At 36.6% G+C, this 62,230-nt stretch overlaps 2 protein-coding genes across 2 annotated transcripts; one reads left to right on the top strand and one right to left on the bottom strand.

The window, feature by feature from the left end:
- Positions 1-1,884: 1,884 nt before the first annotated feature.
- LOC306843460 (rho-related GTP-binding protein RhoB-like) lies at positions 1,885-5,253 on the top strand. The gene has a single exon (XM_079374981.1). It carries the CDS (start codon positions 1,944-1,946, stop codon positions 2,532-2,534), a length of 591 nt encoding a protein of 196 aa, XP_079231107.1. The 5' UTR covers positions 1,885-1,943; the 3' UTR covers positions 2,535-5,253.
- Positions 5,254-13,462: 8,209 nt separating this feature from the next.
- Positions 13,463-30,618, bottom strand: LOC306844057 (apolipoprotein B-100-like). The gene is made up of 26 exons (XM_079375907.1): positions 30,514-30,618; positions 30,200-30,238; positions 28,924-29,036; positions 28,678-28,823; positions 28,302-28,446; positions 27,618-27,770; positions 24,653-24,777; positions 24,467-24,552; positions 23,847-24,297; positions 23,394-23,511; positions 23,167-23,313; positions 22,828-23,039; positions 22,486-22,714; positions 22,127-22,306; positions 21,813-22,016; positions 21,453-21,617; positions 21,113-21,318; positions 20,804-20,977; positions 20,587-20,717; positions 20,262-20,463; positions 20,005-20,177; positions 19,688-19,863; positions 19,486-19,601; positions 19,030-19,403; positions 14,497-18,908; positions 13,463-14,361 (listed from the first exon to the last, which is right to left on the bottom strand). Exons 1-26 carry the CDS (start codon positions 30,566-30,568, stop codon positions 13,666-13,668), a joined length of 9,228 nt encoding a protein of 3,075 aa, XP_079232033.1. The 5' UTR covers positions 30,569-30,618; the 3' UTR covers positions 13,463-13,665.
- Between the last annotated feature and the right edge of the window lie 31,612 nt (positions 30,619-62,230).

Genomic DNA, 62,230 nt, shown 5'->3' with positions numbered 1-62,230 from the left:
TGACCTTTAAGTGCTTTAGAGATCACATTTCTTTGCAAACTAATAAAGTTTATTTATCCATATGAAACTATAACAATTTGTTTTTCTTGTTTGCTACAAATCATTATTCTGAACCATTTACACTGATTTCAATTTATGAACATTCATGTGTCATGCACATTGATATTAACTGCTGATCCTTGAGAAATTGCTGAACCCTCAAAATAAATCTGCTTAAACTATGTCACTTGGAAAATTTAGGTGCAAAATAGGGTGCATAGAAAATGAAGCATAGGGTGTGTGTTTTTTCATCTCTGTAAGTGAAGTGACATACTGCCCATACTCGGAATTCATGCTCTGCATTTAACCCATCCAAAGTGCACACACACAGCAGTGAACACACACATACACCGTGAACACACACCCGGAGCAGTGGGCAGCCATTTATGCTGCGGCGCCCGGGGAGCAGTTGGGGGTTCGGTGCCTTGCTCAAGGGCACCTCAGTCGTGGTATTGAGGGTGGAGAGAGCACTGGACATTCACTCCCCCCACCTACAATCCCTGCCGGCCCGAGACTCGAACCCACAACCTTTGGATTACGAGTCTGACTCTCTAACCATTAGGCCACGACTTCCCCTTTTGCCCCCCGTCTACAGTTTTCTGTGATAGATGTTGTACATCTGGCCTGAACACAAGTAGAGAAAAGAAGGGGGGCAGAAGGAAAAAAAAGGACAGAAGGTTATTGGTATGAGGTTGAAGATGCAGAAATGAGAGGCTATAAAAGGTTGATGTAATCAACATACGTGGCCGTCATTCCGTGGTGAAGACTTCTCGCTGTTATTTTGTATTTTGCTTATGAGTTACTGTTTGTAATAAAACGAAACCAAGGTGTTGGTGATTCGTTAAATTTTTATATACAGACTCTGAGTGATTTATTACATCATAACCAGTTATCAGAATTTGAATAAAAATCCTAACATCGAGCTACAATAGGCCCGGACCTGACTGAGCCAGTTCGGAAACCGGTTTGTAAAGGTTGTTGATCATCGTTGAACATCTCTCAGGATACCAGGTAAATATGGAGACGTCTATTATGATACCTTCGGGAACTGAGATAATGATGTGATATTAGATGTCCAGCCTTTAAATCGGTATAAAAATACAACAATGTTTAAAAGTTTAAAAGTGTAATTAATCTAGATAGTTTAACCGTTAGTGGTGCAACCCACCTTTAGTGTCCAACTGATCAGATTTTCAATTAAAACTCTCGGAAGTCTCATAGGAATGTTCATATATGAGCCAACGAGACAAACTCTGTCCAAAAAATCTGACCAGGGGTGCATTTCCAAAAAGCAACTATGGTCGCAAGTTCTGTCGTTACAAATAGAGTTCAGTGGAAATAACGACCATAGTTAGCTAACAATGGTTTTGAGAAACGCACCTCTGATTTGTGCCACAAAACCCCCATGTTGAATTTGTCCCCCTCCACCCGCAAAACACCATTGATTTTAACCCTTTGAGCCAGAGAAAGACGAGCTCCGAAATAAAATTAAAAGAAAGACTGTGCTTTTCATTTTTCATAACTGTTCAGTGTTTTCAACTAAATACAGTTTATTTTAGGTTTCAGGCATTTAAATACACTTCAGTTAAGTAAAAAAAAAAAAGCCGCTTAGTTCGCTTATGCCTTGGGCCAGCTCTGGCCAACATAATAAAGAATGAGTATCAAAACTTATTTTACAGGTATAGTATTTATGCTAGATTGCTTCAGTGAAAACTGTCCCTACAGAACTTGACTCATGTGGAAAGAGAGTGAGATCAGAGGCACTCCCTCACACTGATTGGACTGCTATATTAAGAACTCACAGAGCGCTTATAAAGTGTTCACTGACACATCATGTTTAATGCTGCTGTTTAACGCAGTTGAACGTGGGTTTTTTTCGCTACTTTCATGTCGTGTAACACTTGATGGCGAGTATTTATAAAAAGCTGGTGATTGTTGGGGACGGGGCGTGTGGGAAGACTTGTCTGTTAAACGTTTTCAGCAAAGATGAATTTCCAGAGGTTTACGTGCCCACCGTTTTTGAAGGCTACGTCGCGGACATTGAAGTGGACTCCCAACGAGTTCAGCTGGCTTTATGGGACACGGCGGGGCAGGAGGATTACGACCGACTGAGACCATTGTCCTATCCGAACACCGATGTCATCCTCATGTGCTTCTCCGTGGACAGCCCGGATTCTCTGGAAAACATTCCAGAAAAGTGGGTGCCGGAAGTGAAACACTTCTGTCCTAATGTGCCCATAATTTTGTTGGCGAATAAAATAGATTTGCGGAGCGATGACAATGTGAAAAGTGAGCTGTCGAGAATGAAACCGGAACCAGTGAGAACGAAGGATGGGCGCGCCATGGCTGCTCGCATCGGAGCGCAGGACTACATGGAGTGCTCTGCCAAAACCAAAGAGGGGGTTCGGGAAGTGTTTGAGACGGCCACTCGAGCATTCTTACAGAAGAGACCAAGACCACCCGTTGGCTGTTTGAACTGTTGCCGACTGATGTGAAAATAAATAAATAATAATAATAATAATAAACCTATGACACAAAGGTGAGGGTTCACGGGACAAAGTCCTCGAAACGATTGCTTTTTTGGCATATGCCATCAGCAGAAACGATTTTTTACTCAACACACGTAGGTACTGTGCATGTATTGTGAGGTCACTATTCCAAAGCTATCTAATGTCATATGGGCCAAATCAGGCTGGGCACTGGATTGACCTTTGCTATATTATGTTAATTGCTTAAGGACTGTGGCAGCGTGTGGCACAGTTTAAATACACCAATAGGTTTCACAGTTTAAGCTTGTAGACTTGGCACAGGTTTTTTTGTGTGTGAGCATGCTTGCTGAATAAAGTGTTTTTTTTTTGTTGTTGTTGTTTTGTTTTTAAGAATATGCCCCCAATAACTTAGAGTGTTCAGTAGAAAGTTACCCTGCTAAAGGTTTTATAAAGACACTTCTGTCATAATGTAGAATATATCTTAAAAGGATCATACAATAATTCTCTAGTAAATAAATAAATAAGTGAAAGTCCTATTAATCCCAATTTTAAGTTATTATTATTATTATTTTATCTTTTCTGTTCTTCATTTTACTGTATATACCAGTGTGGGATCTTATTTGAGTAGAGGATTTTTATTTGATTCTTTTAGGACATGAACCACATTATGCTGAATTGCATGAAAAAAAATAATAGAAAGCAATTGATGTGTTTGTCATGTTCATTGTGATGTTGTTGTCTTAATTAATTAAAATAGACTGGCAGGTACATTCTCAAAACAGAAGTTCACACGTGCTCTGTATGGCAACAACTGTTTTAGGTGTAATCAAGGTGTTAGTGTTGAACAAATAGTTGCCTCCTTTAATGTTTAAATATTATACCATAAGAGAATGAATGTTTCAGGGAATTAATCAGAACTGCTGAGGACATGCTAATGGGACTGTTTTTAACCCATTTGTAATGTTTATTTGGTCTGATGTGGGTGCTATTCAGTTTATGAAATGTACTGAACAGGCCTCAATCAAACCATTTTAAATATATTTTGAGTTTGAATGAGCTATTTTGCTTTCATTTTTGTGAATTTGCTGCTTTCAGGTATTTATAGGGAGATTCAAAGACATAGGTAAAGCAATATGAATACATGGGTGATTTTGCTTGAAAAATGATTAATATATATTTGAAAATTATTAAAGTGTCTAGAGATACAGTGTCTGGGACTGACCCATCCTACTGTGTCGTTCTCAGCTGGTCATGCTTCTGTGTGGCACAAGTGGTAGCCTAACCCAATTTAATACAGAAAAAAATACTAATAATCGTTTCAGTTTTGTTTAAATAGTATATTTGCACTTGACACCAGAGTGTTGATGTGCACGCAGACTGGCTAGCTTTAGTGTCTGCAGAAATGATTGGGGTGTGTTTCTTTATTATTTATGCATATTTTACAGACATCACAAAAAATATTAAGGTTCTTCAAAGAGAATATCATCTTAAGCCTGGAATACACTACAAGATTTTTGCTCCGATTTTCCACCAATTTACTGTCTAGCGAAGTTGACGCTAATTGTCGAAAGTCAAAGCCAGTCTGCAGATTTGTGTTGACAGATTCCATAGAAAATCACATGATGGTCAGACTCTGATTTCACCCAGTCGGAGGATATCAAACATGTCTGATATTTTCAGCCAATTTTAGAACACATATTGTTTTGTGATTGGAACTCTAGATATGTACACATATTTATGATTGGAACTACTTCAACGTCTGCTAGTGTATGATCCTCAGTCGTTTAGTGTATGATGGCCAGTTTTCCTCTGTCGCCATTTACAAAGTCGGTAAGTGTATGATGCTGATGTTTTAAAATTCTGTTCAGATTTTAAAATCATTTAGTGCATTCCAGCCTTTAGTTTATAGTTAGTGAACTAATTTAAACATTTAGTAACACGTTTTAGTTTTGTCTTATTTGAAAATTGTACTTTTATATTATAACTGGTTTAACTTTTATTTATGGTAAAATTAAGTTGTAAAAAAAAGTCATGAAAAATATTATAGGCCTATATACACATTTTGGATTGTGTCTAAATAAAATATAGGGTCATTTCAAATAAAGTGGGTCATTTAGCCTTGTTTGTACTGTGCTCAAAGGGTCTACACATTCATTTTCACTTTGAATTGGAAGAGTTTGGCTGATGCAATATAACTTTGGATAATTGTGGCTACACCTCAAAGGAGGACTCCTTCATGAAAGGTAGTAAGCTCTTTGACATTCACTTTTCCATTTCTAACTTTTAAGGTTGCTTAGTAAATGTAAACAAAAATAATTGTGGTACTTGCATTATTTGTTACTGCAGTTAACATTAAAATGCAAAGAATATATTTCAAAAAAGTTTTTCTTGTAATGTGGTTAAAAATTGCTACTTTGGTTGAGTGTGCTAGATAAACTGGGCCATAGGTTTTACATGCAGAGTAAAGCTTTAAAATATGGTCAAAATAAAGTTAATTTAAAGTGTTTAGAGAAACAGACAGAAAATTATTATATTTAATATGTTTCTTGTTCAGTTTTTTTGTAACCTTTTTGTAACCTACTGTATTTGTTGGTGCGTGTGTTAGTCACATTTTTAATGTTGTTCATTTTCATCAATATTCTCTTAGATGTCATATTCTGTTAGATTTGCTATTTTTATTTTATTTTTAAATGTTGCTGAATATGTTTGATAATATGTGTTAATAAACATTAAAAAATAAAACAAATTTTTTTTGTATATAATTTCTAATTAAGATGTAGGATATTTTTTGGATTAGTCAGACATGGCCAATTTAGAGCTAGATCTTATGGTTAGCAAGTTTATAACCACTGACCTAGTCTTCTATTACACCTCAGAGACATTTGTGGATGATTTGGAACACTTAATAGGGACATACCCATAAAATTGCAAATTCATTGGTAGTGCTGTATTTTATGGGTAAGTGTGTCATTTTAATTAAATAAGTCACAGCCCTTCCTCAGGGTATACTTAATTAGTAGATATATGTTTCACACGTTCATAAATGAGTTGCATTGATTTTCACTCTTTAGACTCTTTCAGACTTACTAATAGTGCTGCTCTCGGCTTTTTTTAGGTATCTTACAGTAAATGTTCCAAGTAAATATTTATATGCCTCATGTTTTAAGTTTCAGCAGCAAATTAGACGAGTCAACAGTCTCATGTTCCCATCATGCTGCCTCATTCCCTCGCAAAAGGCATGGGAGGGGCATAGAGAGTGACCTCATCTGTGTCTGTGTGCTATATTTAGATCTGGAGTTGGATTTGACCATGTGGTGGTGTTTCCGGCTGAGTAACTTCAGTTGAAGTGTTATCACAGAATGTGCTGTTGGAGTAACAAGTTTCCTGTACCTGCGCTTTTGTTTTGTACAGACTTTTAGTTTGTAATGTTGTCCTGTTCCTGTTTTCTGTTCCCCTTTGTGGTTACTTTTTAAAAATATATATTTATATGTTTATGCAAATTTCATAATAACATTAGGCAAAACACTTTTCCTTTGTCAACACATTTATATAAATGTTCTAAAAAAAATTCCCCTGATGTCAGTATCTCAAGTAGTAAGCCTCTGGCTTGCTCAGTTGGGGACACTTGATTTCTAGCGATTATCATCAATTTGATTTCACAGATACTATTTAAACTAAACTGAGCTAGACAATGACATCACTGAATTCAATAATGAAATGCCTTTAACTGAAAATTGAGTGTTTAATCTTATTATTATACATTGCTGACACTCTATCCTCCAATTTGATTCTGTTAAGTGCTTTGACACAATCTGCATGTGTTTCCCTATAATATTAGCCTAGTTACCACTCATTATTTGTATTAGTTAAGCTCTAAATGCTTATATTCAGGTGCTTGAATGTATCTCTGGTTTAATATCTTCTAGATGGTTCCTTCTTGGTGTCAAAATGATCTGCTCTTTATTCCTCAAACAATGATGCACACTATGTGGTCGTGAAATGCATCATACTATTTGTACTATATTTTGGGTAAAACTGCACTGATCCTCCAGACCAGCAATAAACATGCAAATGAGCCATAAATGGAGACAAAGAAAACTTCTCCCGCTAAAAAATTCATGCCTGGTATTGGCCATTCCACCCAAAAGGTGGGTGTGACTAGGAACTATTAAAAGTCCCTAACTCAGACTAATCATTGCTCAAAACCCTTCTTCTTGAGATGGACACTCTCCAAGATTCTTCAAAACTCTCCCCTTGAGTTTGATTTTCCGGCAGTTTTTTTTGTCTTCAAGTAACTTTTTCGATTCGCAGTGGACTTTCCTATCTTCAGAAGAACCAGAGAAAAACCTTCAGCTCACTCCTAACTCATCAAGAACCTCTGTTGTCTAACGCATCAGGGGGGTGAATGACCAGCACCTTCTTCCACCTTCAATACCACAACAGAGCTGAGACCCTTGAGCAAGGCACCGAACTCCTAACTGCCCCCCAGGTGCCACAGCAAAAACGGTTGCTTACTGCTCTGGGTGTGTGTTCACTCGTGTACGTGTGCATGTGCACAACTGTCTGTGTGCACATGGATGGGTTAAATGCAGTGCACAAATTCTGAGTATGGGACACTATACTTGGCTACACGTCATGTCACCGTTGTACAATGAGCAAACCCGCACCTTAAACACAGCAGTCCAGAAAATGGAGTGCAGCTGGAAGAAAACAAAACTAGAGGTGTTTCGTATTGCATGGCGGGAAAGTACTTGTATTTATAGAAACGCTATCTGCTTTTTGTCTCTTTTAGAAGAAAGCAAATAACCCAGGCATTTATTCAATACAGTGGATAAATAATTTAAAAAAAGCATCAACAGATGCAGACAGCACAGCAGTAATGACTTTATGAACTTGTTTGCTTCCAAGATCGATATTAGAGATAAAATTCTAACCATGCAGGCATCAGCTACAGTATCGCATCAGGCAGCATTTGGAGCTGTTTTTGATGTGTGTCGTGGGTTTCGTGATGATAGACATGGAATGCGAATGCACAATTTGCGTGATTAAAAGAACACAAAAATCTCCTATGACAACTTGCAGGCTGAGACTGTCAGGCTGAGAAAAGTACAAAACCCTGCAGACATATAAATGCAGATATCACTGTTTTCCATGTTAGTGGAGTAAATATATTTATATGGCTTTTTAAAAAGGCCAGGTAGCCAGTGTTTTATATACGATTGGCCAATCAGCGTGCACTCGCGCGACTGGTAGTTCCTGTAGAACTATTTTAGACTGAAGTAGGAGCGAATTTAGTTCCCCCAAATGGAGTTATTACAACTTACAGTAGTTCCTGTGGTGCGAACATGCCAAAAAGCGGGAATTTCTGCCAATAGTTCTAGGAAATATGAAAAGGTTCCTCCTGTGCAAAAGCCAACCTGGTATCATAAAAATACGTACCTCTGTTCACTTTCTGTGCAACATCATTTTACGTACCTTACTGCACCAGTTTCAAAGAGAAATGTCCACTGAGTGGTGCTAAAACACAGGTTAAATACGTGAACCCTGGCACGTTTTTATTATGTTCATAGGTACATATTGCTGTGTTTTTATTACGTTGCACGCAAGCACCATTTTGAGTTCAGTTCCCGGATTTACCGCTCATCAGTCACCACTCAATGTTGAGAGAACCTACTAGAACAAAGCCCTCCAATGTTAAAAGAACACTTTCCAGTAAGTTTCAAAAATCTCTCCCCTCTTCATTTCGATTAGTTTTCTTGTATTTTCGACACATATTCCTGTCATGGGCACTGCAAACACTGACTCAATCGTCTCAAGCGCCATTCCAGCTGTTTCCAGTTCACACTCACTACATTCACTGGTCCAGTTTTAAATGAACACACTCCAGACAGTTTCAAAGTTGTCCCTCCTCTGCGCTTCCATTAGTTTTCTACACACGTTCCCATCTTAAGCACCACAGACACTGATTTCGTCGCTCACAGAACCACTCACGTTTTGAACTCGCATGACTTGCTGCATGCTCTCTTTCACATTCTCCATGTTTCTAACACAGCACTAGGCACGTTTCCATTACCCTTCAAATTGTACAAATTGAAATAGCGTATTGAAAATACGCTTAATGGAAACGCGCCAATTCGCAATACATTTTTATCGACATTTAGAAAATATCGCCAAAGTTTTGCGCAAATCTGTAATGGAAACGCGCCTACTGTTAGGTTACTTATTACTGATATCAACCCAAATTGAGTCAAATCAAGTCAGCCTTCTAACCCAACTGTCTCAACCGAGCGTTTGGATTGAAACAATTACCAGCATGTTTTATATGTGTATTTCCTACCATAAATATAAAATAAATATCAAAGCTTAATTTCTGATTTGTAATATGCATTGCCAAGAACTTAATTTGGACAATTTTAAAGGCGATTTTCCCAATATTTAGTTTTTTTTTGGCACCCTCAGATTCCAGATGTTCAAACAGTTGTATTTCGGCCAAATATTATTTCATCGTAACAAACCATACATAAATAGAAAACTTAATTATTCCATTTTTGGATGATATCTAAAACTCAATTTTTTTTAAAAATTGCCCTTATGACAGATTTTGTGGTAAAGGGTAACATACGGTGAATTAACCATCATCAGGCAACAAACTTCATCTGATCATAACTTCAACTTTGATATAACAAATGTGTTTTAGAAGCACAGTCATTCTTAATGATAAAAAGTCACGTGTTAAGAGCCTAGCTAAAGCATATGCTTATCTCCACAACGGTGACTACAAACTTTTTTAATTTCATTAAAACATCTAAAACATCTAAACCTCAGTTAATTCTCAATAAGAAATTTTTAATTAAAGAAATATAGTCAGACTAATTTGTAATAAGTGAAGATGCTGAGATCTAGAGTGATCTATTTGTGTTTAATGTTCTGCTGGGATTTAAGGGTTTCTGTTGTCTGTTTTGTGGGTTACCATTGTGCTGAAAAGTAGAGTATGTGCTTCAATCCAGACGAAGACCAGGAAATGTTGCTGTTATGCCGCATGTTGCTTTAATAGTAACTGTGTAGTTGCTGATGCAGTGACAGTTGTAAGATACATGTGCGCTGTTGTTAGTTTTAATGTTTTACAGAGAGTGTGTCTACATGTGTGGCATATGTTGTTTACATGTGATATTCTCCAACATGGTGCTAGGATGACATGGAGACAAAATGTTGAATAAAGTCATTATTTTTATTTTCTTTGCGCACAAAAAGTTTTTCATAGCTTCATAAAGTTGCGGTTGAATAACTGATGTCATATGGATTATTTTGTCCTTAAATTACTGTCCTTATTACATTTCCAGACCTTGATTGTGTTAGGATCCTTACTGCCTATGGGAAGATCAGAGAGCCCTCAGAATTAATCAAAACATCTTAATTTGTGTTCCGAAGATGAACAAAGGTCTTACAGATTTGGAACGTGAAGGTGAGTAATTAATGACAGAATTTTAATTTTTGGGTGAACTATCCCTTTAACCCTGTTTTCTTCAATATCCCTGTTTTTACTATCACAGCCACGAGGGGTGTCCCTGAGTTTTTTGTCTTCCCTATAATGACCAGTGGTGTGAAGTAACGAATTACAAATACTCACGTTACAGTAATTAAGTAGTTTTTATCAGTAATTTTACTTTTTTGAGTAGTTTAAAAATTGTGGACTTTTACTTTTACTTGAGTACATTTTAAGTGATGTATCGGTACTTTTACTCCGCTATTTTCATCCGTTTGTGGTCATTACATGCTTATTTTAATTTTATTTTTATCCATTAATATGATTGGATAGGGAGATAGTGTCTCGTGACTTTCGTCAAATCAAATTGTGCATAGAAAACTTTAACCGCCAACTGCTGACTATCATGGCTGCTGGAAGTGCATTCCTCAAGCATCAATGCAGTCACATCTTCCTCTAAAATGTTAAGGTAAATTTTGGATTTCTGCTTACTAAATGATTTGTATATATGCTTGCCTATCTACACGACCTGAAATTTGGTGTGAGCTTGCGGGTATTGCGTACAGTGTTAACTCCCGCAAGTGCCACGTTCAGTAAATTCCCACTCACTTAAGAGCCGCGCGATTTGCGCTGCTTCGTCTCTTTCACGCGCGTTCAGCTGCAGTCACTTGGATAAGTTTTTGCTTGTTGAACTTGTTGACTTTTGATGAGTTTGAGCGTGTGATGCGCGCTGTGAAAAAGTGTGTTGGAAACACTGTAAAACGATTTGCAATATTGTACTCACATTGAGGACCAATATGCACCCTATTAATGACCTGTGGCATTAATACTAATAATCTAATAATCTGTGTCAGCGCGTGATGTAATAAAACTGCAGCTCATTAATAAACTTTTTTAATTTCTTTTTTTTTAATCCATTTTATTCAATCCGCCTTCATTTAGCATGTGCACTCGCGCATAAACAAATTTCAAGTTCAACACTTTGTTGCATTCAGTTGTGGATGCTGCTGATTCACCGAGACCACCGCGTGCGTTTGTGTTTTCTTTTGAAAAAGTTTCCCCAGAAATACGTTATTTAATGCATTTTTCCTTACAAATTGTTTTATCGACATAACAATTCGAGTAATGTATATGTACATGTAATGTACATGATGCCATCCTTCTAGAACGATGTGCATTTGTTAAAATTGTAACATAAATTATCAAGTTTAGTTTTTCTTGTTTCTTTATTGCAAAACGCTAAAACTGGCTCCGTTTTGGAGAGAAATGGGCTCTCATTTTAACCCATATCATGGTATGTGATGCTGAACTATGAGTTTCTAATGGTGTTTGTATTTGCACTGTTCTAAACATTAATATTTTATGTACAACAACAGCATGCTCTCAGTGGCCTTACACATGATTTTAAATCTATTTTTCAAACTTTATGATTTAAATGGGGATAATTGTACTGAGAATAACTTTCATCTTTTCTTCAACTGAATACTGTTTCCGTGCTTTAAAGAGTTGGCAGTCAAAATCAATCAAAACTGCTGGATTATAGATATTCTTCATTCTTTATGACAAACAAGATAATGTGAATTCCAAAATGTACAACGTTTTTTAAAGGTGACCCTGGACCACAAAACCATAAGTGTCAATTTTTCAAAACTGAGATCTATACATCATCTACACAACGCTGAGTAAATAAGCTTTCCATTGATGTATGGTTTGTTATGATAGGACAATATTTGGCTGAGATACAACTATTTGAAAATCTGGAATCTGAGGGAGCAAAAAAATCTAAATATTGAGAAAATCTCCTTTAAAGTTGTCCAAATGAAGCTCTTAGCAATGCATATTACTAATCAAAAATTAAGTTTTAATATATTTACAGTAGAAAATTGACAAAATATCTTCATGGAACATGATCTTTACTTAATATCCTAATGATTTTTGGCATAAAAGAAGAATCAAATTTTGACCCATACAATGTATTTTTGGCTATTGCTACAAATATACCTCAGCGACTTAAGACTGGTTTTGTGCTCCAGGGTCACACATGTATAAATTGCAGTGTAGAGCAGTTATTATGAGGGGGTAGAATCCACAGCTCAGTACTCAGTACTCAATACTCATGAGTACTTTTAAATAGGCTACTCTTTTACTCTTACTCAAGTAGTTTTGTGGACAAGTACTTTTACTCTACTCAAACTACATTTTTTGGAAGGTAATGGTACTTCTACTTGAGTATATATTTTCAGTACTCTTTCCACCACTGATAATGACTAAGGAGTCACAACCTGTCACAGCTCCACCAGCCATCCATCATGGCGGTCTCTATGTCCACTAAGAAGAGATCACGTGGAAGAAGTCTCCAGGACCTCTTCCACATCATGATCCTGGCCTGCTTTCCATCTCCCAGTGCTCTCCATTGCCACCACCCCCCTACACTTCCTTGTTCTTTTAGTTTTATGTGTATGTGTGCTTTTGGCTTAGGTGGAGGCTATGTAACAATGTTCCTGCCCCTAGTTCTTGTTTTGTATATGGACGTTTAGTTTGTAATGTTATTATTTTTCTTGTTCCCATTTGTATTTTTCCCCTGACCATTATAACCCATTTCTTATCTTGATTAGTCCTTGAGTTTTTAAGCCTTTGTTTGTGTGTGTGTGTGTGTGTGTGTGGTTTATGAGGACACAAATTTGTATAATGGCATGGGTATGACAGAGGTATTACAATATGAAGGTGGTTTATGAGGACACTGCCTATGTCCCCGTAATTTAAAAGGCTTAAAAAACATACTAAATGGTGTTTTTTTTTTTTTTATCTAAAAATGCACAAAGTCTCCTGTGAGGGCTAAGTTTAGGTGTAGGGTTGGTGTAGGGCAATAGCACACACAGTTTGTTCAGTATAAAAACCATTACGCCTATGGAGAGTCCCCATAAACCACAAAAACCAACGTGTGTGTGTGTGTGCGCGCGCGCGTGTGTGTGTGTCTTGCATGTTCCCTTATTAATATTGCTATTTAATTAAAGGCGATTTCATCCTGCTGTCCTTTGTGTTTCAGTTCACCCCAAGTTGGCTCTTAAGAGAAGAGTAAGGGTATAAAGATACTGAGAGACAAAATTGTATTTGTATTTTCTTTTCTGTAAGTTTATGTTTGTATCTGCAATGTTGAAATTCACTTTTTTCATTTTCATTCCTAAATTAAACCATTAACTGTAAACACATCTGTTTTTACTTGATTACTTAAATTGAACAATTAATTCATATTTTATTGGTATTACTTGTATTATTTCTTTATCAGATTGAGTTTATGGCCACCCTATGACCCATATAAAATGATTATGTTAATATCAAAGATTTGATAAAGAAAACAATAACTGTATATAAATATATATATATAAAATGCAAGTGTCTAAAGTATAAGCAGAGATATATAGCTGGTTATATACAACAATTAGCACCTTATGCAGTAAAAATGTTTTTTTTATTGGTACTTTACTGTCATTGCATATTAAATACAACAAGATAGATCGTAACATTCAGCATTTTCTTTAAAGAACACTATTCTAAATTAGTTACTTACAAAACAAAAAGAGGGAACCACAGCAGCTTGGGCAAATATTTTGTGGGCATAACACTAATAATCTTGATCATTTCTCTTGGCAAAGTTTAGCTACTTAGTGTCTTGGTACAAGGATGTGAAATCATTCTACTGAAGAAATCCCTTATGAATGGAATAGGAATGTCAATATTCAATTCTGTGTCATTCAGTCTCACATAGGGCTGAATATTCTTGGCATCCTTGAGGGTCTCAATAATTTGGTTCATGAGAACTTCCAGACGGGTCATAGTAGATTCAATCCAAGCCTGGATGTCTTCAATCAGCTGCTCAAGGGTCATCTCAGCAAAAATATCCTTGGCCTTGGCTTCAACAGTTTTATAATTGTCTTCAATAATTTTCCTAGTCTTCTCAGCCTGCTCAGCTATTTCATTCAGGATGTTGGAGTTGACAGCATCAGAGAAAACTTTACTGATCCAGGATGAAAGCTTGCCCAGATCTTGAAATTTGCTAGAGCTAATTAGCTCATCTGCTTTCTCCACAATTAATTTCAGGATTTCAGGCAGTTCTTTCAGACAGTGATCAATGGTACTTTCTAGCTTCTCGTAATTATTGCTGATGTCATTGTAAAGTGCAGTGATGAAATATGTTACCGTGTCTTTCAAACCCTTTAATGAAGCAACTTTCTTCTTCAGCCACAAAAGAATTTGACCAGGGATCTCCTTGTTCCACTGTGTCTGAAGGCTCAGTCTGTTTGGGTCCTTTATTGCAATGTCAACCTTTAGAATGTCCATGTAATCCTCAGACTGTAATAAAAAATAGATAATGTTACTATCATGTCTACTTATATGCTGAACATTCAAAGTATTAATATATTAATTGATATGTAAAATACGCTAAATGTGTAATAAATAAATTGTAATATTTTTTTTTATTCTTACTGAGATTGCACCAAAAAGTCTTCCTGTGTGGTGGGATAAGCTCTTGCTCTGCAGCTGTAGACCAAGGAGTCCAGCAGATGGGGATGATACAGAAACAGTAAGACCTTCTTCTGTATTTCCAGTTAAATTGTGGTAAAGCATAAATATCACATCTGGAAGATTTACTTTGGCAACATTTGAAATAACAGCCTTTGAGACTTCTGTGTTGGACACAAGAACTCCATTATAGTTGTTCTCAAAATATTTATGCTCCACAATTAGATTGGTAAACAATTTCATCCCTGAATTCATGTTGAAAGTGGTTTTGCCATTGGTTTTGCCATTGAGTAAACCAAACTCAGAGCTAACCTGAGTTTCAAACTGGGCAGAAATTTCATCCTGATTAAGGATCTCAGCCTTGGTATTCATAATAATCATAGCTGTTTTCACAGAGAAGTCATAGGTCAGGTCTCCCATGACAGGGATCATAATTGATTCCTTAATTTTGGGAAGAGTGATCTTGGCAAAATAAGGACAATCATATGTATCGGATGTGGTTTTGGCAGTTGCGAAAATGGGTATTTTAATTTTCCTAATAATAGAATTGAGGACTGGTTGCATGTTGAACATCTCAGGGTTCTTCACATACTTAAACTTTGCATCCATATCAAAGGTCTGCTGAGGTGTGATCAAGATTTTGTTAAGGCCTGTGTCCTCCCATAAAGAAAATTTCTCTACATACGGTGTTCCTTTGTTAATAAATGGGACAGTCAATTTAGGAATGTTAATTGGCAAGGTCAGCACATTAAAGTCAGCCTCACCATTGACTGATGTAGAGAACTGAATTTCCTTCTCACCATTAGCCATACTAATGTAATGAGAATACTTATACTGATTGAATCTAGCAAGACTGGTCCAGCTGGCCTGCTGCACAGAGGGATTCAGAGTTAAAGCCACATCATTCTGCAAATCAACTTTACTGGACAACCTAAATGGAAGCATTACTTTAGTGTTTTTCTTGTTTTTGGTGTCAAAGATAATTTCAAAAGGCACAGCCTTGAAGTTAACTGAGTTGGCAATGGTTCCTTCAACTTTGCCAATCAGTTCAGCATCATGAGACCCACTCAGCTCAACCATGGGTTCCTTCAAACGAATCTGCCCTTTCACTGCTGCAATACTTCTCTTGATGAAAGGAGTTTCTGTTTCTGAATGCGCATTAAACTTGATCTGAGTCAAACCTCTAGTCTCAGCATCAACTTTCTGCTTCATCTTGAGAAGACTGCTGTCAGTGTCACCATCAAAAGTCAGTTTTATGGACTCCACGCTCATCAGAATCTCCAAGTTACTGTTATGGGTTCCTTCATCAGAATAATCAAAGAAAGACAATTTTCCTTTGCCATTATTTCCAAGGGTGAGGGTGATTATGCCAGATTTCAGCTGAGCAGCAGCTTTTTGTGTCATTGTGGCTTCACTGAAGATGTTGGCCACTGGCATGTTCACACTGTGGATGTAAGAGGTCTCCAAAGTACCTGAGAAGCCATTCTCTGTGCTCAGAAATGCATTGTTCACTAAGTCAGCACTGTATGGTTCTGTCGTTGCCTTAGCTGTGGTCTTGGAAGATACTTGGGCATTAGGGCCATTGATGGACATGAATCCCTCATGATCAAAAGAGAAAGCCATGTGATTTGCTTTCACTGTCTCAGTCAGGGACAACTCTTTCATTCTGGGGATGCTAAGGTGAGCAATGGCATCAAAGGTGTACGCCAAGAGATCAATAGGAGTCTGGAACTGAGAATTCAGGTTAGCAGTAAATTTGTCTGTTGAGTTATTAAGTTCAGCACTGCTCTTCAGAGTGTGCTCTGAGGATTTGATTTCAATCTCACCATGCAGCATTCCAAAGCAGGGGACCCTAATGAGGTCAGTGAGCATCTGCTTTACTTCATCAGCCAAGGTGTTAAAATCATAAGCCATCATTTCATTGACTTTGGTATTTAGTAGTTTTGTCAGCTCATTCATTTGTTCAAAGATTCTATCAAATACTGGTTTTATGTCAAGAGAGTTTAGGTAACTTGCAGCGGATTGCATAGTTTCCCTTAGTTCATATTGTTTCATTAAATCCACAGCATCATCAATGATTTTCTCAACCACTGCCTCAATCTCATATTCTGCCAAAACCTCATCAATTTTGTTGAGAATTTCATTTATCTTGGTGATAATGCGAGTTTGTTGGCCCAAATTGTCAATCAAGTCCCTGATGGGTTGTAGGGTTTTGCCCATTTCCATTACTACAACTTTCATATCAGAGCCAAAACGTCTCACATCATCCAAGAACATGTCCACATCAAAATTTACAATTACCTGTGAAAGTTCATTTCCTTTGCTTTTAAAAGTGTCTGTAATGCCATATTTAGTATCAATGCCATTAAGCAGGTCAAAGCTACGATCTTTCATGGTGAGCATTGCAATTTTGACTTCTTCTATGTAAAAAGGCAGCTTATCAATGAAAGGCAGGTAAATAAAATGACTATCACTGTTCTTCTCATATTTCAGAGCACTTGTGATGCCAAATTCTTGATTGTCATTGGCTTTGTTCAAGAGGTTTGTGGACACAGTGCCTTTGAGTGCCATACCCATGTTATTTGGAGTGTTGAAGATTTCCAGGGAGTGGTCAAAGGCATGGTGATTCAGCATAGACTCTATATCTAAGTTAAACTTTTGCTGCTGAGGCGTGATAGCACTGGTTATTTTATGCTGGAAGTTAGTTTTAATGGAGTTTCCATTGTTCAGCTGGTGAGAAGTTGAGGCCTTCCATTCATGCTTGTATGAGTAAGACATAGGTTCAGCTTGAAGAAGCAGCATGCTTTTCACCTGGCCACTGTGTTTTCCATAGATGTTAAGTGCTCCATCAGAGTTGAAGGAGCTCTCAACATTCACACTGAAAGGTTCTGCTTTAGTTAGGATGTTGCTTTCCAGTTGTAGAGAGGGAGAGTTGAAGTGCACCTCATTGCTGAACTTTGTGGAAAACCCAATGATCTCAAACTCAGAGCTTTGAGTCATTTGACTGCCCAAGAGTTTTCCATTGGTGCTGCACTTTGCAGTAGCTGTCTGATCAACATATGTGATCTCATATGTGTGTCTCAGTTCCTCTTCACCAAATATTCCCTTCAGAGTTCCAGTAACTTCCATCTTGTAGGGCTCTGCCTTCATCTGGGCCTCGTTGTTGAAGAGGATACCAATTACTTTCAGATCATTTTCAGCCTTTAAAGATGCTGTAAATTCATGTATGTCCACTGCAATGTCATGTTTGTAGAAGTTGTTCTCATTCAGGAAGCTGTTGGATTTAGAACTCATGGCCAAAGATTTGAGGGTAACTATCAGTGAGTTTGTGTTTTCTATTTTAATCTCTTGAAGTGATGCAATCAAGTTGTTGTAGAGGTTAAGACCATCTTCATTCAGCTTGAGAGTGATCATGTTTCTGGCGTTGGCATTGAAAATGTCACCATTGTACATGCTCTTTAGGTATACTTCTGAACTTGCAAGTCTTCCTTCAACTTTAAGTTCAGCACTGTTCTCATAGACTGTTCCCTTGCTGGAGACAGACACTGTAGCACCTGTAGTTGTAATTACACCATGGAGAATGTTTTCAAAGTTCACAGAGCTGATCTGAGCACTGGTGGTACAGCTAGAGGTCAGGCCATCTTTGGTGAATGACAGTGTGCCTTTGTTAGAGGCATGGATGGCAGCGAAGTTGATCGTGGCATCACTATTGAGCTCCAGTCCCTGGTTGCTTAGGGAGCCAGTAAGCTGGGAGAAAGCTCGGTTTGTGTTGTCATCAGCCTGGGACTCAATCCTGACAGTGACCTCCTTCATAGTTGCAGAGAAATCTACCTGGTTTTGAAGCTTGGTCTCATAAACTCTGGTGACAGAATCAGACTTAATGGTAAACTTAGCTTCCTTGAGTTCAATGTTGAACTTGGTGGTGTGGTGGTCTTGGTCGTTCTCTATGTCAGTGTTCAACTCGAATGAAAGTTCTCCACTGGCTGCTGTAGCTTTCATCTTGTTTAGTATTTTGAAATTGGGACAGTTTAAACTGAAAGTGGATCCAGCTCTTGCCTCTCTGGATTTGGGTTGAAGTAAAAAGGTTTGAGTGGCAGTAGTTCTAGCAGATATTGATCCCACTTTTAGTGATCCATCTAAACTGCCATCCCCTGTGATTTCAGAAGAACCCGATACCTGGGCTGTGTATACCAGTGACATCTGCATACCCAGAGGGCTGAAGGCCTCAATCTTGTAATTTCCTGTTGCTTTCACTTCATCTGTGATTTTGGCTGTTTCCATTAAACTGAAACGTGCGTCTATGAGCTTATGTTTCAGGGAGGAATTTATGTCGAACTTCGCAATGTCCTCTGTAATGTCAGCAACTTGTGCAGATCCTGCATGTAATAAACATGGTTAATTAATACTAGAAATGACAAAAAAAATTCCCACCCAAAGACCCATATCAATTAATAAAACTAAAATCATGTATCATGTATACTGCATGCGTATGTTTACCTTCCACAGTAAAAGCAAGAAGTTCCACAGGACTGTTTGCTACAACTTTGTAGCTTGTAATGTAGCTGGGCTCATTGACAGTGTTGTTGCCACCAGAGAAAACTGCCTCTATATCATAAAAGTTAGTGTTCACTTTTGCTGATATCTCTACCATTCCTAGAAGAGGCATTGAGAGGTCATAGCTAGAAGGAATGGAGAAGGTCGGTAGATTGAACCTTTTAGAGGGCAGCATTACACTAATTTGTGGCATAACTAGTTCTGGGGTGGCCATGGTGGGAGGGATTCTCAGGTCCTCAGATGTTTTTCCACCAAGAGGCAAAGGAATGGTGAAGGTGACATGATCTTTGTTGAATCTGTATTTGAAAATGCTCTCTCTGCAAACAAAATAAAATTTGTTTGAAGTTTAATGGAAAAGCACATTTGTAGTTGGATTTAACACATTAACATTAATCTTACGTGTTCATGAACATCCTCTCAGGCAAAGATGGAATAACCAGTTCTGGAATGCTTTCTCTTAGTGTCTGAAGGTAGGGCACATCAGAAGCAATCTTGTCCATCCAAATGAGGTAAGCCTATCATATCAATAAACCTATTGTTTATGGTCCAAATATTTTTCATGTCTATAGTAAAAACTGTTGTAAATTTTATGCAATTATACCTCCCAGAGTTTTGCGTAAATGTGCCGGAGTTTCATGTCAGTCTTTACAACTTTATGTTCCATGATGTTATCAAAGGCCTGATATAGGCGACTCTGAAGATGTGCTGTGTTAGGCATCAGCTTCTGGATCTCTGAGTCTATGTCAGACTTCATCTCAATCTTCATCTCATCTTTAGCTGTTTTAAAAGCAAATTATATCACTTGTTATATTTGACATAAGACCCAAAATAATTATTTACTTATTTAAAACTGACTTCTATAAATAAAGATTTTAAAATAAAAAATGTGAAAACAGTGACAGGAAAAGTATCCAATACCATATTGTAAGGTAATCTTCTGCACAGAGTTGGTCTCTGGGAGCTTGATGTTACTCTTGAGTTCCAGAGTCAAATCTTCAGCACAGTTCATGGTAGCAGTAAGAGTGGCCTCAGTGTTAAGTGAGGGCATAATCAACTGAGTTTCCAGCAAGCCATCTTTCATGGCCTCAAGCCTGTTGTTAGCAGAAACATGTCTTTAGATGAAGGAACTTGCCCATTGGCAAGTGTTTCAAAAACATATTTACATCTCTACTTACTTTGCACGACCAATGAGCGAAAACTGGTTAATATTTTTGTTGGAGATATCAATGGTGAACTTCTTTCCTTTAGCAAGGCTGCCAGTGACACCAACTTTGATTCCGGCCTCAATATCATAGTCAGGAATTTCAATGCTGGTCATTAGAATATTCTTGTTCCTGTTGTACTTAATAGTGGCAGTTGCCTCTGTGGCCTTAGTACCTTATGGTGAAAAGAGGAAAAAAGTAATCCTTAAAACCCACCGCATCAAACACTGTAGGAATGTTTTTATATTATAACTAGAATGGTCATAATTTCAAATTCACTATTGTTAAGTATACATACCTTCTGCTTTCAAAATCATTTTCAGAGAATCAACCTTCTGGCGGCCTTCCTTGCCCTCGTTCAAGAGTTCATAGGCGAAGGCTGCAGTGTACTCAGTGATGTCACCGGTGGGTTGGATACCCAAAACAAAACTGTGGGCACATAATAATTAAGGTACAACACATAGAAAAAAATATTTAGTGTTTTTTTTTATTATTATTATTTGACAGTTTCTTACCTGGACTTTCCATTGAGAGGAAAGTATGGAGAATTTCTCTCAGCTTTAGAGTTGAGTATGGTGGTGCAGTAATTGATTCCAGAAATAAGGGGGCTGCAGTTCATTATGGCAGTTCTGTCGCCTGTCTCAGGAACAATTGTGACCGGTGTTTTGGACACCATTACTAACTTGTTGCTGTTTGTGAAAAATAACGAAATGTTTCCCATTTTTACCAAATTTGTTGAAAGCTGATGCAATTTCTTTATGTACATTTTTTATGTAACATTACAAAAGCATGTTACTTTATGTAACATATAGAACAAAAGATACCTGACTCTGAAGAGTTCGATAGTGTTCTTGGGTGGCAGGATTGAAAGCTTTATTTGGCCATCACCCCTAGCGATCTTGGCATTGAAAGAGCTCTCATGAAACATATTAGTGTGCATTTCCACAGCAGAGACAACAAATTTGGGGATGTGGACTCCCATATGGGTAACAAATTCTACTGCCATGGATGGTGAAAAAGACAGTTCACCCTGTGAAAAGAAATAAGGATACATTAGTAATAAAAATGACAATAAAAAGATGAAATGAAAATAATTTGTCATACAATTTTTTTGTACATAATCTGGATACTGAACAAAAAGCAATCAAGGGCCATATTTAATACCCTGCCAGGTTCCATACGCAGACCACCCTCAACACCAGGTGCAAAGGTCCCAGACAAAGCAAACTTAAGGGGAAATCCAGAGGCAGTTGGAAGGGAGAACTCATTATCCATAAAGATGTAGTGAGCAAAGATGTTCTGATCTCCAGACATCAAGACCTTTGTAATCTATTGAAACAGGAATATGTAAAATTTTGCATTTATAGTGCCTCAAAAACAACTATTCTTGTCAGATAGAAAATATTGAGCTAGCAAAAACAGATAGCAAAAAATACTGTATAAATTAACCCAGTGTCGTCTGATATACGATAGAGCTAATATAGATATGTTTTATGTAAAATGCAGTATATTGTATGTACATACCCAAGCAGGTAAGTACTTGAAGGCCTGAATGTATGTGGCCATCCTGTCAACAACAGCTGACAGGTCATCGGTGCTCTTGATGTATCCCAACTCATTCCCCATGATCCTTAAGTAAGCAATAGCCTCTGGGGAGTCCTGGTTGTATAGATCCTTTGCAAGCTTGTTGAAGTTCCGCACTATTTCCCTAATAATATTCTCAGGAACCTGTCAAAGAGAAGATTCTGATATTATCTAGCCTTGGATACATGCATGAAAAATTTAATCCTATGAATAATCACATTGCTATGTTTGGAATAAGCTATGGATATCAGTACCTGTCTTTTAGTTTTTTCTGTTCTCAGGGGTTCAACCCATTCTTGCAGAACTTCATTGATTTTGTTTGGCATTTTGTCTCCAGCCCAGTACATTGCCTTGGAAATCGAATCAGGGAAGAAGCCATTGCTTCCAAAGAGAGTCTCAACAGTTGGCTCAAATCCTTTGCCCTCCATGCCAAACTTAGTGACCACAAAATAAATAAACAAATCAATAAATTCTAAAAGTCATAGTCAAATCAAATGCAATAAAGTCCATAAAAATCAAGGGAAAGTACAAGCAATAAGTAATAATTGAATCATATAACAACTGAGTTTTACAACTAATTAAATACAAGTACATAACACATTAAGATTCCTACCTCAATGAAGTCAAGGTTGTAACCAAAGGCTTTCAGGGTTGTCTCAAGCATAACCTCTCTGGGCAACTGGCTGCTGGGATCAAAAATGATGCTTCCTTGCATATTGGAGCCCATGACATCCTTGCCTGGCATAAATACATCCATCTTATAGTTACGAGAGAGCTGAGTGTAGTTTGAGTGGGTAAGCACCTCATCATCCTGCATGACCTTGACTATTGTTTTGCCCAATCTTGGAAGAAAAAAGTTAGTATTTATAGTGTTATTGTAGCTAAATAAATGGTAGACAGCAGATGATGTGTTTTACAAACAGTCTAGAGAGAACTGACAAATTGAGTAACATACTCTTTCATTTCAGGATCCCTGGAATGAATAATGTTGTAGACATGAGAAGCCACAAAAGACTTGACTTGCACATTCTGGTCCTGGGTAAGGATCTTCCTCACAACCTCCAGGTCACTTGCCTCCGGCTTTTTCATCAAGATAAGATATGCAGCAAGTCTCTTTTGAACAGCACCTTTGGCATAAAGGGCCACTCTCTGAATGTTGGAACGGACCTGAACATTTAAAAAAAAGAGAGATTGGAGTGTGAAATTGGTTTTCTTAGTAGGATAATTCCATACATAAGACACTCATTTGATTCTGAATAAATACAAATTGTTCAACAAAACTTGCAACACTTACATCAGGAGTCACAGACATTCGTCTGAAAGCCTGGATGGCAGACATCTGGACTGACAGGGTGGTGGCAGGCTGTCTCATACACTTAAGCAGAGTGGTCTTTATGTTGGAATCAGCTGCTTCCATAGCCTCGCCCATGTTTCCAATCACCTAACCAGGGAAGATAATTATAAAATAAGTTGTTTTCCCAGTGTGAAAATATCTAAAAATGTAGATGCTAAAACACACACCCTTAAGGTCAAGTAGGTCAGATCTTTCTCGCCAGCACAGTCAGCACCAAGAATGGAGGTAATGAAGTTAGACACCTCAAGAATCTCAGAGGTGAGCTGACCCTCAGCTTGGAAGTGCCTGAAGAGATATATTATTATTGTTCAGCTACAGTAGAAATATACTGACAAATACTTTAGCTAAAGGAAGATAGCATAGCTGATCACCAGCATATGTTGTGCTTTGGATTACAGTGTGCGGATGTCTTACAAAGCACAGTTACTTTGGTGGACCAGCTTCACTAGAAAGACCATACAAATCACTGTCTTCACCAACCATGTTTTGCATGCTGTCAGCACTTAATCAATATGAACCAGTTTAGATGAGCAAAAAAATTCAAGCTATTCTATGCTGTTCTTTTCAGAGGGGAATTGAAAGGACTTAAGCAGTCTAGAAATGGAGAAGAATTTGCGTACCTCCTTACAACATTGCTGAGAGCATACATTATTGGCTTGCTCTTTTTGGTCTGCGCAATCTCCAGTATGTCTTTCACCAAGAGGCCAGTAGGTCTGAGCATCATTCCTAGAGCATAGACAGCAGCATCTATCTCAATGGCATCAGCGTCAAAGTTCTTCAGAATACTGAACATGGCACTGCCACACTCTGGGGTGCCACACTGAATCAGGGCCTGCCAAGTCAAAAACTTGTCATCATCCGCCATCTGAATGATGTTCTGCTGCAGAACCTCATGCTCAAGTCCACGGAGTTCAGACACCAAACTCTGGAAAGTGCTGGCCCTCAGCTGCCGATCTGGTTTTTCGTTCATGGATTTCAGCTCCCTGAAGATGAACAGCAGAGCCTCAGAGGTCTGGGCTGGGGCTTTATCCTCCATTGCCTCTAGAGCCAAGTGTTTGGGGTGAATAGAACCTGTATTTTGGAGAGCGGGATGATATGTGAGTGAAAGGCTACATAGTCACAACCAAGGAAAACATGAAGTCAGCATATTCCCAACAGTTATATCATTTTTATCCAGACAAATCAAATCCAAAGTTCTCAAATCTATTTGAGATATGACGGTGAAACTGAGAACACTCACGATTATCAAAAACTCTGTCATTAATCTTGCTGGTTCCCTCAAGAGTTAGGATTTGTTTAACAAGAGAAGAGATACCATACGTATTTCTGCAAAGAAAATGAAATACATATGAATTAGAATATGAAGATTCATTTATGCACACATATCATATGGAAATGCAAGTGATATGATGTCAGTGTCACTCACTGGTAAGATAAAGGAAGGAATATGTGCTTCTCCATGCACGTGGCAGAGGTCATGTGCTTCTTCTGGCTGTCGAACTTATAGTTGCAGGTCTGGGTACTGCCAATCAGCTTGGACAGAGGGTATTGCTGTTGACAAATAAATATATATTTAAATACATTATTGTCACGGTTAGTAGCATCCAGGCAGGCAAGAAGGCGCGGGGTTCACTCATAACCGGAGGTTTAATAATACAAATCAAAACACTAATACAAAAGGCACAGAATAACTAGACATAATCCACTCAACCTAACTTTAAGACACGACAATCTAGACAAGGGAACTCAAGACTTATAAAGACCAGGGAACACAAGAGCAAACGAGATAATTAACACAGAACAGGTGACAGGACTAAATGATGATTACTAATTAACTAAATCAGAACAGGAACTACCAAATAAGGTCAAAACAGAACTGAACAGGAACAGACATGTTACAGTATCTCCCCCTCCCGGAAGGTGCGTCCCGCACCGTAACAGTAACATCGGGGAGGGGGGGGGTGGGCGTCCTGCGCTGGAGCAGGACCAGGATACGACAGGGAAGCCTCCAGGGCGGATCTGAAGATTCGGGAGACCATGGCGGATCTGGAGACTCGGGAGGCCATGGTGGATCTGGAGCCTCGGGAGGCCATGGCCGATCTGGAGAGTCGGGAGGCCATGGCCGATCTGGAGACACGGGAGGCCATGGCGGATCAGGAGATTCGGGAGGCCATGGCGGGACTGGGTCCTCGGACGGCCATGGCGGATCGGGGTCCTCGGACGGCCATGGCGGATCGGGGTCCTCGGACGGCCATGGCGGATCGGGGTCCTCGGACGGCCATGGCGGATCGGGGTCCTCGGGAGGCCATGATGGATCTGGGTCCTTGGACGACCATGGCGGATCGGGGTCCTCAGGCGGCCTTGGCGGATCTGGGTCCTTTGTGGCCTTGGCCTTTGGCCTGGCCACACAAACTGAGGCTATATGGCCCCCCCCCCAAAATTTCTTTGGGAAAGTTCCCCTCAGGCGGCCATATTGGAGGAGAGGGCTCTTGGGGGTGCTCTGGAGGAGCGGGCACTTGAGGGCGCTCTGGAGGAGCGGTTACTTGAGGGCGCTCTGGAGGAGCGGAGCTGGACGGAACCAGCGGAGACGAAGGAGAGCTGGACGGGACCAGCGGAGACGAAGGAGAGCTGGACGGGACCAGCGGAGACGAAGGAGAGCTGGACGGGACCAGCGGAGACGAAGGAGAGCTGGACGGGACCAGCGTAGACGAAGGAGAGCTGGACGGGACCAGCGTAGATGCAGGAGGGCGCTCTTGCAGCGCGGACACTTGAGGGCGCTCTTGCAGCGCGGACACTTGAGGGCGCTCTTGCAGCGCGGACACTTGAGGGCGCTCTTGCAGCGCGGACACTTGAGGGCGCACAGGAGGCGCGAAGCTGGATAGAACCAGCGGAGACGAAGGAGAGCTGGACGGGACCAGCGGGAACTCAGGTGGGCTGGACGGGGCCAGCGGGAACTCAGGTGGGCTGGACGGGGCCAGCGGGAACTCAGGTGGGCTGGACGGGGCCAGCGGGAACTCAGGTGGGCTGGACGGGACCCTCTTTCGAGGTGCAGGGATAGGAGGACACAGACGAGGAGCAGGCACTGGATGGCACTGGCGAGGAGCAGGCATCAGAGTGCGCTTGCGAGGAGCAGGCACTGGAGGGCACTGATGAGAAGACATTGGAGAAAGAACGGGAGCCGAGAACTCCGGGGGAAGAGCCTCATCCATTAGCCCCCTGTCCTGAATCTGAGGCGTGGGCGGCGGAATTTTTCTCACCGCTGCTGGCGCAACGTTCATCGCCCTTTTCGGCGGTTTCCTCCTCGCCGCGGGCGGAACATTCATCGCCGTGCACGGCGGGATGCTCTTCGTCACGAACGGCGCAACGTACATCGCCCTTTGCGGCAGGATCCTCTTCGCCGCGGGCGGTGGACCTTTATGGTTGGGCAGGCGGGAGGAGTCGTTGGAGAGGTATGTGGAGGATCCTGGCGTGGGAAGAGCTGGGGAGACGCGGTGCGTTTCTGCTGGAGCGGGATGACGAGTTTGGGGAATTTCCTCGACTTCTTCGTCGATTCCATTAAGACAGAAAATTAAATTAATAAGCTCGATCAGGGGAAAACTACCTTTGGGAAGCTCGCAGCGAATGATCTCGTCATCCAACCCCAGCAGGAAATGTGCACCTAGAGCTGCGTCGCGCCAGCTCACCTGGTTGGCGAGCTCGAGGAAAACCTCCACATATCGCTCCAACTTCAGGCCGCCCTGCCGCAACCCATAAAGCGCGACTTCAGCCGGAGTCATTTCGACGATCTGTTTAATCTTCTGTGTCGGTCGTGTCTTCTGTCACGGTTAGTAGCATCCAGGCAGGCAAGAAGGCGCGGGGTTCACTCATAACCGGAGGTTTAATAATACAAATCAAAACACTAATACAAAAGGCACAGAATAACTAGACATAATCCACTCAACCTAACTTTAAGACACGACAATCTAGACAAGGGAACTCAAGACTTATAAAGACCAGGGAACACAAGAGCAAACGAGATAATTAACACAGAACAGGTGACAGGACTAAATGATGATTACTAATTAACTAAATCAGAACAGGAACTACCAAATAAGGTCAAAACAGAACTGAACAGGAACAGACATGTTACAATTATCTGTTTCTTGAAAATTATTTTTTCACCTGTAGTTGGCTCAGTCTGTATGGTATCATGCTTTTGTCAGTATTGGTTAGCGTTTACTTAATCATTACCTGTTTATTTAAACATACGGTAATTAGTAAATTGGATGATGATTAATGGAAAATAATTTAATTTAATTTTAAAGTAAAAATAATCTAAGAAGCAATTATTTCAAGGTTCAACCATCAGAGTTTATGATATATTCAAAAAACGAAAAAAGTGATTGTCTCACCAAACCAGTGATGATTGCAAGAGGACTGGTGTGGCTTCTTTGGGTTTTGAAAGTATCACATCCTGACAGGTCCCTAGTGAGGGTGACATCAGTGGCAATATCTTCCTTGCTGTTGACCTTGACATCAGTGGCACAGATTCCATGGACAGTAACCTAGATTAAATAGGTTGTATATTAAATAGGTTGTATATTACTTTATAGTATATTACTATAAAGTAATATACAGTAATGGTGTGATGATTGGAGCTCTGTTGGAGCAAGGATATTTTGGATATTGATATTATTTTGTAATTGTAATTACAATCATTGCTTTGTAATAATAATAATACTACTACTAAGCAAAAATGCAAAAGCTGGCCTCAATATCTTTCAATAAATCCTGAGATTACTGAAATAATTATTTCAAACCTATCTTGAGGTTTATGAGGATGTAGAGGCAATATCATGAATATCATGAAATAGTCTCCTATCAGTTGACTACCTGGGTCAAGATTAACTTGCAACTTCATTGGAATTTATTATTCCAGATAAGAAGATTAAGATCTTATCTGCTTAGTTGTTAAATTGGTGTCCATAATAGCGTTGCTTAAATTAATTTAATCTAACAAGTTCAACATACAATAAAAGGCAATTCATATCTTTACAGATTAAGGCCTTAAGGAAGAAGAAAACATGTTTATGTACCATGTCTTTGCTCTCCTCTTTCTCCATGACAGGGACAATCAGAGCAGAGATGATACCCCTCTTGAAGTTCAGAATGTTGGTTTCATCTCCCTCAGGATAGAGTGTCACACCTGTCTCACCGTCCACTACAAACTTCAGTACATTCCTGTGAGAAGAGAAGGAGTAGCTGTAGAATCACTTGTTGAAAAGTTTCTGATCGATTTTAAAATCAGTTTATTATAAACTGGAAACCAGTCTTGCAGCGTATAGTTTATGAGGTAGTTTTTATTTTCCTTTGGCTGTTGGTATATTTTAGCAATACTGGCTGTGCTCATTTTGAATATTTGCAGGCCTAACATTATTTGATCCAATTTCTCTAAAGGGAAGGGAAACATACTTTTCTATGCCTGCTTGAAATGCTTGGGCCTCAGCAGCAGGTGCATAGATAGGGGCCCCATTTGCATCCATTCTGACCACCTCAGTTAGGGAGCACTCACTGGTACGGAGCTCAAAGCTACATGCCACAGGCACATCAATTTCGACCTATGGAAAGAAGGGTGTTAATAACTTAGTTAATGACTGAGCAAAACAACAGGAAAGGCATATTGAGAAACTGAATTGTTACATGATTTTTCAAATGTACCTTGCAGGAGATTTTGGGACCATTCGTGAGAGGGGAGGTCCCAGTAACCATATTCTGGATCTCAGCTTCATACCGATATGTATATTTTTTGTAGATCTTAAATCTTTTAGATACTGTAAATGAAATAAACACTAGGTCAATTCAAAAATAAAATTTTCAAAAGAATAACTACACATGAAAAAAAAACATTTTCACAGTACATTTATTTTTCAGTGAATTTCGTATTGTCCAATAAAAAATATTTCGACAGAAATGTAGGACATACCATATATAGGATTATAGAATATATCCTATATATATATATATATATATATATATACACACATATATATATATATATATATATATATACATATATACATTCTGAATACACATTTTTTCTTTTGACACTGGTAGACCTTCCCACTCATTTTCTTAAAGGTAAATTTTTTAGGTAAGTTGAACAAAATGTCCTTTTGTTGTTTACATATTATTAGTTTACATATTATTTCAGGAACACAAGACAAATAAAATAATTTAAACATGTTCTTGCAGTGCAGTATTATATATAACATTATTAATATTACTTTGCTTAAATTTCATTACATTGAATGTGACCATGGACCACAAAACCAGTCATATTTGTTTTAATTGAGATTTATACATAATCTGAAAGCAGAATAAATAAGCTTTCCATTGATGTATGGTTTGTTAGGATATGATCATATTTGGCCGAGATACAACTATTTGAAAATCTGTGATCTGAGGGAGCAAAAAAATCTAAATACCAAATGAAGTTCTTAGCAATGCATATTACTAATCAAAAAATATGTTTTAATATATTTACGGTAGGAAATTTACAAAATATTTTCATGGAACATGATCTTTACTTAATATCCTAATGATTTTTGGCATAAAAGAAAAATCGATAATTTTGACCCATACAATGTATTTATTGGCTATTGCTACAAATATACAGCGACTTAAGACTGGTTTTGTGGCCCAGGGTCACATATTATTTTATCTAATCAAGACCAGCAATAAGAAATCTGGACTCTGACATCCTGACTCAAGCACTGTCTGTTGTAGATAAAGAGTACATGGCCATGTTAGAATGATGATGTCATTTATTGAGGGTTCAAAGTAAGTGACAACAACAATAGGTACAGTGAGTCCAATAGGTAAAAGATAAGGATAAATTAAATTGATACTTTAACATGCATGAGTCCTAGACACCTTGAATACAAATAACATTTCATTAACGGATAAGAAGTAAAAAAAGAAGAAAAATACTTACAGTGACATTCTGGATGAGAATTTGACTCAGTTTCTTGCTCTAGTGAGAAAGTCATTATGCAGGTATGATTAGGAAAAATATGTAAACAAAACAAAATATGCATATTTAAAGGTAAATTAAAGATTCATTTAAAAAAAATTAAAAAATAGATGAATTTAACCTTTCACACAACTTAATAGCCTTTACAGAATATGAAATGCTAAAAATAGAATATAGGATACATAGGATTAAGCAAAATTAAATATTTTCAGTGCATGAAATGCATTAATGAAGTAACATTAATACACCAGAATGCAAAGGAACATTATACTCACGAGCTGTAGCATAAGTGCCAAGTAGCAGCAATAGGCATAGCTTCATATTCCCCATGCTGGGTCAGAAGAAGCTCAGAAGCCCAGTGACTACAGCGAGTCTTTCACTGAATGGAGACTGGCGGTGATCATCTGGCTTGCATCTTTTATACTCTGATCTATTCAGTTCACTTAGGGGGTTAAACAATGGTTGCAACAGGTCCAAAGTTCCATCAGCCAGTGTGGCAGGCCAAAGGCAAAAGCTGTTTCATAAACACCACCCAAGACTTGCATGTCAGCAATGGAACTGATGGAACTCATTGATTGCATTTGCCAACAGTAACCGCAGGTTTTAGACTACCTTGATTGATTTTCTTTTCTTTCATTTGAAATCTTACATAGGACAAATGTTGTTTTTGGGGAGAAAGACCAAACTAGTACCACAATGTTCAATGTAATGTTAAGTAAAAATTGTAAAATGTAAAATTGTAATAAATGAGCTAAAGGGTATTGAAGCACCTTTAATATATTTGGCTGTCATTATATTCTTAATATTACTTACAGTTAAAACATACTAAAATATTTCGGAGTGGGCAATTAATTTTCCCAAGGGGCCACACGAGAAACTTGGGCAGTTACAGAGGGCTGAACCAATACACTTAACTCAGTTCTCCCCAATATATTTTATATCTCTCTATAAATGGAACATTACAATCATACAACGAAAATGTGGAGCACACAATTATACCACTAGCTAATGAACATTAACAAAACAGTTTTGAAACTGTGCTTTTTTTTTTTGCAATGTTTCAAAAACTACCATCACAACTTTGAAAAAAAAATCAAGTATTTCAAAGATTATGAGACATGTCATTCGCAGTCAAAACCTGAAACACACATTCTCATAGAATGTAGCCTATTCATTACCAATAGCTATATTGAACCATCTCTTTATATTCTTCTAAACTGCTGAAAATAGAGTCCAGACATCAGTAAAGTATCAGTCTATAAACGATGAGGAAAATAGGATACACATGCGTTACAGACGTGACAAAAATAAGACCCGAGTTTTTGGGAGATAACGTAGGCCTATTTGTAGACTTTCTGTGATTTATACTGCACAGCTCAGAAGCAATATCTGTCGGATGGAAAGGGTTTGCTATTCACAACATAAAATATAGCCTACATAGGCTATTTTTTTATTTAAATAAATTTGTTTTTGTGTTTCAGAGGAAAAATCAATGTTACGGACATGACAGTTTTAAAAGTGGAATTTACACGTAGCTAAAATGCTTTAAAAAACTTTAACAGAGACATCTAGCTGGTAGGCTTAATAGGGCTGCCCCAACAACTTAACTAGTCGTTCATTTAAGTCATTATTAACTAATCGCATGTTTATATTAAAGCTAATAATCCAATGATATGTTTAATATATTCCACTCTCAAGCACACATAGCCTATACACTTTGCCACCAAGCACAGAAAAGTCACCTAATGATTATGAATGTGTTGGAAAAAAGGAGATATTTTAATTATTTATTAATTGTCTCTCATCTCATCATCAGAGTAGGCCTACTGGATGCGCCTTTAGAGAGCAATGCAACCTTCATACAGATTACAATAATCAGGAAATATTTGTTTTTGAATTGGTTCATGTAAAAGTAGACATTTTTTAAAACATTTTAAATCATATTCACATTTTAAATCACAATCACATTTTTTAAAACATTTTAAACTTATAGATATACCCTATTTCACATGTCTGTGAGACAGCCGTACACTCAGCTTCGGTTCTTTTTTCTGACGTGCTCCAGTTTAAGAGATGGCAGAAAGCACGTCCTGCTTTCATTATTTTACAAAAGCAATGTTTTGTTGTTTTTATGAGTTTACAGAAATAAAATCAGTTTCTTACTGATTTTAAGTTGTTTCATTGTCAGGAAACAAAGCTGTAGCCTTGAAAATAAAAGCAGTGCGGTTGTATTGCAAACACCTAATTACACCTATTTGCAATTGACTTTTAATTCATGAATTACATCATGCGGGCCGGTCAAGGATAGCCAAAGGGCCAGATGTGGCACAGGGGCCGTACAATGCCCAGGTTTGCTCTAGACAATAGTGGAGTAGTTACCCAGCAGAATCCCAGTGCAACCAAATATCATTTTCTCTAGCGACATATGTGAGTCATGTCCTAATCAGTTATTTTCAAGCAACATGCCCTCTCCCAATTTACAACCCTTATCTTTCAAACCAAGTCAGTGTGCAAAAGTTCAGAGAACATTTCAGCTATTTAGGATCCCTAATGGACTATGTTCGGAATTATCTACTCTAAATTATCTACAGTATCATTAGCACAGGGCCTGGATTTTATGGAAAGGAAAGAAACAACATGTGTCATCAACATGAATCTCAAATCTTAAATTTTATTTTAGTTTTATTTTATCATGCTAAACTTTTCATGTTTCAATGTTCAATGCTACCTTCAATACTACCTTGGCCAGAGGAGAACTGGCCCCCCGAATGAGCCTGGTTTCTCCCAAGGTTTTTTTTTTTCTCCATTCTGTCACAGAGGGAGTTTTGGTTGCTTGCCGCTGTCGCCTCTGGCTTGCTCAGTTGGGGACACGTAATTTCTAGCGATTATCGTCAATCTGATTTCACAGATACTATTTAAACTAAACTGAGCTAGACAATGACATCTCTGAATTCAATAATGAAATGCCTTTAACTGAAAATTTTATGTTTAATCTTATTATTATACATTACTGACATTCTATCCTCCAATTTGATACTGTTAAGTGCTTTGACACAATCTGTATTGTTAAAAGCGCTATATAAATAAAGGTGACTTGACTTGTCTTGACTTCAAAATCAGAATGTTTTTGTTAACATGGCTTGTTTAATTAGACATGCCTGATCCAGTCAAATTGGCAACATGCTGGTTTGTTTAGAAGCAAACATAACAGCCATGTTTAATTCTAAGATACAGTTAATCATAGCAATTTCAGAGCTGTTGCTCTCATTATTTTGTGTGAGGCAAATGAAGAGAGAACCTAATCAGAGAGAACCACAAGATAAGTTACATGACTTATTCCATGCCACTGTTGAATTTTGGTTTGCTCACTGGGAGCTGAATGCACATTTTTCCCTTTCTTTTCCTTTTATTTTATTGATTTTCTGCTTAAAATAAATTATAAAAAGCTGAAGCTGTAACTGTGAAGACTGATATGTTCTTTTTAGCTTTCAATGGAATAAAAAAGGAAAAAAATAAATGGAATATATACAACATAAATTATGATATAAAATATTTTATCTAACTTCACATGCAGTGTTTATTATAATATGATAAACTACATTTTGCATGTGTTTTCATGAATTTAGCAATTAGCAATTTAGCAATTTGCCTGGTCTTTACTCTATGTTAGGGAATAGGTCTTATCAAGTACCTTATCAACAGAAGCCTGTCTTGCTCCTTATTGATTAGTTTATAGCCTTGCAAAGTTTAGTTGACTCATGCTTGGTTTTATTTAAAAACATCACTTTTATTAAAAACAAAACTGTACAAAAATACAAAGCTGAAGTGTGCTTTTTTATGTTAAAATATTTTCTCCTACTACAGTTTAATATTAGACAGTTATAATTAAACCATTCACAGCCCCTAAAAGTGTAAACACTGCCTATATAATTGTTTTTTGTTTGTTTGTTTGTTTTACCAATTAATATTAGCAGTGTGGGATAGAGGCCAATGCAAATATTGCAGATTTGCAATTTGCACAGACAATATTTGAACATCTCACATTTTTCATGCTATAATTCAGCAAATCTGTAATCAAAATAAAATGTCATACGAGGTCAAACATTTCTCATTATTCTTTAGAAACTAGTTTATGTGAGCTATGTTATCCACAGTCATTTATAGCTCTACTCCACGCATCAGAAATAAAATTGATACTCTTTACATTTGCATTTAGTCATTTAGCAGACGTTTTTATCCAAAGCCACTTACAAATGAGGACAATCAAGCAATCAACAAAAGATCAACAACATGCAAGTGTAATGACAAGTCTCGGTTAGCCTAACGCAGTACACGTAGCAAGGTTGTTGTTGTTGTTGTTTTTTAAGAAAACAAGTAGATAGAATAAAGAAAAAAGAAACCTAGTGTTTTTTTTTTTTTTGTTTGCTTGTTTGTTTTGTTTTGTTTTGTTTTGTTTTTTTAAAGAAACAAGTAGATAGAATAGAAAAAAGAAAGCTAGTGTTAGTTTTTCAAGAATAATTATGCAATTGATAGAGGGTCAAGTGTGTCTTTTTTTTTTTAAAGAAGACAGATAGATAAAATTGAATTAGAATAGAGAGTGCTAGAGTTAGAGGGTCAAATAAAGAAGGAAGAGATGTGTTTTTAGCCGTTTCTTGAAGATGGCTAAGGATTCAGCTGCTCGGTTTAAGTTGGGCAGGTCATTCCACCAGGTGGGAACAGTTAATGAAGAAGTGTTACAGTGATTTTGTGCCTCTTTTGCGACGTTCACTTGCAGAATGCAAACTTCTAGAGGGCACATAGGTCTGAATAACTGAATTTAGGTAAGGGGGTGCAGAGTGAGAGGTGGTTTTGTAGGCAAACATTAATGCCTTGATTTTTATGCGAGCAGCTACTGGTAGCCAATGCAAATTGATGAACAAAGGTGTGACGTGCATTCTTTTCGGCTCATTAAAAATTAATCTTGCAGCGGTATTTTGGATTAATTGTAGAGGTTTGATGGAATTGGCTCGAAGACCTGCCAAGAGAGCATGGCAATAGTAAAATCTGGACAGAACAATAGCTAGAACAAGAGCTTGATCAAGGAGTTGTGTTGCATGCTCTGCAAGAAAGGGCCTGATCTTCCTAATATTGTATAAAGCAAATCTGCAGGACTGGATACTTTACAATATCCAATCTACAGGATACCTGATACTGGATACAGGATTTGAGGATACTCAAATTAACTCATTCAAGTCAAGGCATCTTCAAAATGAAATAAATAAATAAATAAATAAAACTAAATAAATAAAATTAAATCGAGTGAAAACATGAAAGTGTAAAATATTGCACCAAATAAATTATTATGGGGCTATATTATGGAGGCATATATCAGGGGCCTCATTTATAAAGCGTGCATACACTCAGATTTGATCTTAGAGTGTGAGTACGCTCCACGCCAGTGCTCATATTTAAAGACGGTCTTTGACGTGGAAAAGTGCTTAGCGTTACGTCAGGGTCTGAGCAGACGTACGCACTTTTTATTTTCGAAGTATTGCAGGTTTTTTTAAATGTAAGCTGTTCTTGCAGCTCGCTGTTCTAAATTATGATGATTGGTGATATTTTAGAAATTAATGACATTAATTAGGAGTCGTTTACAAGCAGAGAGCTGAAACCATTCAATTGTGTGCAAGCTCAAGATCATTTGCGATGTATAGATTTCACATCTGAAAGAGACGCATACGCACGTTTTCTGTTTGTACGTTCATTCTATGAATCAAACGTACACATATTCGAGATACGATCGTAAATATACTTGTATTTAAAATATATTTATTTCATGATAAGTATTCTAAAAATAGATTGACATGTCTATACTAATTGAAAATACATTCTAAATGTAATTATTTCTTACTTTCATCAAGCACAAACTTAGTGCACTACAAATTCAGCATTTGGGGAAGGATGAAATATATATATTCATATTTAAGAAAGTACACTGGCTAAGTTCTTAATTCTATCTACAACGTTTGAAACTTATTAAAAGAGATTTTCAAAAATACATACCCATATAAACTAACTGGATGGAACCTTTGAAAGAGGATGCCACTTCATAACCACAATGACATCCATGCTCACTCAGTCCAACAACTAGTGTCGATAAGGGATGAATGAAGCAACTTATGATCCTGTAGCTGTATGAAGGCCATATAATGTATGTGGGGATTGTTTGTATTGTATGTTGTCATATAATTTAAGTAAACAAGGCCGCTGTATGAGTTCTCACCTAAAACTATTGCACAAGACACAATATCACATTCTATGTTGATATTTGTTTGTTCTTTTATCCCTTAAAGGATAAATTTCTCATAGAATGTAGCCTATTCATTACCAATAGCTATATTGAACCATCTCTTTATATTCTTCTAAACTGCTGAAAATAGAGTCCAGACATCAGTAAAGTATCAGTCTATAAACGATGAGGAAAATAGGATACACATGCGTTACAGACGTGACAAAGAATTGATGGAGTAAGACATGTTTTACAGTGCTCCTGCAGAGCCTATAATAATTTAATCCTACAACAGCATTTCAAGCCCGAAAACTAACAGGACTCTTGTCATAAATAAACACAAAACAACGCTGATCTAACATCATAGTTGTGGATGGCAGCGAATCTTCATAAATATAAGTACTCTGGCCCTACCGGCTCAAGGCCTGAAGTCTCGGGACAAAGTGGCTCCGGCCAAACTGTTACGTCTACAGGATGGCCCGAAGAAATTATAATGGAAGGTGATGAAAGCGGACAATCTTTCCTCTTTGAAGACTGAGAATCATCTGTAATAAAGCAAGAGTTGAAGAATTACTCTTCAGGCCACCATATCTAAACTCACAAGCCAAGTGGATGACCTGAAAGAAAAGTGTGAAGATATGGAAGGGTGAATGCGAAGAGGGAATATTCGTATCACAGGGATCCCTGAGCAACCTGGATCGAGTACACCCACAGCGATTTCCAAACTCCTGAAAGAGTTGCTTCAAATGGACAGAGAAGTTAACATTGATCATTCACATCTCAGTCTCGTTCCAAGGAAGCCAGAAGATAATCTTTTTTTTTTGTAGCTTGGGACCAGGTTCCTAAAAATACCTGGAATCATCTATGTTTTGGAGATCTGAGAACATTTATTCTATGTTCTATTTGCGGAGGTCTTATTGTTCCCCTAAGACCTCTCAATGCTAAAGAAAGTGTTGGAAAACTGTTTCCTCTCATAATTACACACTAGTTAACATGTTAGTTTTAAAATGTATAACACCTATGTACTTTAATCCTCCATACTCTTTTTTTATTTCTTTATTCTTTTTCTCCCACCTCTTTCTTATATTGCTTCCCTGCCGTTACAGGATATCATATATATATATATATATATATATACACATTGTAAAAAATTGCTGTTAAAAAATGGCCATATTCTGACAGTAACATCCTGTATTTTCATTACAACAGTAAAATCCCATAAAAAACAATGAATTCTAGGTCATATTTGTTGTTTTCGAGTAAGAGTCGACACTCAGAGGCTGTGTTTCAAATCACACCATACACCCTCATTCATTATTCCCTACATGAGTTTACTAATATAGTCCACCTGACAGAGAGAATGAAAACTAATGAGTGATTTCAGCCAATGATGAACAGCTGCTGAATCACTGGAGAATAGAGAAAAATGAAACTGAAACTGACAAACAGCCACAGCCTTAGATGAAATCAACTGAAATAAAACAGCAGAGGATGATTAGACAACTTCACAAACAGCATTACAGTTTGACTTTAGTTCTGTCATATATCTACAAAAATACTTAATAGTCATTTAGATGCTTTATTGAAAACGTTTCGTGTGACCTCACTATTATGGCGATCACCATTTGCTTTAGTTGGGCTCTTGACCCTTGATTGCTTAAATCTACATTTTTTAATGCTGCTATTATGGTGTTTGTAAAAAGGTTTTGTGTTAACCACAAATGCCAAAATAAGTTGTAAGAAAATGTTTTTGGTTTGTAATCTTGAAGCAACCTGCTTCTCTGTTCTCATTTAGTCTTTATTGAAGTGGTATAGTTTTTCTTATTGCGTTCATGTTGTTTACCACACACGACAATGTAAAATACCAATCGATTATGAAGAATTGTAAAACCCGTTATGCACAAAACACATACAGACATCAAGAAACAGCATATGAATCTCAACAATGGTGAGTCAAAAGCTTCATGCTGCAATGCATGCTGGCTACCAGCACAGTACAAACCTCACCCATGACTCCTAGCATGCATTGCGGCATGAATAAATTATTCCACTGAAATGTACACTTGTTTTCTCTAAATCTTTCTATTTGCTTTTATAATTGCTTTTGTTTTTATGTTGAGTTTTAGTAGCGTGTTTTGTGAAGTTGTCAAGTGAGTTGATCCGTTTATTTTGGTTGCTAGTCACCATGGTTGAGATTCATATGCTGATTTTTGAGGTGTGTGATTCATAGCATTTTGGAGCTTTATTTTCTAAGTTTTTTAAGTTTTTAAGTTGTCAGTGATAGTGATGGGAAGTTCGGATCATTTTACCGACTCGGACCTTTGAGTCTCGTTCAGCAAAATGAACGAATCTTTTTTCGAGTCATTTCGTTCATTTCGTTCATTTTAGCAAAATATAATTCAAATGTTATGTGTTACTTTCTAAACACATCTACTACTTATGCAAACGTTTATCACACTACAAACAATACAAAACTATGCTGTAAGAAACAGAAAATATTACTTAATTGTTTACCTGGGTCTTTAGTCTATGATTAGCGCACCACCTCTTATCTGACAAGTGTTCGGATTTGAGTCGTTCGTTCATCACGTGACAGCCCCATACGCTTAACCAATGCAGCGTGAGCCGGAAAGAGAATTGATTAGTTCTTGTATATCGAGTCTCGGGTTTGAGTCGTTCGTTCATCACGTGACAGCCCCATACGCTTAACCAATGCAGCGTGAGCCGGAAAGAGAATTGATTAGTTCTTGTATATCGAGTCTCGGGTTTGAGTCGTTCGTTCATCACGTGACAGCCCCATACGCTTAACCAATGCAGCCTGAGCCGGAAAGAGAATTGATTAGTTCTTCTATATCGAGTCTCGGGTTTGAGTCGTTCGTTCTTTTGTCACGTGACCACTTGCCGGATCAGTACATATCAAATAGGCTACCATAAAGTAAAACTGTATTTTTTGTATGTTGGATCATATTTAAGAATTATCATAAAATTATCAAAATATGTGTAATAAGCATTTTCCTAGAAATAAAAATGGTCTGTTCATTTTTTTGAATGCAAACATGCCTTAAAGCATGTTCTAAAATATAGCCACAGTGTTATTTTAAAGCTTATTTATTTTTTATTTATTTAAAAAAGGCCTAGCTTGTTGTGCAGTATTTTGTTTTAGTTTTTTAAGGCTCTGTGGCTTTAGTATATTTTAATTTTCTTGTATTTTGTATTTAAATAGTTTAAATTCATTTTGGAATAGTTATCTTCTTTGCTATAGCTTTTTCTGGCACAAAAATAAACAATAAAAAACAATTCAGGAGTGTGTACAGAGTGTTAATGTCTAAAGTGTCATATGTTACAAAAGTATAGTAAGTAACACTATAGTCCAATCTAAAGGGTTAACTCAAAAGACATAAATACAACAAGGTATTGTATTTTATGAAGATTAGACAAAAAATAAAAAATAAAAACAAAGCATAACAAGTCAAGTCTGCTTTATTGTCAATTCTTTCACATGTACAGTACATACATACAGAGAACTGAAATTGCGTTACTCTCAGACCCTTGGTGCATAAAGTTAACATTTAAGACACTGACAGTAGACGTTCAAATACAGATAAATACAGTTTAAACATATGTACATACAACTATACAGATATACAAATGAGGACGTTTGTAGAAAAATAAAGAAAGAGATAAAGTGGCATAAGGCGCATGGCAGAATAGATAGAGTGCAAACCAGTTAAATAAAACAAAACTAAATGTGCAGGTATATGTGTAGTGCAAGAAGAGGTTAACCAACTCGTTATTATCTTTTTTTACCACATGGTGTTATGGAAAAGAACCATGTGACAGAAATTAAAAGCAATAATTTGAGACCAGAAAAGCATCACCTAACTGTAAGAGTAAATAATAATACTAATAATTCTAATAATAATAATAATGACTATGCACCCGTTTGTAAGGAAGGTTGTAAATTAACTAATTTCTCTGTCCAAAACTGTCACGTCACGTGACAAAAGAACGAACGACTCAAACCCGAGACTCGATATACAAGAACTAATCAATTCTCTTTCCGGCTCAGGCTGCATTGGTTAAGCGTATGGGGCTGTCACGTGATGAACGAACGACTCAAACCCGAGACTCGATATAGAAGAACTAATCAATTCTCTTTCCGGCTCACGCTGCATTGGTTAAGCGTATGGGGCTGTCACGTGATGAACGAACGACTCAAACCCGACAATGCGGTGCAATGCGCATGCGCGACTGAACGAATCACTCCCCGAGACGACTCGTTCTTCTCGAGTCAAATTAAAGATTCGTTCAAAATGAACGAATCGTTCAAGAACGACCCATCACTAGTCAGTGATGTTTTTAACAATCTTACTAGTGGTGGAAATTTTGATTCTTTCCAGAGACTCGTTCATTTTTCGTTCGTTCACCAAAATGATTCGTTCACTAACTCGTTCAGTGACCATTTTTCCATATTACTCAAATACGTCAGCATGTGCGGCAAAATGTGTTGTTCAACTAACGTATTTACTTGTTACAAAATAAAAACCGATTTGGCTTCATTAAAAAGTGTGCCCTTCTCATTAAATGAATAAAATAAGTCTAAATAAGTGATCAAAGTCATTACTCTTTTTATCTTTTAAATTACACTCTTTTCGGATGACCAATGCACAAGTGTTTTTTTATTTGTTTGCATACTAGGCTAGTTAACATTTAATTGTTTAGGCAGAGATTTACACGTTCAAATCTGAGATTATGTTAAACGAGGAGTTATTCTGTATGTAAAATATGAATATAAACAAGCGTGCACAGTACGGATACCTGTGCTTTGCATCCGCTTTCTGCTGATTGATGAACTAGATTGACAGAATGGCCGACCTACCCGGTCAACGAACTGGGTATAGCTACCAGTTCGTTCAATTCGTTCACGAACGGGAGATCTCTCTCTCGTTCAGACTCAAAACAGAGCCATCTCGGTCAATGATGCTATTATATTCGTTCGTTCGTTCGATCAAACCAATTACATGCCCCTTCTAAACCCGAGCTGAAATGCTATTTGCTGACGTGAGTCACGTGACGCAAATGAGATGGGATGACGTGACGCAAATACTCAATACTGCCATATTTTTTTATGTTTCACAGTTTTTAAACAAACAAAAGTGCATGACATGACTAACATAATTAAATATTTTTTTATTTAAAAGTATGTAACTGTTCAAACATAAAACAACAATAATATAAATAAATAAAACAAAATGATAAATAAAAAAAATAAATAAAAAAAATAAAACAATAATATAAAAAAATAAAACAAAGAACCAGTTGTTCGAACGACGAACGTAATAATGAGACGAGATGTATGTATGTAACAGTTCATTTGACTCTTTCAAACTCAAAGCAACTCAGGGCGTATTCGTTCACTAGATTCAACAAATCACATGCTCCGTCCTCGTATCATACTTGAAGGCTATTGGCTCGAGGTTTAGTCATTCTTTGACAGATGAAACGGTCCAGAGCTACGCATGCGCGCAATAGCGGCGCGCTGCGGTGGAGGGAGGAATTTCAGTGAACGAGAAATATGAGTCAATGGATTACGTGAACGAGAATGATTCGTTCACCTAAAAGATTCGTTCAAAAAGAACGATTCGTTCACGAACGTAACATCACTAAATCTTACATAAACTAGAGCAAAGCAATGAACAGGCTGTTATTACAAACCTTTGGCAATAGACACTTTGATAAAAATCTGTGAATATGGTGTTTAATGACGGTTATGTCATTAGCAAAACATAACTACCTATATTATAGGCTTTTCTTTGGGTTTTTTTTATTCTTGCCTTAACGAATGTTTAAAAAAACGTTTACAACAGGCAAAGAAAAGTTAGTTTCAAAAAGGTTCAAGAGCCCAACTAATACTAACACTGATCTCCATCATTGTACTTAAAAAAAACAAAAAAAAACACTTGCATTTCTGTGAACGTGTGACAGAAATAGCATCAGAATCTTAAAATTGCATATAACAACTTTCTCTCACTGAGAAAGAAGCTTTTCAGGATCTGTGGCCTTGCTTTCTCTTCATTTGCTTAGTTGCACGAAACGCAGCATTAGTGTTCTTAGAAGCTCTAAACTAGTGATTCTGTGCATTTCAGCTCTAACATGACTTGCTTGCAAAAAAGCTTCAGAAAATAAAAATCTGTCTTCTGCATTGCAAATAAAATTACATTTCATGAAAAACGGACATATATCATGTAGTTAAGCTTTACTGTTAAAATTGCATATAACAACTTTCTCTCACTGAGAAAGAAGCTTTTCAGCATCTGTGGCCTTGCTTTCTCTTCATTTGCTTAGTTGCTCTAAACACAGCATTAGTGTTCTTAGAAGCTCTAAACTAGCAATGTTGTTCATTGAAGCTCTTACATGACTTTCTCTGCAAAAAAGCTCTAAAACTTTAAAATCTGTCTTCTGCATTGCAAATAACATTACATTTCAGAAGAAATAAACATTTTTCATGTACTTAAGCTTTACTCTAAAAATTGCATAAACCAACTTCGTCTCACTGAGAAAAAGTTTTTCAGCATCTGTGGCCTTGCTTTCTCTTCATTTGCTTAGCTGCACTAAACACAGCATTTGTGTTCTTAGAAGCTCGAAATTTGTGATTCTTTGTTTTGAATCTCCAACATGACTTTCTCTGCAAAAAATGCTCTAAAACATTAATATCTGCCTGCTACATTACAATTAACATTACATTTCATGAGAAATGAACATCTTTCATGTACTTAAGCTTTACTCTTAAAATAGCATAAATCAACTTTCTCTCACTGAGAAAGAAACTTTTCAGCATCTGTGGCCTGGCTTTTTTCTTCATTTGTTTAGTTGCACTAAACACAGCATTTGTGTTCTTAGAAGCGATAAACTAACAATTCTGTGCACTGAAGCTCCAACATGACTTTCTCTGCAAAAAAGGCTCTAAAACATTCAAACCTGCCTTCTGCATGACAATTAACATTACATTTTATGAGAAAGAAACATCTTTCATGTACTAAAGCTTTACTCTTAAAATTGCATAAATCAAATTTCTCTCACTGAGAAAGAAGCTTTTCATCATCTGTGGCCTTGCTTTCTCTTCATTTGCTTAGTTGCACTAAACACAGCATTTCTGTTCTTAGAAGCTCTATGTTAGCGATTCTTTACATTGACGCTCGAACATGACTTGCTCTACAAAAAGCTCTAAAACTTGAAAATCAGTTTACTGCATTGCAAATAACATTACATTTCATGAGAAAGAAACCTCTTTCATGTACTTAAGCTTTACTATAAAAATAGCATAAACCAACTTTCTCTCACTGAGAAAGAAGCTTTTCAGCATCTGTGACCTTGCTTTGTCTTCATTTGCTTGGTTGCACTAATCACAGCATTTGTGTTCTTAGAGGCTCTAAACTACCAATTCTGTGAATTAAATCTCTAAACTAGCAATTCCGTTCATTGAACCTCGTACATGACTTTCTCTGCAAAAAAGCAGACATGCAAACATGAACATCTGTCTTCTGCATTGCAAATAACATTACATTTCAGAAGAAATAAACATCTTTCATGTACTTGAGCTTTACTCTAAAAATTGCATATACCAACTTTCTCTCACTTAGAAAGAAGCTTTTCAGCATCTTTGCTTTCTCTTCATTTGCTTAGTTGCACTACAGACAGCATTTGGGTTCTTAGAAGCTCTAAACTAGCAATTCCGTTCATTGAACCTCTTACATGACTTTCTCTGCAAAAAAAAGCTCTAAAACATTCAAATCTGTCTTCTGCATTACAATTAACATTACATTTCATGAGAAATAAACATCTTTCATGTACTAAAGCGTTACTCTTAAAATTGCATAAACCAACTTTCTCTCACTGAGAAAGAGGCTTTTCAGCATCTGAGGCCTTGCTTTCTCTTCATTTGCTTAGTTGCACTACAGACAGCATTTGGGTTCTTAGAAGCTCTAAATTTTCAATTCTTTGCATTTAAGCTCCAACATGACTTTCTCTGCAAAAAAAGCTCTAAAACATGAAAATCAGTCTTCTGCATTGCAATTAACATTACATTTCAGAAGAAATAAACATCTTTCGTGTACTTTAGTGCAACTCTAAAAATTGGATAAACCATCTTTCTCTCACTGAGAAAGAAGCTTTTCAGCATCTGTGGCCTTACTTTCTCTTCATTTGCTTAGTTGCACTAAACACAGCATTCGTGCTCTTAGAAGGTTTAAACTCGTGATAATGTGCATTGAGTCTCAAACATGACTTGCTCTGCAAAAAAACTTTAACGCTTGAAAATCTGTCTTCTGCATTGCAAATAAGATTATATTTCATGACAAAGAAACATCTTTCATGTACTTGAGCTTTACACTTAAAATTGCATAAACAGCTTTGTTTCACTGAGAAAGAAATTTTTCAGCATCTGTGGCCTTGCATTCCCTTCATTTGCTTACGTTGCACTAAACACAGCATTAGTGTTTTTAGAAGGTTTAAACTAGTGATAATGTGCATTTTAGCTCAAACACGACTTGCTTTGCAAAAAAACTTGAAAATCTGTCTTCTGCATTGAAAATAAGATTACATTTCATGAGAAAGAAACATCTTTGATGTACTTGAGCTTTACTCTTAAAATTGCATAAACCAGCTTTCTGTCACTGAGAAAGACGTTTTTCAGCATCTGTGGCCTTGCATTCTCTTAATTTGCTTAAGTTGCACTAAACACAGCATTAGTGTTTTTAGAAGGTTTAAACTAGTGATAATGTGCATTTTGTCTCAAACATGACTTGCTCTGCAAAAAAGCTTTAACACATGAAAATCTGTCTTCTGCATTTCAAATAAGATTACATTTCATGAGAAAGAAACATCTTTCATGTACTTGAGCTTTACTCTTAAAATTGCATAAACCAACTTTCTCTCACTGAGAAAGAAGCTTTTCAGCATCTGTGGCCTTGCATTCTATTAATTTGCTTAAGTTGCACTAAACACAGCATTAGTGTTTTTAGAAGGTTTAAACTAGTGATAATGTGCATTTTGTCTCAAACATGACTTGCTCTGCAAAAAAACTTTAACACATGAAAATCTGTCCTCTGCATTTCAAATAAGATTACATTTCATGAGAAAGAAACATCTTTCATGTACTTGAGCTTTACGCTTAAAATTGCATAAACCAACTTTCTCTCACTGAGAAAGAAGCTTTTCAGCATCTGTGGCCTTGCATTCTCTTCATTTGCTTAGTTGCACTAAACACAGCATTAGTGTTCTAAGAAGGTTTAAACTAGTGATAATGTGCATTGAAGCTCAAACACGACTTGCTCTGCAAAAAAACGTGAAAATCTGTCTTCTGCATTGCAAATAAGATTATATTTCATGACAAAGAAACATCTTTCATGTACTTGAGCTTTACACTTAAAATTGCATAAAACAACTTTGTCTCACTGAGAAAGAAGTTTTTCAGCATCTGTGGCCTTGCATTCTCTTAATTTGCTTACGTTGCACTAAACACAGCATTAGTGTTTTTAGAAGGTTTAAACTAGTGATAATGTGCATTTTAGCTCAAACACGACTTGCTCTGCAAAAAAACTTGAAAATCTGTCTTCTGCATTGCAAATAAGATTACATTTCATGAGAAAAAACATCTTTGATGTACTTGAGCTTTACTCTTAAAATTGCATAAACCAACTTTCTGTCACTGAGAAAGACGTTTTTCAGCATCTGTGGCCTTACTTTCTCTTCATTTGCTTAGTTGCACTAAACACAGCATTCGTGCTCTTAGAAGGTTTAAACTCGTGATAATGTGCATTGAGTCTCAAACATGACTTGCTCTGCAAAAAAACTTTAACGCTTGAAAATCTGTCTTCTGCATTGCAAATAAGATTATATTTCATGACAAAGAAACATCTTTCATGTACTTGAGCTTTACACTTAAAATTGCATAAACAGCTTTGTTTCACTGAGAAAGAAATTTTTCAGCATCTGTGGCCTTGCATTCCCTTCATTTGCTTACGTTGCACTAAACACAGCATTAGTGTTTTTAGAAGGTTTAAACTAGTGATAATGTGCATTTTAGCTCAAACACGACTTGCTTTGCAAAAAAACTTGAAAATCTGTCTTCTGCATTGAAAATAAGATTACATTTCATGAGAAAGAAACATCTTTGATGTACTTGAGCTTTACGCTTAAAATTGCATAAACCAGCTTTCTGTCACTGAGAAAGACGTTTTTCAGCATCTGTGGCCTTGCATTCTCTTAATTTGCTTAAGTTGCACTAAACACAGCATTAGTGTTTTTAGAAGGTTTAAACTAGTGATAATGTGCATTTTGTCTCAAACATGACTTGCTCTGCAAAAAAACTTTAACACATGAAAATCTGTCTTCTGCATTTCAAATAAGATTACATTTCATGAGAAAGAAACATCTTTCATGTACTTGAGCTTTACTCTTAAAATTGCATAAACCAACTTTCTCTCACTGAGAAAGAAGCTTTTCAGCATCTGTGGCCTTGCATTCTATTAATTTGCTTAAGTTGCACTAAACACAGCATTAGTGTTTTTAGAAGGTTTAAACTAGTGATAATGTGCATTTTGTCTCAAACATGACTTGCTCTGCAAAAAAACTTTAACACATGAAAATCTGTCCTCTGCATTTCAAATAAGATTACATTTCATGAGAAAGAAACATCTTTCATGTACTTGAGCTTTACGCTTAAAATTGCATAAACCAACTTTCTCTCACTGAGAAAGAAGCTTTTCAGCATCTGTGGCCTTGCATTCTCTTCATTTGCTTAGTTGCACTAAACACAGCATTAGTGTTCTAAGAAGGTTTAAACTAGTGATAATGTGCATTGAAGCTCAAACACGACTTGCTCTGCAAAAAAACGTGAAAATCTGTCTTCTGCATTGCAAATAAGATTATATTTCATGACAAAGAAACATCTTTCATGTACTTGAGCTTTACACTTAAAATTGCATAAAACAACTTTGTCTCACTGAGAAAGAAGTTTTTCAGCATCTGTGGCCTTGCATTCTCTTCATTTGCTTAGTTGCACTAAACACAGCATTCGTGCTCTTAGAAGGTTTAAACTCGTGATAATGTGCATTGAGTCTCAAACATGACTTGCTCTGCAAAAAAACTTTAACGCTTGAAAATCTGTCTTCTGCATTGCAAATAAGATTATATTTCATGACAAAGAAACATCTTTCATGTACTTGAGCTTTACACTTAAAATTGCATAAAACAACTTTGTCTCACTGAGAAAGAAGTTTTTCAGCATCTGTGGCCTTGCATTCTCTTAATTTGCTTACGTTGCACTAAACACAGCATTAGTGTTTTTAGAAGGTTTAAACTAGTGATAATGTGCATTTTAGCTCAAACACGACTTGCTCTGCAAAAAAACTTGAAAATCTGTCTTCTGCATTGCAAATAAGATTACATTTCATGAGAAAAAACATCTTTGATGTACTTGAGCTTTACTCTTAAAATTGCATAAACCAACTTTCTGTCACTGAGAAAGACGTTTTTCAGCATCTGTGGCCTTACTTTCTCTTCATTTGCTTAGTTGCACTAAACACAGCATTCGTGCTCTTAGAAGGTTTAAACTCGTGATAATGTGCATTGAGTCTCAAACATGACTTGCTCTGCAAAAAAACTTTAACGCTTGAAAATCTGTCTTCTGCATTGCAAATAAGATTATATTTCATGAGAAAGAAACATCTTTCATGTACTTGAGCTTTACTCTTAAAATTGCATAAACCAACTTTCTCTCACTGAGAAAGAAGCTTTTCAGCATCTGTGGCCTTGCATTCTATTAATTTGCTTAAGTTGCACTAAACACAGCATTAGTGTTTTTAGAAGGTTTAAACTAGTGATAATGTGCATTTTGTCTCAAACATGACTTGCTCTGCAAAAAAACGTGAAAATCTGTCTTCTGCATTGCAAATAAGATTATATTTCATGACAAAGAAACATCTTTCATGTACTTGAGCTTTACACTTAAAATTGCATAAAACAACTTTGTCTCACTGAGAAAGAAGTTTTTCAGCATCTGTGGCCTTGCATTCTCTTAATTTGCTTACGTTGCACTAAACACAGCATTAGTGTTTTTAGAAGGTTTAAACTAGTGATAATGTGCATTTTAGCTCAAACACGACTTGCTCTGCAAAAAAACTTGAAAATCTGTCTTCTGCATTGCAAATAAGATTACATTTCATGAGAAAAAACATCTTTGATGTACTTGAGCTTTACTCTTAAAATTGCATAAACCAACTTTCTGTCACTGAGAAAGACGTTTTTCAGCATCTGTGGCCTTACTTTCTCTTCATTTGCTTAGTTGCACTAAACACAGCATTCGTGCTCTTAGAAGGTTTAAACTCGTGATAATGTGCATTGAGTCTCAAACATGACTTGCTCTGCAAAAAAACTTTAACGCTTGAAAATCTGTCTTCTGCATTGCAAATAAGATTATATTTCATGACAAAGAAACATCTTTCATGTACTTGAGCTTTACACTTAAAATTGCATAAACAGCTTTGTTTCACTGAGAAAGAAATTTTTCAGCATCTGTGGCCTTGCATTCCCTTCATTTGCTTACGTTGCACTAAACACAGCATTAGTGTTTTTAGAAGGTTTAAACTAGTGATAATGTGCATTTTAGCTCAAACACGACTTGCTTTGCAAAAAAACTTGAAAATCTGTCTTCTGCATTGAAAATAAGATTACATTTCATGAGAAAGAAACATCTTTGATGTACTTGAGCTTTACTCTTAAAATTGCATAAACCAGCTTTCTGTCACTGAGAAAGACGTTTTTCAGCATCTGTGGCCTTGCATTCTCTTAATTTGCTTAAGTTGCACTAAACACAGCATTAGTGTTTTTAGAAGGTTTAAACTAGTGATAATGTGCATTTTGTCTCAAACATGACTTGCTCTGCAAAAAAACTTTAACACATGAAAATCTGTCTTCTGCATTTCAAATAAGATTACATTTCATGAGAAAGAAACATCTTTCATGTACTTGAGCTTTACTCTTAAAATTGCATAAACCAACTTTCTCTCACTGAGAAAGAAGCTTTTCAGCATCTGTGGCCTTGCATTCTATTAATTTGCTTAAGTTGCACTAAACACAGCATTAGTGTTTTTAGAAGGTTTAAACTAGTGATAATGTGCATTTTGTCTCAAACATGACTTGCTCTGCAAAAAAACTTTAACACATGAAAATCTGTCCTCTGCATTTCAAATAAGATTACATTTCATGAGAAAGAAACATCTTTCATGTACTTGAGCTTTACGCTTAAAATTGCATAAACCAACTTTCTCTCACTGAGAAAGAAGCTTTTCAGCATCTGTGGCCTTGCATTCTCTTCATTTGCTTAGTTGCACTAAACACAGCATTAGTGTTCTAAGAAGGTTTAAACTAGTGATAATGTGCATTGAAGCTCAAACACGACTTGCTCTGCAAAAAAACGTGAAAATCTGTCTTCTGCATTGCAAATAAGATTATATTTCATGACAAAGAAACATCTTTCATGTACTTGAGCTTTACACTTAAAATTGCATAAAACAACTTTGTCTCACTGAGAAAGAAGTTTTTCAGCATCTGTGGCCTTGCATTCTCTTAATTTGCTTACGTTGCACTAAACACAGCATTAGTGTTTTTAGAAGGTTTAAACTAGTGATAATGTGCATTTTAGCTCAAACACGACTTGCTCTGCAAAAAAACTTGAAAATCTGTCTTCTGCATTGCAAATAAGATTACATTTCATGAGAAAAAACATCTTTGATGTACTTGAGCTTTACTCTTAAAATTGCATAAACCAACTTTCTGTCACTGAGAAAGACGTTTTTCAGCATCTGTGGCCTTACTTTCTCTTCATTTGCTTAGTTGCACTAAACACAGCATTCGTGCTCTTAGAAGGTTTAAACTCGTGATAATGTGCATTGAGTCTCAAACATGACTTGCTCTGCAAAAAAACTTTAACGCTTGAAAATCTGTCTTCTGCATTGCAAATAAGATTATATTTCATGACAAAGAAACATCTTTCATGTACTTGAGCTTTACACTTAAAATTGCATAAACAGCTTTGTTTCACTGAGAAAGAAATTTTTCAGCATCTGTGGCCTTGCATTCCCTTCATTTGCTTACGTTGCACTAAACACAGCATTAGTGTTTTTAGAAGGTTTAAACTAGTGATAATGTGCATTTTAGCTCAAACACGACTTGCTTTGCAAAAAAACTTGAAAATCTGTCTTCTGCATTGAAAATAAGATTACATTTCATGAGAAAGAAACATCTTTGATGTACTTGAGCTTTACTCTTAAAATTGCATAAACCAGCTTTCTGTCACTGAGAAAGACGTTTTTCAGCATCTGTGGCCTTGCATTCTCTTAATTTGCTTAAGTTGCACTAAACACAGCATTAGTGTTTTTAGAAGGTTTAAACTAGTGATAATGTGCATTTTGTCTCAAACATGACTTGCTCTGCAAAAAAACTTTAACACATGAAAATCTGTCTTCTGCATTTCAAATAAGATTACATTTCATGAGAAAGAAACATCTTTCATGTACTTGAGCTTTACTCTTAAAATTGCATAAACCAACTTTCTCTCACTGAGAAAGAAGCTTTTCAGCATCTGTGGCCTTGCATTCTATTAATTTGCTTAAGTTGCACTAAACACAGCATTAGTGTTTTTAGAAGGTTTAAACTAGTGATAATGTGCATTTTGTCTCAAACATGACTTGCTCTGCAAAAAAACTTTAACACATGAAAATCTGTCCTCTGCATTTCAAATAAGATTACATTTCATGAGAAAGAAACATCTTTCATGTACTTGAGCTTTACGCTTAAAATTGCATAAACCAACTTTCTCTCACTGACAAAGAAGCTTTTCAGCATCTGTGGCCTTGCATTCTCTTCATTTGCTTAGTTGCACTAAACACAGCATTAGTGTTCTAAGAAGGTTTAAACTAGTGATAATGTGCATTGAAGCTCAAACACGACTTGCTCTGCAAAAAAACGTGAAAATCTGTCTTCTGCATTGCAAATAAGATTACATTTCATGAGAAAAAACATCTTTGATGTACTTGAGCTTTACTCTTAAAATTGCATAAACCAACTTTCTGTCACTGAGAAAGACGTTTTTCAGCATCTGTGGCCTTACTTTCTCTTCATTTGCTTAGTTGCACTAAACACAGCATTCGTGCTCTTAGAAGGTTTAAACTCGTGATAATGTGCATTGAGTCTCAAACATGACTTGCTCTGCAAAAAAACTTTAACGCTTGAAAATCTGTCTTCTGCATTGCAAATAAGATTATATTTCATGACAAAGAAACATCTTTCATGTACTTGAGCTTTACACTTAAAATTGCATAAACAGCTTTGTTTCACTGAGAAAGAAATTTTTCAGCATCTGTGGCCTTGCATTCCCTTCATTTGCTTACGTTGCACTAAACACAGCATTAGTGTTTTTAGAAGGTTTAAACTAATGATAATGTGCATTTTAGCTCAAACACGACTTGCTTTGCAAAAAAACTTGAAAATCTATCTTCTGCATTGAAAATAAGATTACATTTCATGAGAAAGAAACATCTTTGATGTACTTGAGCTTTACTCTTAAAATTGCATAAACCAGCTTTCTGTCACTGAGAAAGACGTTTTTCAGCATCTGTGGCCTTGCATTCTCTTAATTTGCTTAAGTTGCACTAAACACAGCATTAGTGTTTTTAGAAGGTTTAAACTAGTGATAATGTGCATTTTGTCTCAAACATGACTTGCTCTGCAAAAAAACTTTAACACATGAAAATCTGTCTTCTGCATTTCAAATAAGATTACATTTCATGAGAAAGAAACATCTTTCATGTACTTGAGCTTTACTCTTAAAATTGCATAAACCAACTTTCTCTCACTGAGAAAGAAGCTTTTCAGCATCTGTGGCCTTGCATTCTATTAATTTGCTTAAGTTGCACTAAACACAGCATTAGTGTTTTTAGAAGGTTTAAACTAGTGATAATGTGCATTTTGTCTCAAACATGACTTGCTCTGCAAAAAAACTTTAACACATGAAAATCTGTCCTCTGCATTTCAAATAAGATTACATTTCATGAGAAAGAAACATCTTTCATGTACTTGAGCTTTACGCTTAAAATTGCATAAACCAACTTTCTCTCACTGAGAAAGAAGCTTTTCAGCATCTGTGGCCTTGCATTCTCTTCATTTGCTTAGTTGCACTAAACACAGCATTAGTGTTCTAAGAAGGTTTAAACTAGTGATAATGTGCATTGAAGCTCAAACACGACTTGCTCTGCAAAAAAACGTGAAAATCTGTCTTCTGCATTGCAAATAAGATTATATTTCATGACAAAGAAACATCTTTCATGTACTTGAGCTTTACACTTAAAATTGCATAAAACAACTTTGTCTCACTGAGAAAGAAGTTTTTCAGCATCTGTGGCCTTGCATTCTCTTAATTTGCTTACGTTGCACTAAACACAGCATTAGTGTTTTTAGAAGGTTTAAACTAGTGATAATGTGCATTTTAGCTCAAACACGACTTGCTCTGCAAAAAAACGTGAAAATCTGTCTTCTGCATTGCAAATAAGATTATATTTCATGAGAAAGAAACATCTTTCATGTACTTGAGCTTTACACTTAAAATTGCATAAACCAGCTTTCTCTCGCTGAGAATGAAGCTTTCAGCATCTGTGGCCTTGCATTCTCTTCATTTGCTTACGTTGCACTAAACACAGCATTAGTGTTTTTAGAAGGTTTAAACTAGTGATAATGTGCATTTTAGCTCAAACACGACTTGCTCTGCAAAAAAACTTTAACACATGAAAATCTGTCTTCTGCATTGCAAATAACATTACTTTTCATGAGAAAGAAACATCTTTCGTATACTTGAGCTTTTCTCTTAAAATTGCATAAACCAACTTTCTCTCCCTGAGAAAGAAGCTTTTCAGCATCTGTGGCCTTGCATTCTCTTCATTTGCTTAGTTGCACTAAACACAGCATTAGTGTTCTAAGAAGGTTTAAACTAGTGATAATGTGCATTGAAGCTCAAACACGACTTGCTCTGCAAAAAAACTTGAAAATCTGTCTTCTGCATTGCAAATAACATTACTTTTCATGAGAAAGAAACATCTTTCATATACTTGAGCTTTTCTCTTAAAATTGCATAAACCAGCTTTGTCTCACTGAGAAAGAAGTTTTTCAGCATCTGTGGCCTTGCATTCTCTTAATTTGCTTACGTTGCACTAAACACAGCATTAGTGTTTTTAGAAGGTTTAAACTAGTGATAATGTGCATTGAGTCTCAAACATGACTTGCTCTGCAAAAAAACTTTAACACATGAAAATCTGTCTTCTGCATTGCAAATAACATTACAGTTCATGAGAAAGAAACATCTTTCATGTACTTGAGCTTTACACTTAAAATTGCATAAAACAACTTTGTCTCACTGAGAAAGAAGTTTTTCAGCATCTGTGGCCTTGCATTCTCTTAATTTGCTTACGTTGCACTAAACACAGCATTAGTGTTTTTAGAAGGTTTAAACTAGTGATAATGTGCATTTTAGCTCAAACACGACTTGCTCTGCAAAAAAACTTGAAAATCTGTCTTCTGCATTGCAAATAACATTACATTTCATGAGAAAGAAACATCTTTCAAATACTTGAGCTTTTCTCTTAAAATTGCATAAACCAGCTTTGTCTCACTGAGAAAGAAGTTTTTCAGCATCTGTGGCCTTGCATTCTCTTAATTTGCTTACGTTGCACTAAACACACCATTCGTGCTCTTAGAAGGTTTAAACTCGTGATAATGTGCCTTGAAGCTCAAACATGACTTGCTCTGCAAAAAAACATTAACACATGAAAATCTGTCTTCTGCATTGCAAATAACATTACAGTTCATGAGAAAGAAACATCTTTCATGTACTTGAGCTTTACACTTAAAACTGCATAAACCAGCTTTCTCTCACTGAGAAAGAAGCTTTCAGCATCTGTGGCCTTGCATTCTCTTCATTTGCTTAGTTGCACTAAACACAGCATTCGTGCTCTTAGAAGGTTTAAACTCGTGATAATGGGCCTTGAAGCTCAAACATGACTTGCTCTGCAAAAAAACTTTAACACATGAAAATCTGTCTTCTGCCTTGCAAATAACATTACAGTGCATGAGAAAGAAACATCTTTCATGTATTTGAGCTTTACACTTAAAATTGCATAAAACAACTTTGTCTCACTGAGAAAGAAGTTTTTCAGCATCTGTGGCCTTGCATTCTCTTAATTTGCTTACGTTGCACTAAACACAGCATTAGTGTTTTTAGAAGGTTTAAACTAGTGATAATGTGCATTTTAGCTCAAACACGACTTGCTCTGCAAAAAAACTTGAAAATCTGTCTTCTGCATTGCAAATAACATTACTTTTCATGAGAAAGAAACATCTTTCATATACTTGAGCTTTTCTCTTAAAATTGCATAAACCAGCTTTGTCTCACTGAGAAAGAAGTTTTTCAGCATCTGTGGCCTTGCATTCTCTTAATTTGCTTACGTTGCACTAAACACAGCATTAGTGTTTTTAGAAGGTTTAAACTAGTGATAATGTGCATTGAGTCTCAAACATGACTTGCTCTGCAAAAAAACTTTAACACATGATAATCTGTCTTCTGCATTGCAAATAACATTACAGTTCATGAGAAAGAAACATCTTTCATGTACTTGAGCTTTACACTTAAAACTGCATAAAACAGCTTTCTCTCACTGAGAAAGAAGCTTTCAGCATCTGTGGCCTTGCATTCTCTTCATTTGCTTAGTTGCACTAAACACAGCATTCGTGCTCTTAGAAGGTTTAAACTCGTGATAATGTGCCTTGAAGCTCAAACATGACTTGCTCTGCAAAAAACTTTAACACATTAAAATTTGTCTTCTGCATTGCAAATAACATTACAGTTCATGAGAAAGAAACATCTTTCATGTACTTGAGCTTTACACTTAAAATTGCATAAAACAACTTTGTCTCACTGAGAAAGAAGTTTTTCAGCATCTGTGGCCTTGCATTCTCTTAATTTGCTTACGTTGCACTAAACACAGCATTAGTGTTTTTAGAAGGTTTAAACTAGTGATAATGTGCATTTTAGCTCAAACACGACTTGCTCTGCAAAAAAACTTGAAAATCTGTCTTCTGCATTGCAAATAACATTACATTTCATGAGAAAGAAACATCTTTCATATACTTGAGCTTTTCTCTTAAAATTGCATAAACCAGCTTTGTCTCACTGAGAAAGAAGTTTTTCAGCATCTGTGGCCTTGCATTCTCTTAATTTGCTTACGTTGCACTAAACACACCATTCGTGCTCTTAGAAGGTTTAAACTCGTGATAATGTGCCTTGAAGCTCAAACATGACTTGCTCTGCAAAAAAACTTTAACACATGAAAATCTGTCTTCTGCATTGCAAATAACATTACAGTTCATGAGAAAGAAACATCTTTCATGTACTTGAGCTTTACACTTAAAACTGCATAAACCAGCTTTCTCTCACTGAGAAAGAAGCTTTCAGCATCTGTGGCCTTGCATTCTCTTCATTTGCTTAGTTGCACTAAACACAGCATTCGTGCTCTTAGAAGGTTTAAACTCGTGATAATGGGCCTTGAAGCTCAAACATGACTTGCTCTGCAAAAAAACTTTAACACATGAAAATCTGTCTTCTGCCTTGCAAATAACATTACAGTTCATGAGAAAGAAACATCTTTCATGTATTTGAGCTTTACACTTAAAATTGCATAAAGCAACTTTGTCTCACTGAGAAAGAAGTTTTTCAGCATCTGTGGCCTTGCATTCTCTTAATTTGCTTACGTTGCACTAAACACAGCATTAGTGTTTTTAGAAGGTTTAAACTAGTGATAATGTGCATTTTAGCTCAAACACGACTTGCTCTGCAAAAAAACTTGAAAATCTGTCTTCTGCATTGCAAATAACATTACTTTTCATGAGAAAGAAACATCTTTCATATACTTGAGCTTTTCTCTTAAAATTGCATAAACCAGCTTTGTCTCACTGAGAAAGAAGTTTTTCAGCATCTGTGGCCTTGCATTCTCTTAATTTGCTTACGTTGCACTAAACACAGCATTAGTGTTTTTAGAAGGTTTAAACTAGTGATAATGTGCATTGAGTCTCAAACATGACTTGCTCTGCAAAAAACTTTAACACATGATAATCTGTCTTCTGCATTGCAAATAACATTACAGTTCATGAGAAAGAAACATCTTTCATGTACTTGAGCTTTACACTTAAAACTGCATAAAACAGCTTTCTCTCACTGAGAAAGAAGCTTTCAGCATCTGTGGCCTTGCATTCTCTTCATTTGCTTAGTTGCACTAAACACAGCATTCGTGCTCTTAGAAGGTTTAAACTCGTGATAATGTGCCTTGAAGCTCAAACATGACTTGCTCTGCAAAAAACTTTAACACATTAAAATTTGTCTTCTGCATTGCAAATAACATTACAGTTCATGAGAAAGAAACATCTTTCATGTACTTGAGCTTTACACTTAAAATTGCATAAAACAACTTTGTCTCACTGAGAAAGAAGTTTTTCAGCATCTGTGGCCTTGCATTCTCTTAATTTGCTTACGTTGCACTAAACACAGCATTAGTGTTTTTAGAAGGTTTAAACTAGTGATAATGTGCATTTTAGCTCAAACACGACTTGCTCTGCAAAAAAACTTGAAAATCTGTCTTCTGCATTGCAAATAACATTACATTTCATGAGAAAGAAACATCTTTCATATACTTGAGCTTTTCTCTTAAAATTGCATAAACCAGCTTTGTCTCACTGAGAAAGAAGTTTTTCAGCATCTGTGGCCTTGCATTCTCTTAATTTGCTTACGTTGCACTAAACACAGCATTCGTGCTCTTAGAAGGTTTAAACTCGTGATAATGGGCCTTGAAGCTCAAGCATGACTTGCTCTGCAAAAAAACTTTAACACATGAAAATCTATCTTCTGCATTGCAAATAACATTACAGTTCATGAGAAAGAAACATCTTTCATGTACTTGAGCTTTACACTTAAAATTGCATAAAACAACTTTCTCTCACTGAGAAAGAAGCAATTCAGCATCTGTGGCCTGGCATTCTCTTCATTTGCTTAAGTTGCACTAAACACAGCATTAGTGTTTTTAGAAGGTTTAAACTCGTGATAATGTGCATTTTGTCTCAAACATGACTTGCTCTGCAAAAAAACTTTAACACATGAAAATTTGTCTTCTGCATTGCAAATAACATTACAGTTCATGAGAAAGAAACATCTTTCATGTATTTGAGCTTTACACTTAAAATTGCATAAAACAACTTTGTCTCACTGAGAAAGAAGTTTTTCAGCATCTGTAACCTTGCATTCTCTTAATTTGCTTACGTTGCACTAAATACAGCATTAGTGTTTTTAGAAGGTTTAAACTAGTGATAATGTGCATTTTAGCTCAAACACGACTTGCTCTGCAAAAAAACTTTAACACATGAAAATCTGTCTTCTGCATTGCAAATAACATTACATTTCATGAGAAAGAAACATCTTTCAAATACTTGAGCTTTTCTCTTAAAATTGCATAAACCAGCTTTCTCTCACTGAGAAAGAAGCTTTCAGCATCTGTGGCCTTGCATTCTCTTCATTTGCTTAGTTGCACTAAACACAGCATTCGTGCTCTTAGAAGGTTTAAACTCGTGATAATGTGCCTTGAAGCTCAAACATGACTTGCTCTGCAAAAAAACTTTAACACATGAAAATCTGTCTTCTGCATTGCAAATAACATTACAGTTCATGAGAAAGAAACATCTTTCATGTATTTGAGCTTTACACTTAAAATTGCATAAAACAACTTTGTAAACACAGCATTAGTGTTTTTATAAGGTTTAAACTAGTGATAATGTGCATTTTAGCTCAAACACGACTTGCTCTGCAAAAAAACGTGAAAATCTGTCTTCTGCATTGCAAATAACATTACTCGTGATACTCTAAAAATTGCATAAACCAGCTTTCTGTCACTGAGAAAGACGTTTTTCAGCATCTGTGGCCTTGCATTCTCTTAATTTGCTTAAGTTGCACTAAACACAGCATTAGTGTTCTAAGAAGGTTTAAACTAGTGACAATGTGCATTGAAGCTCAAACACGACTTGCTCTGCAAAAAAACTTGAAAATCTGTCTTCTGCATTGCAAATAACATTACATTTCATGAGAAAGAAACATCTTTCATATACTTGAGCTTTTCTCTTAAAATTGCATAAACCAGCTTTGTCTCACTGAGAAAGAAGTTTTTCAGCATCTGTGGCCTTGCATTCTCTTAATTTGCTTACGTTGCACTAAACACAGCATTAGTGTTTTTAGAAGGTTTAAACTAGTGATAATGTGCACTGAGTCTCAAACATGACTTGCTCTGCAAAAAAACTTTAACACATGAAAATCTGTCTTCTGCATTGCAAATAACATTACATTTCATGAGAAAGAAACATCTTTCAAATACTTGAGCTTTTCTCTTAAAATTGCATAAACCAGCTTTCTCTCACTGAGAAAGAAGCTTTCAGCATCTGTGGCCTTGCATTCTCTTCATTTGCTTAGTTGCACTAAACACAGCATTCGTGCTCTTAGAAGGTTTAAACTCGTGATAATGTGCCTTGAAGCTCAAACATGACTTGCTCTGCAAAAAAACTTTAACACATGAAAATCTGTCTTCTGCATTGCAAATAACATTACAGTTCATGAGAAAGAAACATCTTTCATGTATTTGAGCTTTACACTTAAAATTGCATAAAACAACTTTGTCTCACTGAGAAAGTAGTTTTTCAGCATCTGTGGCCTTGCATTCTCTTAATTTGCTTACGTTGCACTAAACACAGTATTCGTGCTCTTAGAAGGTTTAAACTCGTGATAATGGGCCTTGAAGCTCAAACATGACTTGCTCTGCAAAAAAACTTTAACACATGAAAATCTGTCTTCTGCATTGCAAATAACATTACAGTTCATGAGAAAGAAACATCTTTCATGTATTTGAGCTTTACACTTAAAATTGCATAAAACAACTTTGTCTCACTGAGAAAGTAGTTTTTCAGCATCTGTGGCCTTGCATTCTCTTAATTTGCTTACGTTGCACTAAACACAGTATTCGTGCTCTTAGAAGGTTTAAACTCGTGATAATGGGCCTTGAAGCTCAAACATGACTTGCTCTGCAAAAAAACTTTAACACATGAAAATCTGCCTTCTGCATTGCAAATAACTTTACATTTCATGAGAAAGAAACATCTTTCATGTACTTGAGCTTTACACTTAAAATTGCATAAAACAACTTTCTCTCACTGAGAAAGAAGCATTTCAGCATCTGTGGCCTTGCATTCTCTTAATTTGCTTACGTTGCACTAAACACAGCATTAGTGTTTTTAGAAGGTTTAAACTAGTGATAATGTGCATTTTAGCTCAAACACGACTTGCTCTGCAAAAAAACTTGAAAATCTGTCTTCTGCATTGCAAATAACATTACTTTTCATGAGAAAGAAACATCTTTCATATACTTGAGCTTTTCTCTTAAAATTGCATAAACCAGCTTTGTCTCACTGAGAAAGAAGTTTTTCAGCATCTGTGGCCTTGCATTCTCTTAATTTGCTTACGTTGCACTAAACACAGCATTAGTGTTTTTAGAAGGTTTAAACTAGTGATAATGTGCATTGAGTCTCAAACATGACTTGCTCTGCAAAAAAACTTTAACACATGATAATCTGTCTTCTGCATTGCAAATAACATTACAGTTCATGAGAAAGAAACATCTTTCATGTACTTGAGCTTTACACTTAAAACTGCATAAAACAGCTTTCTCTCACTGAGAAAGAAGCTTTCAGCATCTGTGGCCTTGCATTCTCTTCATTTGCTTAGGTTGCACTAAACACAGTATTCGTGCTCTTAGAAGGTTTAAACTCGTGATAATGGGCCTTGAAGCTCAAACATGACTTGCTCTGAAAAAAAACTTTAACACATGAAAATCTGCCTTCTGCATTGCAAATAACTTTACATTTCATGAGAAAGAAACATCTTTCATGTACTTGAGCTTTACACTTAAAATTGCATAAAACAACTTTCTCTCACTGAGAAAGAAGCATTTCAGCATCTGTGGCCTGGCATTCTCTTCATTTGCTTAGTTGCACTAAACACAGCATTAGTGTTCTAAGAAGGTTTAAACTAGTGACAATGTGCATTGAAGCTCAAACACGACTTGCTCTGCAAAAAAACTTGAAAATCTGTCTTCTGCATTGCAAATAACATTACATTTCATGAGAAAGAAACATCTTTCATATACTTGAGCTTTTCTCTTAAAATTGCATAAACCAGCTTTGTCTCACTGAGAAAGAAGTTTTTCAGCATCTGTGGCCTTGCATTCTCTTAATTTGCTTACGTTGCACTAAACACAGCATTAGTGTTTTTAGAAGGTTTAAACTAGTGATAATGTGCATTGAGTCTCAAACATGACTTGCTCTGCAAAAAAACTTTAACACATGAAAATCTGTCTTCTGCATTGCAAATAACATTACATTTCATGAGAAAGAAACATCTTTCAAATACTTGAGCTTTTCTCTTAAAATTGCATAAACCAGCTTTCTCTCACTGAGAAAGAAGCTTTCAGCATCTGTGGCCTTGCATTCTCTTCATTTGCTTAGTTGCACTAAACACAGTATTCGTGCTCTTAGAAGGTTTAAACTCGTGATAATGGGCCTTGAAGCTCAAACATGACTTGCTCTGCAAAAAAACTTTAACACATGAAAATCTGTCTTCTGCATTGCAAATAACATTACAGTTCATGAGAAAGAAACATCTTTAATGTATTTGAGCTTTACACTTAAAATTGCATAAAACAACTTTGTCTCACTGAGAAAGTAGTTTTTCAGCATCTGTGGCCTTGCATTCTCTTAATTTGCTTACGTTGCACTAAACACAGTATTCGTGCTCTTAGAAGGTTTAAACTCGTGATAATGGGCCTTGAAGCTCAAACATGACTTGCTCTGCAAAAAAACTTTAACACATGAAAATCTGCCTTCTGCATTGCAAATAACTTTACATTTCATGAGAAAGAAACATCTTTCATGTACTTGAGCTTTACACTTAAAATTGCATAAAACAACTTTCTCTCACTGAGAAAGAAGCATTTCAGCATCTGTGGCCTGGCATTCTCTTCATTTGCTTAGTTGCACTAAACACAGCATTAGTGTTCTAAGAAGGTTTAAACTAGTGACAATGTGCATTGAAGCTCAAACACGACTTGCTCTGCAAAAAAACTTGAAAATCTGTCTTCTGCATTGCAAATAACATTACATTTCATGAGAAAGAAACATCTTTCATATACTTGAGCTTTTCTCTTAAAATTGCATAAACCAGCTTTGTCTCACTGAGAAAGAAGTTTTTCAGCATCTGTGGCCTTGCATTCTCTTAATTTGCTTACGTTGCACTAAACACAGCATTAGTGTTTTTAGAAGGTTTAAACTAGTGATAATGTGCATTGAGTCTCAAACATGACTTGCTCTGCAAAAAAACTTGAAAATCTGTCTTCTGCATTGCAAATAACATTACAGTTCATGAGAAAGAATCATCTTTCATGTATTTGAGCTTTACACTTAAAATTGCATAAAACAACTTTGTCTCACTGAGAAAGAAGTTTTTCAGCATCTGTGGCCTTGCATTCTCTTAATTTGCT

The sequence above is a fragment of the Barbus barbus genome (genome assembly GCF_936440315.1).
Source record: "Barbus barbus genome assembly, chromosome: 24".
In the NCBI taxonomy this organism is placed as follows: domain Eukaryota; kingdom Metazoa; phylum Chordata; class Actinopteri; order Cypriniformes; family Cyprinidae; genus Barbus; species Barbus barbus.
Note: the sequence above shows the minus strand (reverse complement) of the source record. Positions and strands in the feature narration are given on the sequence as shown.

What these genes read in the sequence shown, in the direction of transcription:
- LOC306843460 (XM_079374981.1), top strand. Translation starts at nt 1,944, where the DNA reads ATGGCGAGTATTTATAAAAAGCTGGTGATTGTTGGGGACGGGGCGTGT.
- LOC306844057 (XM_079375907.1), bottom strand. Translation starts at nt 30,568, where the DNA reads ATGGGGAATATGAAGCTATGCCTATTGCTGCTACTTGGCACTTATGCT. An exon ending in TGACAGAGTTTTTGATAATC is followed by an intron (nt 24,298 to 24,466) that starts GTGAGTGTTCTC and finishes TCCAAAATACAG; the next exon opens with GTTCTATTCACCCCAAACAC. An exon ending in CTCAGCAATGTTGTAAGGAG is followed by an intron (nt 23,512 to 23,846) that starts GTACGCAAATTC and finishes ATATCTCTTCAG; the next exon opens with GCACTTCCAAGCTGAGGGTC.